This window comes from Quercus suber, unplaced genomic scaffold (genome assembly GCF_002906115.3).
Source record: "Quercus suber isolate HL8 unplaced genomic scaffold, Cork oak 2.0 scaffold_356, whole genome shotgun sequence".
NCBI lineage: Eukaryota > Viridiplantae > Streptophyta > Magnoliopsida > Fagales > Fagaceae > Quercus > Quercus suber.
This window is the reverse complement of record NW_027069808.1, coordinates 611,718-683,806: the sequence shown is the minus strand read 5'-3', so window position 1 is coordinate 683,806 and position 72,089 is coordinate 611,718. Positions and strand designations below refer to the sequence as shown.

The 72,089-nt window shown below is 37.0% G+C and overlaps 3 protein-coding genes and 1 pseudogene across 3 annotated transcripts; all 4 read left to right on the top strand.

Moving 5' to 3' along the window:
• Positions 1-2,593: 2,593 nt before the first annotated feature.
• LOC112033716 (probable amidase At4g34880) lies at positions 2,594-23,095 on the top strand (annotated as a pseudogene).
• A 6,607-nt stretch (positions 23,096-29,702) lies between these two features.
• Positions 29,703-34,034, top strand: LOC112040643 (probable amidase At4g34880). The gene is given in 5 exon segments (XM_065760179.1): positions 29,703-29,826; positions 29,981-30,477; positions 31,403-31,614; positions 33,331-33,493; positions 33,806-34,034. Coding segments are annotated over 5 exon segments (969 nt in total). The 5' UTR covers positions 29,703-29,801; the 3' UTR covers positions 33,878-34,034.
• Positions 34,035-34,070: 36 nt separating this feature from the next.
• Positions 34,071-35,531, top strand: LOC136061831 (probable amidase At4g34880). The gene is made up of 3 exons (XM_065760180.1): positions 34,071-34,279; positions 34,512-34,704; positions 35,015-35,531. The coding sequence occupies exons 1-3, from the start codon at positions 34,185-34,187 to the stop codon at positions 35,360-35,362; spliced, it is 636 nt and encodes a 211-aa protein (XP_065616252.1). The 5' UTR covers positions 34,071-34,184; the 3' UTR covers positions 35,363-35,531.
• Positions 35,532-38,384: 2,853 nt separating this feature from the next.
• LOC112040599 (uncharacterized) lies at positions 38,385-40,463 on the top strand. The gene is made up of 3 exons (XM_024073485.2): positions 38,385-39,066; positions 39,141-39,558; positions 39,812-40,463. Exons 1-3 carry the CDS (start codon positions 38,385-38,387, stop codon positions 40,461-40,463), a joined length of 1,752 nt encoding a protein of 583 aa, XP_023929253.2.
• The last annotated feature ends 31,626 nt before the right edge of the window (positions 40,464-72,089 follow it).

Sequence of the window (72,089 nt, the reverse complement as noted above, 5' to 3'; positions counted from 1 at the left end):
TTGGTCCTATTCAGTCCAATCTATCTACTTAGGTCCTATTCGATCCAATTTGGTTCTGTTTGGTACATTCTGTCCACTTCGGTCTGATTCAGTATTTATTCAACTTATTGAATATTATCCCTTAATTTGAATATTATCTAGTTTTTTTTATTCAATTATCACTTATTATGGTATCCGATAATTCAATAAGAAAAATATCAATCGTAGTATAATATTCAATTGAATTTTAAAAAAGAAATATTACCTTAAAGGACTAGATTTGAGTTCCTAACCTAAAAGGTGAATGGACTCAGGCCCAAAAAGCCCAAAACAATGAATTTGTAGAGAATGGGTTGAAAAATTGGCCTTTAATGAATTAGACAAACACCAAAGTAGATTCAGATGACAAATGAATGAAAGAAGACAGGTTTATGTTGAAGAAAATCATCATTGGCAAAATCTGAGGAGATCTGTTCTTATATGTATATATATATATATTTTTTTTTCTGGTTTGATTACAAAGTTTGTTCTTAATGCTACAGTGTTTTTTCTCTTAGTTTCTCGATCTCCTTCTCTCATTGCCTCTTCTTTCTTTTATACTCCCTTCTCCTTTCAGCTTTGTCCTCCACATGCATGCCAGATGGCTGGTGTTGATATTTGTCCCATCAACACTTTTCATAAGTCTTCATATAATAGTTGTAAAGCTGATAGCCACTGTTCAAGTATCACCTCCACATTAATGCGGCCAAAGAGTTAGCTACAGTGCATTTATGTAGTGGTAGCAACTTTCTCTTTAAATATTTTAGGACTTCCCCCTGTCCATACCTATCCATACCGACAAAACTTCCTGGAACGTTCCCTTGAGCAGTAGACCACTTCTCTTGACCTCGGCCGTTATTAGCCGAGGAGGCATTCATCCTCAACCCACCCTCCTAGGCAATTATGACCAAGACTAAATTCTTTATTTACTAGTGTAGACTCCCTTGACAATGTCTACTCCTCTTTAGACGACCTCTCGACCTTGGACTGGGCCTTAGGCCCAATATCCATATAAATAACGAGCTCCTGGCCTAATACCCCTACATTACAGAATTTATTGAATTATCACGTTGGTTCGATTCAGTATTTATTCAATTATTACTTCGGTCCGTTCGGTAAATTAAACCGATATTGAATATTATCCCTTAATTTGAAGAAATATATCCTAACAAATAATATTAAATTAATTTACTAATTAATTTTTCTTAAAATGTTGATAATAGACTTTTACTAGGAGTAGAATTTAAATTTCTAAAATTTAGATGATAAAGTTTTATTGTTAGTCAAAACATGGGTTTTTTTTTTTTTTTTTTTTTTAAGAAAGAAAACGTGAGTTGTGTCACCACAGCCTTTGCACGTCACTTCCACCTGGTCAACAAAGCGGATTTGGAGACCGTTCTCAGGTCGGAAATTTTCTTGAACGAGTCTGACAACCAAGTCAGAGCTGCTCATAAAATCCTCGGGTGTGACCCAGCTCAAATGTCATTTCCTGTTCCGCAGCACGTAATTAGAGCTCGTGATCCTCGGCTTACACAGATTACCGTGGTGGAGAGCGGTTTCTCTTTTACTGGGGGGTCTTACGTACCTGAAGGTATTCCGCTATCAGGTCCCTCTTCATCCCAGCAAGTAACGGTGGCCGAGAAAGGACCACCTAAGAAAGCAAGGGAGGTGGTCGAATTGAGCTCCTCCGAGGACGAGTATAGTGTATTTGACTTAGCTGATCAGCCGAGGATCCTCCCGGTGACCTAGGGGATCCTCACTTATCCGAAGCCGATCTTCAGTCTTTAACGTGTTGGCCCCAAGCCGAGATGGGTTTAAAGAGGCAGTCCCGGACCAATCTTCTTGACCTACTCGAAGGTGGTTCCAAGAAAGATGTGCCAGGGGAGTTACAATCCCAGCCCCCAGCACCTCAGTCCCAGGTTCCAATCGTGCAAACCAGGTCATCATCCACCCTATAATAGCTGCCCCTTCTACTGAGTCCCCTGATCCGAAAAGGAAAAGACTTTCTAAGGGTAAGGATCCAATGGATGGGAGCAAATCTCATTCTTCGCCCGAGGAGGGTAAGACTCGTAGACCCCCAAAGCAGTTGAAGCTTGGTGATCAAAAGAAAGGCAAGAAGGTCATCCAGCAGCCCAGGCCCAAGCATGGCTGCCTGCTGCTATGCTCCATGACCAGCCCCTAATGGATAACGCGTCAATACGAGAGTCTCAAGGAGACGAGGGGGCTCGTAGCCGAGGCCCTAGAGAAATCTCTTCTTCTTCCCATTGACATGGCTGAGTTGGAGAAAATGAGTGGGGTAGAGGTTGTCTTCGACCTTAAGAAATATCTAGGCATGGTAGGTCCTTTGGCAACCATTCTTTTTACTAGAAATTTTTTGTTGCTTAGTACTTTTGTTTCTCTTTATAAAGCTGCTTGTTTTTGCTGGCAGGCTATCCAGGCCCTTTTTAGGTTGGGCGAAGAGGTTGGCGACCATAGTCACGCCTTGGCGCAAGAGCGCGATAAGTTCCTCGAAGCGGCTAAAACTCTTAAGAGATCTGAGGCCGACCTGAAAAAGGCGACCGAGGATCTGGCAGAAATGGCGAAGGCTAGGGATACTGCTGTTTCTGACCTAGCCGTGGTCAGGAAGCAAGTTGAGGATCAAACTGTCCACTTGCAAGAGGTTGAAAGTCAATTACAGAAAGCCAAAGAGGACATTTCCTACATGAAGGAAAGTTTGACTAAAGCAATCCACGACAAAGGTGTTGCCGAGTACGCCAGGGACGAGGCTGTGAGAGCCAGAGACGAGGCATTTTTGAAAACAGACGCTGAGCGCTCTGTGGACGAGGCAAAAGAAGAGGCCTTCACCGAAGGGGTGGCTAAGACTGAAGCCACCCTTCGGGCTCAAGTTCCTGCTGTGTGCAGGCATTATTGCTCTCAAACTTGGCATGAAGCCCTCAACCAAGCAGGGATTGATGCCTCGTCTGATCTTAGAAGGGAAGATAGGGTATATTACCCTACTGCCATTCGCGAGGTTACGCCTGCTGCTCCTGAGGGGAGTCTTCCTTACCATCGGTTGAAAGTCAAGACAAGACCGCCGAGGATGCTCCGTTAATTGGTCAACCATCCGAGGAAGTCGAACCCCGGATAGCGTTGGGGGAAGTCGTAACCGAGGGTCAGGAAAGACCTCAAGACGTGGCCAGTCCTCCGGCGGATTTTTAGAGATATAGCTGTTGAGCTTTGGCCCTAGCTTTTTGATTTACCTACTGAGTTGAAGGAACTAGTATACGGCCTAGGATAGCTTTGTTTATTTTTTCCTTTGATACTATCTCGTTTCCTGCCTCAGTGGCATTGTAAGGGAGTCGTGTACTTTCTTTTTGAATCGAATACTTAAGTATTTTGCTTTCATTTAATGATACTTTATTTTGCTCGTTTTGCTATTGTATTCTACTCAATATTTGTATTCCATTCTGGAGTTGGCATCACGGGACCATCTGTTATCATCCAAATATAAACCGGAAGGTTGTATTATCGCCTGACATTGAGTAACGCTTTGGCTTTTCTCAGAGCAGTTATTTTCTTTGTGGGTTCGAGTCCGAAGACCATATACTACCCTGGTAATGCATACTACTTATTTAGTTTTCTATAGGTTTGGGTCCGAGGACCATGCAACACTTTGGCTATGCCAGTAATTTTGTTTTACTGTAAGTATCTAGTTTTCCCCATAGGTTCGGGTCCGAGGACCATGCAATACCTTGGGTCTGTCTACCACTTCAATTCTTTTCTATAAATATTGAATATAATCGGTGTGTGTAGTTTTACCATAGGTTTGGGTCCGAGGACATGCAATACCTTGGGTCTGTCTACCACTTCAATTCTTTTCTATAAATATTGAATATAATCGGTGTGTGTAGTTTTACCATAGGTTTGGGTCCGAGGACCATGCAATACCTTGGCTCTGTCTACCACTTCAATTCTTTTCTATAAATATTGAATATAATCGGTGTGTGTAGTTTTACCATAGGTTTGGGTCCGAGGACCATGCAACACTTTGGCTCTGTCTACCACTTCAATTCTTTTTCTATAAATATTGAATATAATCGGTGTGTGTAGTTTTACCATAGGTTTGGGTCCGAGGACCATGCAATACCTTGGCTCTGTCTACCATTTCAATTTTTTGTATAAATTGGATATAATCGGGGTGTGTAGTTTCACCACAGGTTTGGGTCGAGGACCATGCAATACCTTGTTCTGTCTACCACTTCAATTCTTTGTATAAGACATAATGGTGTGCGTAGTTTTACCATAGGTTTGGGTCCGAGGACCATGCAATACCTTGGTTCTGTCTACCACTTCAATTTTTTTGTATAAGACATAATGGTGTGCGTAGTTTTACCATAGGTTCGGGTCCGAGGACCATGCAATACCTTGGTTCTGTCTACCACTTCAATTCTTTGTATAAGACATAATGGTGTGCGTAGTTTATCATAGGTTTGGGTCCGAGGACCATGCAATACCTTGGTTCTGTCTACCACTTCAATTCTTTGTATAAGACATAATGGTGTACGTAGTTTACCATAGGTTTGGGTCCGAGGACCATGCAATACCTTGGTTCTGTCTACCACTTCAATTCTTTGTATAAGACATAATGGTGTGCGTAGTTTTACCATAGGTTTGGGTCCGAGGACCATGCAATACCTTGGTTCTGTCTACCACTTCAATTCTTTGTATAAGACATAATGGTGTGCGTAGTTTTACCATAGGTTTGGGTCCGAGGACCATGCAATACCTTGGTTCTGTCTACCACTTCAATTTTTTTGTATAAGACATAATGGTGTGCGTAGTTTTACCATAGGTTCGGGTCCGAGGACCATGCAATACCTTGGTTCTGTCTACCACTTCAATTCTTTGTATAGACATAATGGTGTGCGTAGTTTTACCATAGGTTTGGGTCCGAGGACCATGCAATACCTTGGTTCTGTCTACCACTTCAATTTTTTTGTATAAGACATAATGGTGTGCGTAGTTTTACCATAGGTTCGGGTCCGAGGACCATGCAATACCTTGGTTCTGTCTACCACTTCAATTTTTTTCTATAAATATTGAATATAATCGGTGTGTGTAGTTTTACCATAGGTTTGGGTCCGAGGACCATGCAATACCTTGGCTCTGTCTATCACTTCAATTTTTTGTAATTATGGATTTGCCCTCAGATCGCTTTATTGGAGATGACTACTCTTTACGTCAGATTAGGATCTTTACACGTGGCATTGATCTCATCTCTAACTCAAGGCCCCATCTTTTTCATTTATGAAGCGCCCTTTGCCTGTTCGTATTCCGCGCTTGACGCTCCGGTGCATGAAACGCGCCTTCATTAATGCCCTCGTAAATTGACACGAGTCCAACCGTCCATGGCCTCCTTGGAAATTGGGGACTTCATTACTGATCCAGCTGATAATACCCTTCTCAAATCCTGCATGAATTAATTCTCACCAAACTTCCATCCCCTATATAAAGTAAGTAGATGGTTACCCCACAACCCATGAACCTCTCAACGCAACCAGAGCAAAACATCTCCTTCCAACTTCACATTTCCTTATAACAACCCCGCCGGAATTGTTGCCGGGACTGAAAAGAACCGGTATGGCCGCAGCCCCCACTGGGCTTTCGGTGTGGCAGAGTCTAGGCGTAATCCTGATGGTGCCCTTCGAGGTATCTCAGAGGGGTGTTGTTAAAGAACCTCGCGTCTTTCCTCGGAGCACACCCCCGACGAGGAAGGCGCATGAATTCACCTCATGGGCGGTGCTCGAGTATTGCCGTCTCCAATGGCCAACACTCGAGCGGAATGGAGAGAATCGAGGGAACATCACGGGGGAGGGTCCCCCGAGCCCCTGCGTCTGCTCCTCTCTTTGTTCCAGCTCTGCCCAGCCGAGGAGGGAGTGGTTGGGGGCCTGAGGGCATGATTGTCCTTCACCTCCTCCACCTTGTGTCAAGCTCTCCCATTCTCTTGGTGCCAAATAAAAGCACGAGTTGACACTTCCCTCCGGCTAGTTCTCCCCTGGGGCGGCTTCACCTGGGCCTCTGATTGTAGGAATAGCTAGGAATAGCAGGTGGCTATTAGCTTGTAAATTTACTTATAACACAAGCCTACCTGAGCCTCTGATTGTAATATGTAATTTTTCTACGTTTGAATTAATAATATCGAGATCTTTTGTTTTTCTCTTTCGTTGTTTTTTTTTTTTTTTTTTTTTACAATAAATACTTAAAGTTTAGAACTCTTATCTTATTCAATCTGCTGTGAAACGAATACTTAGAACTTAGAACCTTATCTTACTCAATCTACTGTAAAACAAATACTTAGAACTTAGAACCTTATCTTACTCAATCTACTGTAAAACAAATACTTAGAACTTAGAACCTTATCTTACTCAATCTACTGTAAAACAAATAATTATAACTTGGAACGTTTACCTGGTGCACCGGCCAGCATCCTAATCCTTCCCACAGACGGTGCCAATTGTAAGGACTCAATTTGAATTGAGTGTTGGGTTTTCAGCCCAACAAGCCCAAACAATACATTTATAGAGAGTGGGCTGACAGGTTTAGGTGCTGGCCGTTGATCACCATGCCCAATTGTAAGGACTCAATTTGAATTGAGTGTTGGGTTTTCAGCCCAACAAGCCCAAACAATACATTTATAGAGAGTGGGCTGACAGGTTTAGGTGCTGGCCGTTGATCACCATGCCCAAACTTATTTTAAAAATGGCTAAGTGTTTTCTTACAAAGGAGGGAATGCTCCTCGGCCTGTGGCCGAGGAGGCCCTTCTTTTTTCCCCCCTCTCTCCTCTCTTTTGCTTTACTAGCCCTTCTTTTATAGTTTTGATCTTCCTATCTTTTGCTTCCATCTGTTGATTGTCTATTCGCCTTTTTCTCTGGTCGTCCATCCCATCAGAAGCTTTATCGATACTCAAGTGGCTCACTCTGACCAACGTTATCCTGCCAAGGGGTTACCTCTCCATTAATGCGGCCAGGGGGGGTTAGTTGAGTGCATTAAATGCGAGAGTGACAGCTTACCTTGGGGTTAGCCACTCCCCGAAATCACTCTTGTCAGGCCGAGGACAAGGTGTCCTCAGCGTGGATTCAAGAGAATAGGCTTCCCCTTTCTCCTCAGAAATAGCCGGCGATCCTCGGCATGGGCCTTGGGCCTGCTATATGATGGACTGAGGCTATCAGGCCCACGGACCCCACACTACTCATATAACTTTATATTAAATGTAAATTTTGAAAATCTAACCGTTGAATTGAATATTCTTATTATATCTATCATGCTTGTAAAATTTCAAGAAGATCAATGATTATTTGCTATGTCATCAAACAAACGTTAAAATTCAAATTTTTGTGATCTAAAATTGTGTATAAAAATTGATCAAATAATAAATAGCACTTGAATTGAACGAAATTTGATATGTATAAAAATATAAGAAACATGAAATTTAACGGTTAAATTTTCAAAATTCATATTTAAAAAAAAAAAAATATATATATATATATATAAAAAGCTTAAAGAGTTTGGAGAAAAACATAACATATGTGATGATGCATCCAAGCAAGGCAACTGTTGGCGACTTTTTTTTTTAATTGAAATTTTATAAATGATTGATACAATCGGCCAATGAGCTAGCTACTCGATCTGTTGACTTCCATGGGCACTAAATATTCACCACTGAGTTCTTAAGGGTGTCCTAGAAGTGAACCCAGATGCACTGTACCAAGCTGATAAGGCTGACCATGAGCGCAAGTTTAAATCATCAGGGTCACTCTCTCCATTACATGGCATTCCCATTTTGCTCAAAAGATAACATTGCAACCAAGGATAAGCTGAACACCACCGCTGGCTCATATGCATTGCTTGGCTCAGTTGTGCCACGTGATGCTGGTGTGGTAACCAAGTTGAGAAAAGCTGGGGCTATCATATTGGGGAAGGCCACTTTGAGTGAGTGGTGTCATTTTAGGACCTTTGAATCACCCAATGGCTGGAGCGCCAGTGGTGACCAAGGCAAGGTGAGTGTTATTGTATTAGAATATTAGTTAATCAATTAAATTTATCATTTCCTAATAATTTGTATATTTTCTCGCGATATCAGAACAGGAGATCTTAAGTTCAATATCATGTATTGGGTCACTTAGCTTGGGTCAAGTAAATGAATGAAATTTATGTTGGAAGAGAAATTGAGCAGGAGAGACTAACAATGCAACTTGCAGGTTTTTATTTTTGCGACTTCACTTTAATACAAGATTTGAAGCAAAATTTTGCATGAATAAAAAATAACCATTTGATCAATATAATCTGAATTTTAGCTTTTATGCATCTCGGAACAGATAATCCATTTTCTTCTTCTATTTCTTGTCTCAGTGCAACACATCAGAGGAGTTGTAGTATACTTATAGTTGGAAAACACATTTTGGATTGCTACATCTCTTCCTATCTTGTTGTTGGATGATTTTGCTGTCTAGATAAACTTGATCTTGTACTCTGATTCAATACACAGTACATACATACATCCACTTTTTTATTTATTTATTGACATTTTTTTTTTTTTTGGCCTTGAGTCCATCTTAGTAAGAAGCACAGACACAGACATGATACAACGTGGGTGGGGGATACCAGATATGGATACGACATTTGACTAATTAGTTAATTAATATCACTAGTCATATTTGATTTATTCATAGACATTTTTTCTTGTACATTTTCCAGAAATTGGACAGAGAAATTAGGTCTACCCAACTGTTGCGAAATCCCTTTTTTCCTTTTTAGTCAATTTTGTTATATCTAGTTCATTTTAATTACAGTACCAAATTCTACTTGATCATTCTATAAATAGAGAGAACAAATTGACCTTAAGTTCCATAAGACTGTTTAGCTATGTTGTGCAGAGTCCTTATACAATGGGAGATCCTTGTGGGTCAAGTAGTGGACTAGCAATATCAGTGGCAGCAAATATGGCAGCAGTGTCGCTGAGAACCGAGACTGATGCCTCTATTTTATGTCCTTCCAGTTATAACTTGGTAGTAGGCATCAAACCAACTGTTGGTCTCACTAGTTGAGCTGGAATCATACCAGTCTCACCAAGACAAGATAGTGTCGGGTATGTTTTCTCCCTCTTTTTTTTTTTTCCTTGAACTGATAAAGTTTTATTCATAACATAAGAGACTAAAAGCATTCATTATTTCCACCTCCAAAATCTAATGGAACCTAGCCCACAAAAGAATGCACATGAGTAGCTCTGTTAGCATCCTTGTGGACCCATCCAAAATTACAACTTACAAAAACTTTAGCTACAAACCTCAGTGAAGAGTCTTGTAGTTAAACTTGAAGAAAGCAAGAAAAGCTTCTGTGTATTAATGGCAGAAACAGAGAGAAAGAGAGTGTGAAAAACTGAGAATTATATTGCAACACTAACTAAATAATACAAAGAGTAATGCTCTCTATATACAGAGCCAGAAATAAGCTTAAAGCCTAATCTAACCAACTAATAATAATTCCGAAAATATAGGAGTTAGTTACATTGAATTTACACATGTGATTAATGTGCAATTTACAGGAAAAATATCTAACTCCCATAGCTTTGAGCAACACGGGGAAAGGATGAAGATGATCCCAAAAATATCTGCCCACACTGAAACGGTGTCGTGTTGCTCTATCTCCAGTATTTATCTTTTAACAAAACGTCACCGTATTCATTAATGATATATGGTGCCGTTGTGTGTAAAATTATGACCGTTGGAAAACTAGTCGTTATTTTCTGTTTCTTCTACTATGCTTCTATTAAAACTGACATCTTCTAGTGGAAACTCCATGGTTAAAATCCCCTCTCCCAACTATGAATTATTTAAAATAAAAATAATAAAAGCAAAAGTCACATTATCAAACACAATTTCCCAATAGGAGGGCTGCCTTGGACATTTAATGGACTCTACCCACGATATACAACCCCCTTCTACTACAACTTGAGAATAGTTTAGAGCTTTGGCAAAATTCTTAGACCACATACAACCTCAGCTATGCTATAATTGGATCCATGGTAGTGGTTTCAAAGGTTGCCACCTCTCTAAGCTTCCCTGCACTATCTCTGGTAATCACTACTAGAAAGGAGCAGTTCTTGACTATCGCTACTTCACAATTTACATTTATTTCGTATTTTTTTCAGTTTAAGCCACCGCACATGTTTGTTTATCTTGACTAATGCATCTCTACTTCCTTGCAATTTTTCCTTGAAACCTCCATGTTGTCAAAAGATTTCTCCAGGTGCACCATTTGGCGTCTATTGACTATCGCTACTTCACAATTTACATTTATTTCGTATTTTTTTCAGTTTAAGCCACCGCACATGTTTGTTTATCTTGACTAATGCATCTCTACTTCCTTGCAATTTTTCCTTGAAACCTCCATGTTGTCAAAAGATTTCTCCAGGTGCACCATTTGGCGTCTTGCCCAACAGATTTTGTCAAAAGTTATAGCTGCGAACAAAACAAAAAAGGTTTCTGCTCTCACTGTCCCCAATTGGATAAAATTAGGTTCTAGGAGGGCAGATATAAGTTGCCCAACATCAGTAGCTTGTATATTCTCTACTTCATTACCATGTACAGATCATAAGAATTTCAATCCATGTCCAAAATGTTTTGAAATTGCAATGTCAAAATGGTGAAACAACAGTTACAAGTTTTGTAATTTCAATTTATGATATCTTCTGAGCCTTGCCATGTTAACTGTTGGAGATACCTAGTCAAGTTCTAAGTCTGTTATATAACTCTAGTCTAGCTAGTTATAATCCCAATCTTAAAAATTTACTTGAGTGCAAACAAAATAATCCCAATCATATGTGGAGCACAAACCACGTAATCTTAATCCTATTTATAGTGAAAAATATTCTAAGTCTACCTTAGTTTATAGTTAGTTTAAGATTTAGACTGCTCTAATACCCTTCAATGGATTTATTGAAATGCACAAAACTTAATAGAAAAAATGTAGCCATGAAGAGCTTTCACATATGTTAGGTTCTAAGATTTTAGAAACTAATGTATTAGAACTTCAATTTGTATTGTGTTGGCAAACTATGATCAAAATATAGAATCTAGGTTTAGGCTTGCTCAAAGTGTGTTTACTTGTAAAATTGGAATTGAGTGATTGTAGAAATTATTGGACTTAATCTGCAAGGCTCGATCGATCAAAAATTAGACTCAAGCGATCGAACCACATGCAGATTGATTTTTCTATAAAAATTCCAATTCAGCCCAAGCCCATTTGACGTGTAGGGTTTTGTATTTTACTCCTAGTATAAAAGAAAAAACCCTAGTTACGTTTTAGAAGTCTTTTAGTAAATTGTGTGTTGAATCTTTTGTGAGATCTGAGATATGTTTACCTTCATACACACACATAGAGCTATCAAGACCAAGAACTTGATGGTGGTTTCAGTTACTGCATAAAGAACTTTCAAGAATATCCAAAACTTTTGAGTGGAGTCTCAAAGTCACAAGTAGGAGAACTTGTGGTTGCAATAAATCAAAGAAAGAAATAGTCTGTGGACTCGAAGCTATCACGTGATCATGGTAGTAAGTTTTCTACTCAAGGTAGTAATAGGATATTAGTGGTTTAAGTCTTATTGTACGAACTTCAATTCTTTCATAGTGGATCTGTTTTTATCTTCAAGACAGTTAAGTTAAATCCTCCTCAAGTTTTTTACCGGTTAGATTTTCTTGGGTTATCATATTGTTTTGTTTTTTATAATTCCGCATTATTTACATAATATGATTTTATTGTGTTAACCTAAAACTGAATAATTTATCTAAGTAATCACTTGGCTAAATATTTAGATTAAACAACTTGTGTTAAGAGGTCTAAAAACATACACGATACAAATGTAGAAATCCATGGTAATTATATCTCTTTCTTTTTCACATATTCTTCCAAATTTATTCCCTAGAATGGGCAGAATCAAGGTTCTCTCTCACCACTATTGTTAGAACATTGCAGAATCGAAGGTCTCTCTCATCACCATTTTTAGCACATTTGCACTATGTTGAGAATTCAAACCTCAAGCATAACGAGCATCTTGCCTTCCTTTCAACTTGTCATATGTGCTTCATTTAATGCAGTCCTAGTTGGTCCATCTCCTTTATTTTCTTCTTTATACTGTATTTTATTACATACTTTATCATGATATCATAACTATGTCACACGCATTTTCAAACCTAATTCCAGAGTGATGTTTTATTTTGTCTAATATTAACACAACTTTTGTCAACAAGCATCATTAAATAGGTCATGACTTTATTAGGAAGGAACAGGCCCATTTGTAGAACAGTAGCAGATGTCGTTTACGTTCTCAATGCCATTGTAGACATTGACCACTATGATAATGCAACAACTGAAATATCACAGTACATACCAAAAGGTGGCTATGCACAATTTCTTAAGGCTGATGGACTCCGAGCAAAGAGAGAAGGGATAGTGAGGGATCCCTTCTACAATTTTGGGAATGATACTATTGCCACTCAAACTGCTGAACATCTTAAAACACTAAGGTAACAAAACATGATCCCATGTATTACCATAAATGCTGGAAAAATTATTAAAGTTGCTCCAAATTTTACTGCAAATGTTTACCAACTATTAGACTTATGATTAAGTGATTAAATTTACCATTTCCTAAGAGCTTAAGTTTTTGGGACAACCGGTAATTTAACATGATATCAGAGTAAGAGATCCTGAGTTCAATACCTAGCTTTACGCTATTTCCCATTAAAAATGTTAAATTCCCACTTGTTGGTCTCCCACTTATTAAGTGGAATGAAGGTTAGGCCCACAAGTGAGGGGGAGTGTTAGACTTATAGTTAAGTGATTAAATTCACCATTTCCTAATAGTTTAAGCTTTTGGGACAATCAGTAATTTAACACCAACTAACGTGAGAATGAATTTGATTAGTACTACATCAAAAACATTATAAGTAAAATACTTAAACACTTTTTCTTTTTAAAATTTCATGTTTTAAAAATTGATGCAACAAATTTTTAAGGCTTTTGCTATTATATTTGTAATAACTGTTGTTTCACCCATTTAGAAATTGATACAAATACTTCATGCAAATTCAGGAAACAAGGCACAATTCTGGTAGTCAATTTGGAAATAGTTAATATTGACAAAATCCATAGCCCTACGAGCGTTGACGGAACTGCATCGGCAACTGAGTTTAAAATATCCATCAATGCATATCTAAATGAGCTAGTGACTTCCCCAGTCCGTTCTTTAGCTAATTTGATTGACTTCAACAAGAAAACTCAAAATTGGTCAGTATAATAAAGTTAGGTTCTTTTGATTTATGTGATGTCCTACATTCATACATAAAATTGACACAAATAATTGAGCAATGCCAAGGATATAAATTTTTTCACAACTTGTTAGAGCATTTGTATCAGTATGTCTAAAAGTTTTCGTCTATTTTAACATAAGAAGCTACTTTTTCTATTTTACACAATAATTTGTCAAAAACGCCCTCTTCTTCTTGGGTTTGATGATTCATGTGGATTTATATATGGGTTTATGAGTTTGAGATCTATATTTAAGGATTTGTATATGGGTTTGATGATTTTGATATCTATATTTGATGAATTTTATGATTAGTATGGATTTGATGACTTTGTTGATGAATTTGCAAAGGATTTTGCTGGGATTAAAGTTGAGAAAGAGACAGAAGAGAGAGTGTAAGGTTGAATTTAATCAACCATTTAATTGGCTTTATTCCGTGACCAATTTGCTTGTAATTTAGCACTTAGCAACCCTGTATTTAGGTGGGAAAATTGTAAGGGTAGTGTGTGAGAAGATGTGAAGAAAAGCTCAAGAGTGTGCAAGAAAAACAGAGGCTCACGGCTAGGGCTCGCGGGTGGATCGCGACTGGCAAGCCGCCAAAGGCTGGCATGTGAGAGGCACACTGGGAAGTTGAAGGGTCGCGCCAGCTGTCACGCTACAGGACAAAAGTTCCAGTCTGGCCAGGCCATTACGTCGCGACTTGAACTCGCGACTTGGACAAGCCGCGAGACCAAGTCGCCAACTTGCCCTGTTTGGCAAAAACTGACGTTTTACATTCCCTTCTCACCCTACTATATAAACACCCTTATAACCATCATATTGAGAGAGCTTCTAGAGAGAATTTTGTGAGAGAAAACCCTAGAGAAAAATAAGATTGTCTCATCCCTAATCTTCATCTAAAGAGACTCTACAAATTTCGCTACTCTCTTCCTCTCCATTGTCATACCTTGAGAGGTCATTTACCAAACCCTTATCTCACCACACCCACGTCTGTGAGAAGGTTTATTTGGTGCTTAGGGAAGCAGTTTGGAAAGGAACCAATATACATTGGTTGATGCTATGGTCAAGTAGCGGAATCCGGCAAGCTAAAGAAGAAATAGGTTCGGCGTAACCTCGTTGGAGCAAGAAGCTTGGAGGGCTTAGGTACTTGGGCAGATTAGGCTTGGAGGGTCTTCTGCTGTTCATGTATTCCAACTATATTCTTTAGTGGATTTTATCACCGCTTGGAGGGCGGCGGAGAGGTTTTACACCGAGGACTTCGGTTTCCTCTTCGATAACACATCGTGTGTTATCCGTGTGTTTGCATCTCTCTTTCCTTTATCTTTGCCTTATATTTACTGCTGTGGATGTGTTTATATTTGGCTTAGATTGTTTTATCAATTCTGTTATAAGCTTGTTATCATATTCCGCACATTAATTGTTTGATATAAAGCTTGAATTGGTTTTTTTTTGTATCTGGGGGTCTAAACGTTCAAGGGTGTTTCGTACCCATATTAAACTTTCAATTGGTATCAGAGCGGGTACACTTGTTGTGGTTTTAATACCTAAGTGTGATGCTTGACCCCTTGTTGAGATGGATAGGTCTTAATCTCTCACTGCTCCACCATTTTTTGATGGTAATAACTATGCTTTTTGGAAAGTCCGAATGAGAGCATTTTTATGCTCTATAGAAGATACCGTTTGGGATGCGGTTGAGATAGGTTGGACTAAACCAAAGGTTCCTAAGGCCAATTGGGATAAGGCAGCTCTTGCAGCAGCCAATGCTAATAGTAAAGCTTTAAATGCTATTTTTTGTGCTATGTCTCCTGATGAATTCCACAGGATATCTCACATGACTGTGGCCAAGGAAGCTTGGGAAATTTTGGAGACAACTTATGAGGGGACTAAGAAGGTGAAGGACACAAAGCTTCAAATGCTTACCACCAAATTTGAAGAGCTCAAGATGGGTGAAGATGAATCGTTTGATTCATTCTATGGGAAGCTCAATGAAATTGTCATTGCTAAACTCAATCTTGGTGAGAAGATTGAAGATACCAAGGTGGTGAGAAAAATTTTGAGGTCCTTGCCTGAAAGTTTTAGAGAAAAAGTCACAGCCATAGAGGAGAGTAAAGACTTGGATGAGATCAAAATTCAAGAGCTGATTGGGTCTCTCCAAACATATGAACTGGGACTGCCTTCACACAAGACGAGTAAATCATTTGCTCTCAAAACCATCACCGAAAGAATGGATGATCCCTCCGAAGAAGATGGAGTGGAAAAGGAAGTGGCATATCTTGTAAAGAACTTTCGAAAATTTCTGAAGATGAAGGGCAGTGGGAAACCATTTAATAGAGGGAAATTCTCATCTTCAAGAGGTGATAAGAAAGAGTTTACGAGGAAAGAAGGGAAGGAGTTTTAATCTCCTTCGGACATTGTGTGCTTCGAGTGCAACGGACATGGACACTTCAAAAAGGAATGTCCAAATTATTTGAAGTCAAAAGGAAAGGTTTATGCCACTACTTTGCGTGACTCAGACTCATCAAAATCTGACTCTGAAGAAAGCTGTGACTGAGAAGGAAATTTCTCAGCATTCATGACCATTGCACATGTGGGATCTTCAAATGATTTGAGTACTCTTGTGAATGAGCTAGGTGAATGTTCTGATGAGGAGTCCATTGGGATTGTTGAAGAATCAGAAGGTGAAGAAGAAGAAGACGCATCCAGCCTTCAAAAGAATTACGCAATACTTCTTGAGAAATCAGGAGAGTATACAAAGGTGGCAAAGGTAGCCGTGAAGAAAATGAAGAGAGCTGAGGAAGATTTCAAAAGCCTGCTGGTTAGATATAAGGAGGCAAAGTGTGAGATTGAAGCACTTAATGGTGAGCTATCAGAAGCTTACACGAAGGTGAGGTTTCTCGAGCAAGAGGTAGTACAAGCTCATGCCAAGGTAGATAGAGTCTCTTCCAGGAAGCTAGATGATGTTATTTCATCTTAAAGACATGCCTCAGACAAGTCCGGGTTGGGATATACCAGAGGGAGCAGCTCATCAGCCAAAGTCACCAAGGAAGTAAAGTTTGTGAAAAACAAAGAGACGGCTGTTAATAAGTCTACTCCAGAGATAGTTGAGGCTGAGAAGAAAATGAATGTGGCTAATCAACGGATGTTTAACAAGTCCCGAAACCAATCTGAAGTCAGATTTGGAGCTAGAGGAAGATCTCTCCCAAGACAGCAGCAGGGTCCTAGAATAAACTATATTTGTCACTATTGCGGATTACAAGGACACACTAGGCCAAACTGTCAAAAGCTAAGAGCAGACAACAATGCGAGTGTACCTCGGTCCCGAGGAAGAAGAAATGACTTGAGGTCTTGGGGTGGTGAGCAATCAAGGAGCCAAAACCGGGATTCTGGAATGACGGACGTGATGAAAATGATTGGCGCCTTCACCACTTGCTTGGAGAGCTTCAACAGGAGGTTTGAAAGTCCTAACTCTCGCACCTGATCCATTAAGGATATCACCCCAAACGCACATGACGTGTGGGTGACAAAGGGTACTCATGCATAAGCATTATAACATGTCCATGCATCAATTCTTCCTATGCTTTGTGGATATGATTGGTTATTTGTGTTGTGTTTTTGAGTATCTGTTTAATTTGTGGTTTGTTTGTGTTTAAAATGTTTTTACATCTTTCTTGTTTTTTGATCATTCTTCTACTGCTTTCGTGTCAAAAATCCAAAAACACATAAAAAGTTGAAAATCCAAAAAGTTTGATCACTTTGTTGAGTTTTTGTCTCAAAGCATGTTTTGCCTTGTACTTTTGTACTAATGGCTTTGTGCATTTAACGAGCTTAGCTTGTCTCTCTTGCACTCATATCATTGTGGAAGAAATTCTGAAATCTATGTGATTGTTGTAAATAGATCTTCAACCTTGTCATGAATGATTAGTGAATGGTTTTGTTGATCTTGAGACATGCATAGACTCATGCCTATATATCTTCCCACTTTTTATTTTTATGTTTTTAAAGAGCCCTCTAAATGTAAATCTCAAAATGAAAAGAGATATAGAGCTGCAAAAGCCTGTCGCACATACTAGTATTTGACTAGGAAAAAGGGAAAGCGACCATAATAAAATGTATGATGCTCAAAAAGCCAAAGGCTAACTCATAAATTGAAATATCAAAAATTTCAGGCATCTATCTCACAATGAGAGTTTCTTTGCTCAAAAATGGCAAATGATATTTTGAATATAGAGCCAAATGAAAAGCTTCAAAGATTTGTTATCAAGTTCTTGTGGGAGGTCATATATGCATGCTTCTATAATTGAGATAGGTCACATTATCTAGTGCTAGTTGTGTATGCCTTGATTGAATTGATCATTGAAGCTTCACATTGGACTAAGGACTATCTCACTTTTGATATCCACACACATCACACAAGTCTATGTTCAATGAATGCCATATTCATTTGTGTGATTGTACTTGATAAAATGTGCTTTCACATGCTCAATCTTTGTTGGTTAAATACAAAAATATTTTTGAGTGTTTTGTTTTGTTTTTGGAAAGTACTTTGTTTTTACAAAAATGCAAAATTGTTTTCAAAAATTGTGTTGCCCTGTTTTGGCGACTAAGTCGCGGGTTGACACAGTCGCAAGCCCCAGTCGCGAGCTCAATCAAAGATTTTTCGCGACTTACTGGCGAGTCAGTATTCTAGTCGCGAAAAAGACTTAGAAATTTTTTGAAAATTTTGAGTTTTGCTCTTTTCGTGACTCATTTTGGCGGCTTGTTCGCGGGTGGAATGTCTAATCGCGAGGGTTACTCAGAGATTTTCGCAACTCAGCTCGCGACTCCTTCGCGGCTAAACCTTCCAGTCGCGAAAAACACTTAGAAGATTTTTCTAGAATCTTACCTTCACAGTGTTTCGCGGCTTACCTTGGCGACTTACTAGCAACTTGGTTAAGTCGCGAAAAACGCTTGTTTTGAGTTTTTGAAGACAGTTTTTAAAATTGATTTTCAGTTTTCCCTCGTACTTGTGTGACTGTTCATTGTCTTCCTCATTTTACTCTCACAAAAACTCTGTGTTTCTCGTTGAAAAACTTCCATTTCTGCATCATTTTCTCTCAAATCTTCAACAAAAAGGTATGGGTTTTCTTCCTTACCCTTCATACTTCCTGATTTGGGCAATTTTTTTCCGTTTTGTGAAGATGTTGTTGTGTATTCTGATTTATCTTGTTTGAACATGGGTTTCTGGTTTTCGGATTATACTGTATGTTTGTGCTGGTCCATACACTGATCATCTTTATCTTGTGTTCTTCTTATGGTGTTGGTTGTTTAAACAAACTCATTGTCATGTTTTGACCCTAAATTTCAAGTGTTTATGGTTTCCTTCATTATCCATGGTATGGCACTGACATATTGCTAATAATGGGTGCTGTCTTGTTTGGTGTTTGTGTGTGAATTACATCATAGTGCAGAGTGAAAATGTCTCCATTTAAGAGATCAGCTGTGAAAGGAGGAAGCAGCAAAGGGAAGGAACATGTCATTGAAATTGATGATTTCTCTCCTAGACCAAAGCGGGCTCGTTCCCCATCTGGTGTGTTCGATCCCAACAAGTTTCGATCATATGCTGCCTTTCAGACTCATGAAAATTACTTCAAAAAGGCGACACCTCTGATTGAAAGAGTCTTTGACCAACATTCTCTGTTTGACACCAACATTCCTCAATGGTTTGCTCACAAAGACTGGAATTATCTCCTCTCTGACCTTGATGATGCATATGAAGATCTGGTAAGAGAGTTTTATGCCAATGCAATTATTGAAGGAGATGAACTTAAGTGCTGGGTTAGAGGAAAAAGTTTCTCGGTCTCTCCCGCATACCTAACAGAGATTCTGCACATCAACAGGCCAATACTTGGGATATCACCGGTCTATGATGATTTTCATCCGGATGAGGAATTACTTAAAGCAGCTCTTGGGGACAATCTGGAATTTTCCTCAAATGGGAATTCAGTCAGTGTTTCATCTCTTCCTCCAAAATTGAGGGTGCTCACAATCATCATGTTTCACAACCTGTATCCCCTATCCAGCACAGGGTATATGAATCTCGGGCGTGCACTATTTCTTCATGATCTGATTTCTGATGTCGAGATTGACATCTGTGCTCATATCTTTCATATCCTTCGCAAAACTGTTCTAAGAACAAAATCAAGGATGTGCATCCCATTTTGCTGTCTCATCTCATGGATTCTGAAGCGTAAAGGAATCTATCCGTCTGAGAATGAAGTTCCCTGCGCAAAACCATATCCAATCAACATGCGCACATTCAACGCTAGCATTGGTCATAGCAATAAGGGAATCAAAACAGAAGCTTTCGCGACCCACAGTGGCTCGCGCTCCAATTCACTCCCTGCTGACGAGAAGCTAGATTCTATTGTAGCTTCTGTTCATGAGCTGAGTTCAAAGATGTCCAATCTTACTTCCATCTTGCATCATCTCAACTCTCGATGGGATACGAAGTTTACTTCGATTCAAACTCAAATGGATGAAATTCAAAGAAAGCTCGAAGATAATGACGACTAGCTATTCCTTGACAAAAAGGGGGAGATGCTGTTGGCAGGGGGAGAGCTCAGCGAAAGGGGGAGATTTCAGCTAACAGATTTTTGTTTACTGTTTTGTCTATCTTTAGTTTTTGTCATTGTTCTATATCCATCTTATATCTTTCAGCACTTATATAGTATGATGTTATTCAGCTTTAAGCACTGTTTAATTGTAGGTTTGTACCCATTGATGCTTTTGTAAGCTTTGAGGGTTGTTTCTTGTTCTTATGCACAGTTTGTAGGCTTGTATGGTTTGTGCCATGTATTTGCAAAAACTTTGTATATGCAGCCTTTGTGCTTTATGATTTAGTACTTGTTAATGCCTTGCATTATCTTAAGTACAACACTCTTGTGCCCGTGTAGGATTGTTCCTAGATGCATATATGGTTGTATGCATTGGTTGAATGTTGGACTTGCAAATGATACTCTTCAATTGAGTTTATCATTTTTGCATGTCCGAATGTTCATTCCTTGTGTAAATGAACATAGTAATCACTTTTGCTTAAGTGACTACTGGTGTTGATCTTGCCATGAATTATTACTTTTATACTTATGTTCATATTTGCTTGATCATGCTTATTTTGCTCCATATGCATATTAAGTTTTCTGCATACAATGATATTGATATATTATTGTGTTTCAGGAGTTACTTATTCATATGTTCAAGAGCTTTACAGAATCTAGAGTTAGGTGTGAGTGAGTTTTCCAACTGTTCCCAACTCACGTTTAAGTCTAGAGTCTGTTGTAGAGTTTTGTCACGGAATAGCCAAAGGGGAAGATTGTAAGGTTGAATTTAATCAACCATTTAATTGGCTTTATTCCGTGACCAATTTGCTTATAATTTAACACTTAGCAACCCTGTATTTAGGTGGAAAAATTGTAAGGGTAGTGTGTGAAAAGATGTGAAGAAAAGCTCAAGAGTGTGCAAGAAAAACAGAGGCTCGCGGCTAGGGCTCGCGGGTGGATCGCGACTGGCAAGCCGCCAAAGGCTGGCACGTGAGAGGCACACTGGGAAGTTGAAGGGTCGCGCCAGCTGTCACGCTATAGGACAAAAGCTCTAGTCTGGCCAGGCCGTTACGTCGCGACTTGAAATCACGACTTGGACAAGCCACGAGACCAAGTCGCCAACTTGCCCTGTTTGGCAAAAACTGACGTTTTACATTCCCTTCTCACCCTACTATATAAACAACCTTATACCCTTCATATTGAGAGAGCTTCTAGAGAGAATTTTGTGAGAGAAAATCCTAGAGAAAAACAAGATTGCCTCATCCCCAATCTTCATCTAAAAAGACTCTACAAATTCCTCTACTCTCTTCCTCTCCATTGTCATACCCTTGAGAGGTCATTTACCAAACCCTTATCTCACCACACCCACGTCTGTGAGAAGGTTCATTTGGTGCTTAGGGAAGCAGTTTGAAAAGGAACCAATATACATTGGTTGATGTTATGGTCAAGTAGCGGAATCCAGCAAGCTAAAGAAGAAATAGGTTCGGCATAACCTCGTTGGAGCAAGAAGCTTGGAGGGCTTAGGTACTTGGGTAGATTAGACTTAGAGGGTCTTCTGCTGTTCATGTATCTCAACTATATTCTTTAGTGGATTTTATCACCGCTTAGAAGGCGACGGAGAGGTTTTACGCCGAGGACTTCGGTTTCCTCTTCGATAACACATCGTGTGTTGTCCGTGTGTTTGCATCTCTCTTTCCTTTATCTTTGCCTTATATTTACTGCTGTGGATGTGTTTATATTTGGCTTAGATTGTTTTATCAATTCTGTTATAAGCTTGTTATCATACTCCGCACATTAATTGTTTGATATAAAGCTTGAATTGGTTTTTTTGTATCTGGGGGTCTAAACGTTCGAGGGTGTTTCGTACCCATATTGAACTTTCAGAGAGAATCTGATGGGTGATGGAAGAAGTGAGAGAAAAAAAAAATAGTAAAAAAATAAAATACAAAGCTACAGTAACCGTGTATATTTACATGATTACTGTTGCAATAATGAAAATCTACAATGATATAGATGGACTGATGTGGGTAGGTTTGGGGCTTAAATGTGTAAATTTCACATATTTTCTATTATACATAAACTGGTGTGGATGCTTTTAAAGTGGTTGTGATTTGAGCAACATCACTTTTACATAAACTTATCACTATGTACTAACTTTACTTTTACTATAAGCAATCAGGGAAAAATTGGCTTTTGGCCTTTTTAAAAAAAATAATCCAGCATTTTGCCCTCTTTCTCAAACTAATTAGAGAAATGATCCTATTTTGTAACTCAATTTATGATAAATCGAGTTATTAAAAAAAAAAATTATGGAGCCCTATAACGGCGTTTTTAAGTACCTATAACGATGTTTTTAGGACCTATAGTGACGTTTTGTAACTTGATCTACATGAAATCGAGTTATAGGCAATTTTTTTTTTTTTTTTTTTTACTTTTTTTACCTATAACTCGATATCATAGAGCTCGAGTTACAAAACGCCACTACAGGTTCTAAAAACGTCATTATAGGCTCCTTAAAAACGCTGCTATAAGGCCTAACTCGATTTATCATAAATCAAGTTTCAAAAGATGGACATTTTTCTAATTAATTTGAGAAATAGGGCAAAATGCTGGATTATTTTTTTAAAAAGGACAAAAGCTCATTTTGTCCTAAGCAATCGCATTAGGCCACATCAACAATAATGAAAAAAGTTGTAAACATTTTCATCATAAACCTATTGTTACTAAAAATCAAACTCAATGATGTCTAATTATTGAATATTCCATGAATGCCAATATAGGAGAAGTTAGAATATGGACAAGACCAGTTTGTAAAAGCTGAAGCAACAAATGGAATTGGAAATGCAGAGAAGGCTGCGTTGGCAAATTTAGCAAAACTGACTAGAGAAGGTTTTGTGGAGTTGATGACAAAGAATAAGCTAGATGCAATAGTGACTGCCGGTGTTAGTGTTTCTACAATCCTTGCAATCGGGGTTTTCCCAGGAGTAATTGTCCCTGCAGGATATGACTCTGACGGGAAACCATTTGGCTTATGGTTTGGAGGACTAAGGGTTCAGAGCCTAAGCTGATTGAGATCGCCTATGGCTTTGAGCAAGCAACAAAGATCAGGAAGCCTCCTAAATTTATTTTTAAAGGCTCTATTGCATCATTACAATCATGAAAAAAAATATTTGTATGGAAGCTAATAGCAATATATATGCTGCAAAAATAAAAATTGTTGTAACCTTTTTTTTTTTAAATACACAATAAAGAAATTCTACTCCAGTCTAATCTAAATGTATATATGTGTGAAACTCTCTCATGAAAACTTAAATTCCGATCCTTACCTTCTACATCCCACAAGCACTTATACTTGTGGAGTGACCATCGCACTAAAGATGTACAGTGGTAAAATAATTATTGCCTTAACTTCACTTAGGTTTTTTCTTTATTATTATTATTTTTTTTTTTTTTTTTTTTGAGAAAGAAGTCGGTGCATATTATTAAAGAAGGCTATTGAAATCAGCCTGGAGTACATGTAATAAGTCTGGTGGTACATTCTCCATCCAGACGGACATAGAAGGTGGGATTATTGCTCGACGTGCTAAAGCATGAGCAAGCTTATTACAGTGTCTACGCACAACAGATAGTTTAAAAGCGTTGAAGTGTGAAATAAGAAACTGTATATCTGTTATGATGTGGCCATAGTGTGCTAGGCTTCTATTCCCCTGTTGCAAAGCTTTGTATAGAACCTCAGAGTCTCCTTCCAAGACTATGCGCTGAAAGCCACAGTCCAAAGCANCCCACTTTTCAACCATTCCCCATCACTCTTTCAACCAACTTTCAAGCCTCAATAACAAAAACCCATTTTCAGCTTTCATTCCTCAATAATAGAATAAACATCACGCCATCACAAATGAACCCATATTCAAGCCTACATAACAAAAATCGATTTCGAAAAAACCAAATCATAGCACCTAACTCCTTTAAGCTGAATATGGCAAAACATGGAACGTAAATATCATGGTTTAAAAACATCATATCATGACCTTCTTCTTCTCCAAGCCAATCAAATTCCCTAATTTAAAAAACACCACCAAGGAATGTTGCTTTTTGCCACCTAACTATTCATCCAAAAAAAAAAACTTAATTACAAATGACACCTTCAATCTTTGACTTGTTTTCAATTTCATCTCTACAGTTTTTTTTTTTTTTTTTTTTTTCAAACCTTTAAATTACATCTATCGCCAATATACTCCTTCCATCTATATATATATATATATATATGATTCCATTAAATCCCATATATGGCATAATTTGCTAGGGTGAGGTTGCGTTACAGAAGACGACAGAGAGTGAAAGGCAGTCTAGGACAGGTCTCATTTTGAAAAGTAACATGGACATTTTTGTACATTTGGGTAAACTAATATAAGCTTAAAAATCTTCCAATTTCAGCAATGAAATATTTTGTAATTTTTTTTAGTCGAATGAATAATTTCACCAACAAAAATGTATAAGCTTTTTTTTTTTTTTTTTTTTTTTTTTTTTTTGGGAGAAGATATTAAGCCTTAAACATTAAAAATGCGTTGTATTGAAAATATGTTGGAACCGTAGTTACGCAGCTTAATTGGAAAACAAAGTAACTTGTTTAAATTAAGTAACATATATTTGCTAAAGATTATGAGGGCAAATTGAACTATTTTGAAGATATAGAGGAAGATTAAAAAGAAAAAGTGAAAAAGTTATGAAATTCTTTTTAAGAAAATCAAAAATTCATTCTCTATCACAATTTTGAATACAATCGAAGGCCTGGACTTTGTAAGAAATCTGCTTTGGTCTATGTTAAACCTTATGATCTCTGATTCCCAAAGGATTGTGATCAACCTTAATTCATCTGTAATCGTGTTCAACTCCCAAAATCTCTAATTTCCAAACAACACGGAAGGAGCTTTCTACACCTCCACTATTCTAAGGGTGAGTTTGGTTCAACTTTTTGATACTGGGCTTTTTGAAAAAGTTGCAATTTTAAAAAGTGTAATATGAAATTGGGTTTTTTTTAAAAACTAAGCGTTTAGTAAAAACTGTTAAAAAGTGGTTTTTGAAAAGGCTAAGTGTATGGCTAACACTTATACAAGTGGCAATTTGAGTTATAAATTACCAAAAAGGACAATGTATATATAAGAAAGTCTATTTCATACTTAAATCAACTACTTAATAATAATAATAATAATAAATATACTATTGGTATCATTATAATAATGTTTGTGTGTTTTTTTAGTGTCGTAATTATTTGTTATTACTATTAATCACTTCTTATCAATATTAATTAAATCTCAAAAAATTTCATCATCATGGAGCCCAAAATAATAATGAAAAAAATGTGATAAAATACATTCCAATAATTCAAGTATAAATTGTACTACATGATATTATTAAAAATAAAAAAGAAAACTACTAATTATTGTCTCCGAATGGAATTAGCAATGAAATCATGAAGAAACACCATCTCAAGGTCTGTTAAAAATCTCGTGTTTGCTTATAACTACTGCTTGCTTCACTATTATGTTGTCCTCTAGGAATTGAATCTTGATTGGCTCTCATTTCAAAAAGAACAAGAGATTGAAGTAGAGGAAATTATCTTTTAGACCGAATCATATCATAAAAGAAGCGAGAAAATTATAGGTTGAGCAACTTCTCTAATGTTACCATTGGGTTGAGTAACTTCCTTTTAAGTTTACAACATAGTAAATTATAAATTTTTGGGTAAACTACATGTGTATTCCCTAACCTTTAGGCTGGATGTCAATTTGATCCTCAAACTTTCAAATATGTCGATTTAGTCCTTAGCCTTTCGGTATTGTGTCAAAATTGTTTCTGTCGTTAACTGATGGATGGAAAATGTTGATGTGACTAACCACCAAAATAATTTTTTTATGCTACATATACTGCCACATGAAATTAAAAAAAAAAAATTAAGAAAATTAATTTAAAGAATTTGTTGTAATATCAAATATAATTTAAATGAATAAAACTCAACTAAACTAAAATCCAACAAGTACAAATATTCTTATATAAAAAAAAATAAAAATAAAAAAAAAAATAAAAAAAAACACATACAAATATAATAGTAGCATTCCTTAGCAAAGGGTTTGAAAGTCAAAAGAGGCAGAACGTTGTTTTTTGTTTCGTCTCGTCCTATATCATCATCCATTAGTAACAATATGCAATATCATCCTCCTCACTTACCACTCTTTCTATCCTCCGCTACCACTGCAAGCTCCTTTGCAAGAGAAAAAAGAAGAAGCATTGTGCGGGTACTATCATTTTACACGACAACGACTGATATTGATGCGATGAATTTAGTAAGGGTGGTGGGCTAAAGCAATGATGTAGAAGAGAAGAAGGAAATGGATCCAAAAATAATATAAAAAAGCGATGGAAATGCTGGGCATAAAGGGTTGGGAGCCTCTACAAAACAATTGCTTGCCTCATTGTACTGGGAAATCGAGAAAGATAATAATAAAGTGAAAATTTTTAGAAATAATGTGTAAAGTGTAGTGAATAAATGGGTGGGTTTGATTTATTTTCTCATCGTGTGTGTTTTTTTTTTCTAATATTTTGTTAGAGAGGTGAATCAATTCAATGGGTGTGCTTGATTTTTTAGACTAGTACTCTAAGGATTTCAATCCCAATTTATGGACTTTTTTAATTAGGTAAAACCATGAACCACTCACGTGGCAACATATGGGGCATTAAAAAAAAATTTATTTTAGTCGTTAGCCAAGTTAACATTTTTCATCTATCACTTAATGGTAGAGATTATTTTAACACGATACAAAAATGTTAGGGACTAATTTGACACATTTGAAATTTTAAAGACTAAGTTGACATTCAATCTAAAGATTAGGGACCAAACATGTAGTTTACCCAATATTTTTTTTATTAATCTTTGGTTCCCTCCACTATTTCAAATGATAACATAATAATAAAATGTAAAAAAAAAAAAAAAAAATGATGTATCTTGTTGTTAACTAAGAAAGATAGTATAATATTGTACATAATAGCAATCTCTTGTTTGTATTATACTCTTCATATGCACCAATCATGTGAAGTGACACAAAATTGTCATTCACATGACATACAAAATTTACTGATCATGTATATTATGAGTCCAAATCTTCTGTCCCACTTTTCCTGCTCCACTCTATACTCCACCAATAAATACTTGCCACGTGATACTATTTAATTAAATATTATCATTATTGACTTATTAATCCTACAGTTATTAATTAATAGTTTCACGTGGCAAGTATTTATTGGTGGAGTATAGAGTGGAGCAGGAAAAGTGGAACAGAAGATTTGGACTCGTATATTATATTTGTTAACATTAATTAGGTGAGTATGAATTTCATTCTCTTCCCTATCTAATTATATTTAGTGTCGATTTAGGATAATTTGTTTTGGGCACCTTGTTTAAAAAGTGGTTCATTTTTATTGAAAAACTAGTCGCAAACCCGCGCGTTGCGCGTGATAATTTTTTAGATAAAATACTATTTTAGTCCCTAGAATTTATAAAGAGTTTTTTTTTTTTTTTTTTTTACATAGTTTTATCATATTTTTCATAATCTTATCTATAACATTTTTTACCATTATCATATATTTATTGGTTGATGATTTGCATAACATAGACATTAAATAAGAGGTAGAACCATTCAATAATTTTTTTAAAGTCATAGTGTATGAAGATTATGATTATATATATATATATATAAAATCCCTAGTTAGAATTTGATTAGTTTTAAGTTTAAATTTTTATTATTATATTTAATTGTTGATTTTATTGCACTATAAAGTTTTCAATGTCCTCTGTATAGTCATCTCTATTTTATTTTTTACTCCTCTTTACCACTTTTTATTTTNAGGGAGAGTTTTAGAAAATTAATAATAAAAATAATGGTTAAAAGATATTTAAATTTTTCAATAATGGAGTTTTTAAATCATCTTAAATGAGAAAATGTTTAAAAAATATATATAACAAAAATTGGAAATAAAAAATGATGACGTGGCTGATGATGTGGCTCAATGTGAGCGTAGCAACATTAAATACTACGCTTCAGCTTTTAGTAATATATAGATGTGCTCAAATGAGTCTTTTCTTGTTCGAGTTGGTTGTTTACTATTTTATATTGACAAGTCTACATCCTTAGAAGCTAAGGAACACAATTTTAATCATTTTTCTTAATATGTCTTTTTCTTTATTAAAAAAGTTAACATCTTTAAAAAAGTTGAATTAAATTTTCTAAGGTGGAGAAAGAAGATGGGGCGGTGTGAGTGCAATGGGACTATGTGTAAAGCATGCTGTACACATTAGGAAGTAAGAACACCTCAGAAAGCTTTGCCAACTCGAACCCTATTTGCAACCTTCACTTTCTCACAGCTCGAGACTCTTCTTTTCACATATACTACAATTATATACGACAAATATGTACTCAGATTTTCATTTCCTTTTTTTTTTTTAAATGTTCATTGCATCTTTTGTTAAGCCTTTTTTTCTTCGTTTTCTCATTGGACTTTTGTTATGGCTGAAAAGCATGTGATGTTATGTAAAGTGGTATACATATTTGTGCAAAATCTAGAATATTCATTTTTAGCTTATGATGCTATGAATACTGAATACCGAAAATTTTATTACATGAGAATTATGAATTGATGTATCAAATTTTATTATTAATATTTATTATATATAATTTATATATAGGTTTGTAATGTGTCACCAATCATATTCATTACCAATAATTTTAGCATATTTCATAGAGAAATACTATTAGGGATACAATACAATACTTTTCATAATTATATATGTGATTTATTATGATTGAAGAAACATCATTTTTCTTATATCATCTCATGAAGAAGATCATACAATACTCTCAAGCCATGAACAATGCATGAGTTCAATATTATTGTGCACTAGTATCAATAGGATTTGAACACGTAATAACTTTCGGATACATGTTTGCATCATATTTATTAGTCCAGTGCATTTGACCAAAGTTGTATACCTGAACAGCAAGACTTGATAACACCCACAATAATACTTTATATATATATATATATATATATTTTTTAATTTTGAATAACTGTGAAAAAGTTGTGCGAGTGGACTTATTGTTTTCCTTTACTTATAAGACCACCCTTCTCACTTGACAAAAGTAAGTATTAAGTGACCCATTTCAACACTTTGTATATCATAGCTTTGTTAGTGAACCTTCACCGAGCTTTGTGTACTTCCATGGCGGATTGGTCTCAGCTCCCCCGAGATCTCTTACACCCAATAGCCAAACGCCTCAAGACCCGCATCGATCTCCTCCGCCTCCGCTCCATATGCTCTTCATGGCGCTCCGCTATTTCTCTTCCACCCAAACAACACCGTCACACTCCAATTCCCACCACAGACGACTCCAAATTCACCCTCAGTCTCGACCTATCCGAACACACCGTTTATCTCATTGAATCACAACAACAAGGGTCTCCTCCAAAACGCTGGTTGGTCAAATTGCAGAGGACGACTAAGAGTTAAGTATAACTAATACAAGCTTCAATATTGCACAAAAGTTATGTTTGGAAGGAGGGAAATTAGAGGGAGAGAATGAACATCCAAACATACCTTTAGGCTAAAAGCTAAAATCATTTATTATAGCCAGCTTAATGGCAAATCTTTGTAATTTGTAAAACTATTTAAGCCCACTTTCAACTCATTACCAAATGTACTAATCTTAGTTTAAAACACTTTTTAAGGTTGTTGGGGTTGGTCATTGTCCACAGTCCACCCCACACCCACCATTCTAACAACTCAAGAAAAACTTTCCCATCTTGCTTTTGTTCTCATGGAGGGTTGTTCCCGTTCATCAGGTGTGTCAATTTTTGCATATGCTAGTGATTCTTAAGAGTTTTAGTAGATACTTTTGTTATGTTGATCTTAGTTCTAGTTTTTTTCATCAATATTATTATTAACCATTGATAATAATAAGCTTCTCTATATATATATTCTCATCCCTGCTCCTAGCCTCAGCATCATCCAGTGCCCAAGCTATCGAAGTCGAAGGCCCAGGCTTCTCGTCAATCAGAGAAGCCACAGTGCATGATATCCAGCTCGCTTTCAAGCGAAACCAACTCACCTCCAGGAAACTCGTTGAGTTTTACCTTAAAGAAATAGAGACACTCAACCCTGTTCTTAAGGGTGTCTTGGAAGTGAACCCAGATGCACTGTACCTAGCTGATCAGGCTGACCACGAGCGCAATGCCAAGGCACCTGGGTCACTCTCTATGTTGCATGGCGTTCCTATTTTGGTCAAAGATAACATTGCAACCAAGGATAAGCTGAACACCACGGCTGGCTAATGTGCACTGCTCGGCTCAGTTGTGCCACGCGATGCTGGTGTGGTGACCAAGTTGAGAGAAGCTGGGGCTATCATATTGGGGAAAGCCAGCTTGAGCGAGTGGGCTCATTATAGGTCTCATGGAGTACCTAGTGGCTGGAACGCGAGAAATGGCCAGGGAAAGGTGAGTGTTGTAACATGTAGTCAAGCACATCAAGTGTTTGACTAAATGTCAGACCATGTGTGGGCGGAAAAAAAGTGCTCTCTCTCATGATTTTGAGAGGGGAGTAGTAGTATATTTATAGTTGGAAAATACATTTTGGATTGCTAGGTCTCTTCCTATTTTGTAGTTTACGAATCTAATGTAGTGGTAATTTTGATCTTGCTATCTAGATTAACTTAATCTTCTTGTTATCTTGCCAAGACCCTTGTAGCTTAACTAACATCTACTAATGTTTCTAACAAAAACATTTAGGGTTCAATGCCCCCCTCCCCCATGTTAACTATCAAATTATCAAAACAGAAGATCTTCTTGTTATCTTGATCTTGGGTTGCTCTTGTTTGAAGTTTCTCAGTATCCTCTGATCCAATACACATTACATACATCCACCTTTCTAATGTTTTTTTGGGATTTGTTTGCCTCGAGTCCCTCTTACTAAGGATGTGTTTGGCATTGGCTTAAAAAGCCAGTCTTTTTTTACTCTTCAACTTATTTTTACTACTATTCATTGGTCCTATTATACTTTTTTATACTATTCATACATCCCACTGTACTATTTAAATTACATTTTAACTTTATTTACACTATTTTCAACAAAATATTTTCAACTTCAGCTAAATAAGTTGTTCCCAAACGAACTTTAAGAATCCTGGACATAGACACAAATGCAATATGGTTCATGCATGCATCAATGTCTCCAATGTGTCCAACATGAACACGTTGGGGATTTTGTAAATTTACATATAAAATAAGCAACTTTCTAGCCACTTCTTCATGTGCAAATTTACATATAAAATAAGCTAGATACAAAAAGAAAAACAAGCATGTCTCCTTGTACAAATAAGTTTGGCCTAAGAAGTTCCATAAGACAGTTTGCTATGGTGTGCAGAATCCTTATACAATGGGAGATCCTTGTGGGTCAAGTAGTGGATCAGCAATATCAGTAGCAGCAAATATGGCGGCAGTATCACTAGGGACCGAGACTGATGGCTCTATTTTATGTCCATGTAGTTGTAACTTGGTAGTGGGCATCAAACCAACAGTCGGTCTCACTAGTCGAGCTGGAGTCATACCAATCTCACAAAGACAAGATACCGTGGGGTAGGCTCTCTCTCTCTGTCTCTCTCTCTCTCTCTCTCTCTTTGCTTGAACAGGGACAATTTTAAGACTTACACCACTCATCCTGACCAGGTTCCTTCCATGTCCAATAACTCTGGAGGGGAAATGAAACAGAGCCCACAAAAATAGTCTTCTCATAACATATCATATTTGAGAAAGATGTTTATGAGGTTGTTAGGGAATTAATTAGGATGAGCTTGCAAAGTGGCTAACAGCAATGTGAGAGAGAACCTTGATGCTGTCCACTACAGGGAATAGATTAGGAAGAACCTACAGAGTGAAAAAGAAAGAGACAAAACACAAAGAATAAACGTGGATGTCTACATCCATAGTGGAAAGCCCTTGATGGCTACATCTTTTCTATTAAAGCTGTGTATTACAATGAATCCAATGAAAAATATTATAACAGTCTAAATCTTAGACTAATCATAAACTAACAAAGGGTTACAATATTTCCACTACAAGTAGGATTAGGATTACATTGTTTTTGCTCCAAGTAAGATCGGATTACTTTGTTTACAGTTCAAGTAAATTAGTTACAATGAATCTATACTAGAGTTATATAGCATACTTAGGACTGGACTAGGCACCTCTAACCGTTAACGTGGCAAGGCTTAGAAGATATCATAAAATTGAAATTATGAAACTTGTAAATGTTATTTGACCATTTCACATTGCAATTCAAAAAAAGTTTGACATGGATTGAAATTCTTATAATATGTACATGGTAACAAAATAGAGAAAGCTAATGATGTTAGGCAACTTATATCTGCCCTCCTAGAATTTATTATTTATTTTTTATTTTTTTTATAAATTTAGGGACAGCAAGAGCAGAAACCTTTTTTTTTTGTTTGCAGCTATAACTTTTTGACCAAATCTGGTGGCATAAGAAACAAATGGTGTACTTGGAGAAATCTTTTGACAGCATAGAGGTTTTAAGGAATGTGCTAGGAAATAGAGATGCATTGGAAATGCTAAACCAACTTAAATTAGGAATTTGAGACAATTTATAACAATCTCCACCTTGACTCAAATTCTACCAAGCAATCTTCATTCTTTATTACAAAAACTCCATCTTATTCCAAATAAGCTTTCCTGAAAAAAGTTGAACATTGTTTCCATATCTAAAGCAGACTTATGCGTGTGTCTACCTTGAACTATTGTTGAAGGCGTATCTTACCTATCAAAAGAAAAGAAAGAAAAGAAGAAGGAAAAAAAAAATAATAATAAAACACCTAATGTCGAAGGTGCACTAGATAATCTTCTCTTGAACTTCACCAAAGACAACCTGGAGCTTTGATACCAATTGGCTTTCTTCCTAGTCACACTCTCTATCATCTTCATGTTTAGTTTTTCATACCACATTCTGATCAGTAGCCTCCAGATGTATGATTTGCACTATGTTCAGCATTCAAGCCTCAATCATCACGAGCACCTTACCTTCGTTTCAGCTTGTCATCTGCACTTCATTTTATGCAGCCCTAATTGGCCCATGATCTCCTTTATTTATTTTTTTTTCTTCATATTATCCTATATACTTTATCATGATATCATAACTATGTCTTACATTAAAAACACCCATACAAACACACAATATCAGATTATGTTTGATTTTTTCTAATTTTTACACAAATTTTGTCAACATGCATCATCATAGTATTGCACGAAATTGGTATTAACTTTATTTGAATGGAACAGACCCATATGTAGAACAGTAGCAGATGCTGTTCATGTTCTTGATGCCATTGTTGGCATTGACCACAATGACAATGCAACAATTGAAACATCACAGTACATTCCAAAAGGTGGCTATGCACAATTTCTTAAGGCTGATGGACTGCGAGGAATGAGACTGGGGATGGTAAGGGAAAATCCCGTGTACTATTTCAAAAATGATACTATTGCGAAGCAAACCATTGAGCAACATTTTAACACACTAAGGTAACAAAACACTGATTCCATGTGTTAGTTTCAATGCTCAATCAAATGTATTTTAAAAAAAGAAAATGCTAGAGTAACTACTAATTTTCCAGGAAATAATAATAATTTTTTAATTACTTTTTTTTTTTTTTAATCTTATGTTTAAAATTTAACACATCAATTTGTAAGGTTTTTGTACAGTACTATCATTCTCTAAAAAATTGATACTAATACTTCATGCAAATTTATTTAGGGAACAAGGTGCGATTTTGGTAGACAATCTGAAAATAGCCAATCTTGGCGAAATCTATTCATCAAGCTATGAAGAAACTGCATTGGTGGCTGAATTTAAAATCTGCATTAATTCCTACCTAAAGGAGTTAGTGGATTCCCCAGTCCGTTCCTTAGCAGATTTGATTGCCTTCAACAAGGAAAACTCAGAATTGGTGAGTATAATAAACTTAGGTTGTCTTGATTATGTAATGTCCTACATTTATATATAAGATTGACAAGTTCATGTTCTTGATGCCATTGTTGGCATTGACCACAATGACAATGCAACAATTGAAACATCACAGTACATTCCAAAAGGTGGCTATGCACAATTTCTTAAGGCTGATGGACTGCGAGGAATGAGACTGGGGATGGTAAGGGAAAATCCCGTGTACTATTTCAAAAATGATACTATTGCGAAGCAAACCATTGAGCAACATTTTAACACACTAAGGTAACAAAACACTGATTCCATGTGTTAGTTTCAATGCTCAATCAAATGTATTTTAAAAAAAGAAAATGCTAGAGTAACTACTAATTTTCCAGGAAATAATAATAATTTTTTAATTACTTTTTTTTTTTTTTAATCTTATGTTTAAAATTTAACACATCAATTTGTAAGGTTTTTGTACAGTACTATCATTCTCTAAAAAATTGATACTAATACTTCATGCAAATTTATTTAGGGAACAAGGTGCGATTTTGGTAGACAATCTGAAAATAGCCAATCTTGGCGAAATCTATTCATCAAGCTATGAAGAAACTGCATTGGTGGCTGAATTTAAAATCTGCATTAATTCCTACCTAAAGGAGTTAGTGGATTCCCCAGTCCGTTCCTTAGCAGATTTGATTGCCTTCAACAAGGAAAACTCAGAATTGGTGAGTATAATAAACTTAGGTTGTCTTGATTATGTAATGTCCTACATTTATATATAAGATTGACAACTAATTGAGCAACGCTAAGGACATGAGATTTTTCACAACTTATTAAAGTGGTAAGTTGTGAATGGAGCAACATCACCTTCACGTAAACCTACTACTGAGTATTAACTCTACTTTTATTATATGCAATTACACTATATCACATCAACAATTATGAAAATATTTGTTAAATATTGTGTCATGAACTTATTGTTACTAAAACTCAATGACTGATCAATTATTAATTATTCCATGAGTGCCAATACAGGAGAGGTTAGATTATGGACAAGACCTGTTTTTAAAAGCTGAAGCAACAAATGGAATTGGAAATGCAGAGAAGGAGGCGTTGGCAAATTTAGCAAAACTAACTAGAGAAGGTTTTGTGGAATTGATGACAAAGAACAAGCTAGATGCATTAGTGACTCCTGGTAATAGTGTTTCTTGCGTCCTTGCAATTGGGGGTTTCCCAGGAGTGATTGTCCCTGCTGGATATGACTCTAAAGAAAAACCATTTGGCTTGTGCTTTGGAGGACTAAAGGGTTCAGAGCCAAAGCTGATTGAGATCGCCTATAGCTTTGAGCAAGCAACAAAGATCAGGAAGCCTCCTAAAGTTTAAACTTAAGGCTCTATTATACATAATTATAGCCTCTACTCTAATTTATATGATTTTTATTAATATCGAACGATCATGAAGCTAGATTTGTATGGATGCTAGTAGCAATATATGTGCTGTAAATATAAAAATAATATTAGACTTTATGTTTATTTAAACTTCACTTACGTTAGTGTCTGGCTTTTTTTTGGACAAAATTTCAAATTATACTCTATATTTAGCACAATATTAAAATATATATATATATTTTCATCTTTAACATTTGATATCCTTTTGAATGCTATGCTTCCGTCTATTTTCATTAATGACATAGCGGTTAAATGCCAACTAATTTTATTTTTTATATTTTTTTATATTTAACTTCTTCTTCTTCTTCTAATAATAATAATAAATATGGACATTTATATCAATTCATTTTTTTCATCTTTAAAAACATCTATCAAATTAGTTGATATCTCCATTCTCAAAAAAAAAAAAAAAAAATAACAAGAATAAAATTAGTTGATATCTCTTACGTGCCGACTCAATGGAGCTAACCTATGAGAGGCCCGTTCCATGAAGCTCGAGATACCATCTTCTACCAAACAGACGATCCCAAAACAATGTAATAATTAAAAAATTCTTATGAAAATTTGGAAAGTTTTTTCTATGAAGCATTTTTTTTGTCTAATTATATAACTTGCCAAGTCTCGCAAGTCGATTGCCTCTGGTTGTGAATATCCAACATATCAGAGTCAAATGAATATCCAATATATGGGTAAGAGTAAGGACACAATATTTTTTACTTTTTTTTTTAAATGTTGTTTGCAACCTTGCTACAGGAAGGTATATGTAACCTTATTGTTCATAGGTTGTAAAGAAAAAAAATAATAATCTTGTGGTTGTGTGTGAAGAAAAAAAAAAGAGTGGAAAGAAAGTACTTTTTATTACTTTATTAGATAATTTATATTATTTTATTGGATTATATATAAAAATAAAAACTAAATTGTAAGGTAAGATGTAAAATGGGTTTAAAAAAATAGATAAAGTGATGTTTGAGGATATAAAATAAAGTTTTTTTTTTCTATTTTACGCATCCCTAGGTGCTAGTGCTATTAAATACTATACTAACTTAAAATATTGGCGAATGGCGAGTGAGCTGGCTACTCAGTTTTGTTTTTTTGTGTTTTTTTTTTTTTTTGTGTTTTTTTTGTGTTTCTTTTTTTTTTTTTTTTTTTTTTAAAAAATTTTTTTTTTTTTGTGTTTTTTTTGTGTTTCTTTTTTTTTTTTTTTTTTGCTAAAGAAAGATACATTCAAAAACCTCATAACAGAAAATGACAAGGCTAATCTCTCGGCTGATAGCCAAAACAACACTATCAGGGAGGTTGCTGGGCAGAATCGAACCTTTTAACAAAATGATGAGAACCCCATCTAGCATGACAATGCAACGTTGCACAACACTTGACCATTTTGAATTAAAGTTTCGATCTTTTCAAAAACTTGAATAATTTCCCAATTTCCTTGCTTGCTCTGATGAGTTTCAACCACATCAAACACTGTCTTTAATTTCATCTCACAATGCCAATGCTTCAGCAGCCACTACAAAACAAGATCAATAGACTTTATCAAACCACATCTAATTTTGACACATCCCACCACCCTCTAGATAGATCAATTAAATTTGCAACCGTCACTAGTTGCTAAGCTGATATCAAATAATCAAAAATACAGTCTATTGGACCTGATAGCTTTTTCTTTCAATTGCATCAATTTCCTTATATTTACCAACAAGGGTCACTCTGAGGTTGCAGAGATCAAGAATACCAGCAAATAATATAGTTAAATTAATCATGCATGTTGCTTGATGCTTGAGCTTCAAAATGCTGGCCTGCTTCTTCAAGAGACAATGAGGGAGGCTAGTTTTGCAACATTCTCCTGTTGAATGTGTAAAAAGGAACCTCTTTCTTTTCATTTTTCTTTTTTGATAAGTAACACAATCAATATATCAATATATATATATATATATATTAAAGCCTGGAAAGCACGGACGCGGCGCCAGAGGCACCGCACTTGCGTCAGACGCCGCTGACTGCGCATTCGTGCAGCATCCTGCCACGTGGCGAAGCCGTCTCACGCCGACGCGGCTCAACTTGGGCCGACTCAAGCCGATTCGGGCCTTTTTAGCCGTTTCGGCCATATCAGCCGAAATTGCCGATATGGCCGATTCAGGCCGAAAATAATTAAAAAAAAAAAAGGTGCAAAACGCACCGTTTGACTTAACCTAAAACCTAAAACTCCCTCACGCACTCATGCTTCATCCAGAGACTCCAAACAGCCTCCCTCACTCCAATGCTCGTCTCTCTCTTCTCTATGCTCTCTAGTTGCTCGGCTTCATTGAACCAGCCACTCAGTTCGTGCATTCCAACCACTTAGTCTGTGCATCCCAGCGACTCTAGAGTCTAGACACAACCACTCAGCTACACAGCCATTCAAACTTCAGCTCTTTCTCACGCATTCTCAACTCAGGTACCGTATTCAATCTTAGTTTGATTTGTGATTTGTTAGTTAATAGTTATTATTTGTAGGTTAAATTTGTTTGTTATTATTTGTTAGTTAATAGTTTGATTTGTGATTTGTTAGTTAGTTTGATTTGTGAGTTGTGAGTTGTGAGTTGTGAGTTGTGATTTGTGATTTGTGTTCTGTGAACTTGGGTTTGATTTATTATTAATTTATTTAGTTAATAGTTATTATTTGTAGGTTAAATTGAATCTATTGAATTTGCAATGGACGAAGTTGCTAGCACATAAACTTCACCTTCATCTAATCAAGAAGTGCCAAATGATGAATTTCCTCTTTGGCAGTATGTGACTAAAGTAGAAAACCACCTGGTGCTTCTGTTAAATCAAGTGGAAACACATACTTTAAGTGTAACTATTGTGGTATAGTTTATATGGGATCCTATTCTAGGGTTAAGGCTCATTTATTAAAAATTTCTGGCAAAGGAATTAGAGCATGCCCTAAGGTGACACCGAGCCATAGGCTGGAAATGCAGCGAATGCATGGCCAAGTTAAGAATGATAAGTTAGAGAGGGAACGGAGAAGTCAAATTCCGTTACCCCCACCTCCCCCAGGCCATGGGCTTGCACCTATTTCCCCATTTCGGAGACATGAAGGGAGTGATAATACAAATTTGGGTGATGGTAAGAGGAGAAAGGTGATGAATTTTACTTTGGAGAAAGCATTCCAAAATAATGCTAGACATGATTTGGATAGCAGAATTGCTAGGATGTTTTACACTGGTGGGCTTTCCTTTCACTTTGCAAGAAACCTATATTATCGTAGTTTCTATGTATATGCTGCTACCCATAACATCCCGGGTTATGTTCCTCTTGGATACGATGCCTTGAGAACAACACTTTTGCAAAAAGAAAGAGCTCATGTTGAAAGACTTTTGAAACCAATTAAGAACTTTTGGCTTGAAAATGGTGTAAGTATAGTTTCTGATGGATGGTCAGATCCACAAAGGAGGCCTCTTATTAATATTATGGCTGTATCAGATGGGGGTCCAATGTTTATAAAGGCAATTGATGGGTCAGGTGAGTTCAAAAACAAACATTATATTGTTGGGGTGTTGAAGGATGCTATAAAAGAGATTGGACATGAAAAAGTTGTCCAAGTCATCACTGACAATGCTAGTGTGATGAAGTCTGCTGGAGCTCTTATTGAAGGTGAGTATTCTAAAATATTTTGGACACCCTGTGTGTCCACACTCTTAATCTAGCTTTGAAAAATATTTGTGCAGCAAAAAACACTGAAAAGAATGAAGTTACATACGAGGAATTTAGTTGGATTACATGTATTACTGATGATGCATCCTTCATACGTGTTTTTATCATGAACCATTCAATGAGATTGGCAATGTTTAATGAATTTTGTCCATTAAAATTGCTCCAAGTTGCTGATACTAGATTTGCTTCAGTTGTTGTAATGCTAAAAAGGTTGAAGTTGATAAAAAGATGCCTTCAAGCCATGGCTATTAGTGACCAATGGGCTTCTTATAGGGAGGATGATGTTGGAAAAGCTCAAAAGGTAAAAGATATGATTCTAAGTGATCTTTTGTGGGATAATATTAATTATATCCTTGAATTCACAACACCCATTTATGATATGCTACGAATGGCCGACACAAATAAGCTTTGTCTTTATCTTGTGTATGAGATGTGAGATTCAATGATAGAGAAAGTGAAGGCAGTAATATATCAGCACGAAGGCTTGGAAGATGATCAGTATAGCTCATTTTGGGGTGTGGTGTATGATATACTCATTGATCCATGGACTAAAATTTGTACGCCACTACATTGTTTGGCTCATTCCTTAAATCCTAAGTAAGTACATTTATTTTCTGTTTTCCTTAGTTCACCCTTCTAGTAAAACCCACGTTTCATCTATATTTTTTTTTTAATCTTTAACTAGGTATTACTCCATTGAATGGCTTTCGGAGAATCCAAAACGCATCCCTCCACATCGGGGTCATGAAATTTCTATGGAAAGGAGCAAGTGTTTGGATCGATACTTTCAAGATGAGAGTGAATTAAAGCCGGTGGTGAAGTCTGAGTTTGCTACATTTTCAAGAGGGAGGTTTCCTTCACCAAAAGCCTTGACAGATAGGTGGACCTTACAACCTTTGATTTGGTGGCAATACCATGGCTCCACATTTCCAACTCTTCAAACCCTTGCCCTTAAACTTCTTGGACAACCTTGTTCATCCTCATGCGTTGAGAGGAATTGGAGCATATACAAATTTATTCATTCCTTAAAAAGAAACAAAATGACTCTTGTACGCGCTGAGGATTTGGTATATGTGTATTCTAATCTTCGACTCTTGTCAAGGCACAATGAGGAGTACGTACATACAGCAACAAAGATGTGGGATATTGCTGGAGACTCTTGGAATGAAAGCGACATATATGGAGGAGCAGGAATTCTTGAGAATGCAGCCCTTACACTAAATGAGCCAGAGTTGGAGGCCGTGGTTATTGGGAATGCTAGCACTAGTGCTACTACTAGTGAAAGTGAAGTTCGAAGTGAAGCAATTGATATTGAGGATGATGATGTTGGTGTTTGATTGTCTTGTTGATTATCTTTTATTTTGTTTTAGTTTCAAACTTGTGAGTTGTATTCTAATTTCCGAACATCATGGAATGTTTTAGACTTTTAGTTTCAATCTTGTGGGTTGTATTTAATTTATGAACATCATGTTTTAGTTATTAAATTTGGTATATATTTATATAATGTGAAAAAGTATGCTTAGCAATATATTAAAAATATAAATAAAAATATTTTTAATAATTTTTTAATTGTCGAGTCCCGCCGCACCCACACCCACCTTTTTCAAAAATTGCCGAGTCCCGCACCCGCACCCGTGTCCTGAAACGCACCCGTGCTTCCTAGATTAAAGCCGAGACCTCATCTGGGAGTGTATGAGGTCCTGCTATGTGTGACACTCTAATTTTTCATTTAGTCATTTTTACCTCTCTTCATTAAGTTTTTTTTACTATCACCCAAAGGTTTACATTAATTTATTTTTACTCTTATCTCATTAATCTTTAATTAACACCACACATTTCTTTCTTCTTCGTGTCTTTTAGCATACCCACCGTTTTAGTGTTAAAAAAAAAAAAAAAAAAAAAAAAGAAGAAGAAGAAGAAGAAGAAGAAGATAGAGAGAGACTAATAGTAATAACTAACTAGATAAGGCCCTAAAAAGAGATAGAGATATAAAAAAATGTTGTGAATTGTTAAATGAAATACACCGTTTCACTATTACCAAAATAAAAGACTTGAGATTGACAAACTATTTGTAAAAGAGAGAAAAAGGAATCTAAGAGGTCTCCGTCATACTGGCCTCCCAAGTCCCACCACCATTAAGCCGCCAAAACCTCTATAGGTAATTTTTTTTTTCAAAAAATAAAAAATTAAGGGCTTAAATATGATTTGGGTTTGGGTAATTTTGTTGCATAGTTTTTGTTTTGGATAAATAAGTAGAGAGAGTATTTGATGCGTAATGTAAAGTCATATTCTACTATATTTTTAAATCATCTAAAAGACACATGCACATATTCTATTGTGTTTTTAAATCATCTAAAAGACACATGCATACGCATTTGCCCACACTATGTCTTAATGTTGCACTATTGATGAGTAAAAGACGATGAGAGAGTTGGGCTAAGGCATACTTTCATTTTATGGTATGCAATCTGTGTACACAACACAAATTATTTGATTTTCACGATCCTGTTACTCTTTTGCATTTATTTTTGGTTTCATGATTTTTTTATTATAAATTAATCTTACCTTCAGAATGCTACAAATGTGCATAAAAACTACTAATATTTATAGCGTTGCGTTGGTTTGTAAACAATCCAAATTTGAATTGAGGGTCGTGGGAAACATTATTTACTAAATATGCCCTTGGGTTGGGAGTGGTGGGTGTGGATTATGGTGGCCGTTTATTTTGTTAAGGTTTGTGTTCAACAGGTTCCTTCATCGGATGCCAATGTTGACAACAATGCTGGGTTAAGGTGGCCAGTTTTTTTCTTGGGTAATCTCATCAATGAAGCTGGTGAATTTTATTCTGTTGTCAACATTAAACATGGGTGTAATGCTCTGTTTGCTGAGTTGGATAAGTTGGACATGTGGAATAATTTAATTTGGGAACCTAAGGAACTACATAAAGTATTGTACTTAAGTTTTGCCCTTACATAAAATACTTAAAATGAAATTATAACCTATTATAATAAAAATATCTTCATGGCATTCCCAGCCTGTCGTTTGTTTGGTATTGAAGAAGTCAACGTAGCATCTTTCCATGGATTTCTCTCTTTTGCTAATCTAGAATTTTAAAAACACATGAAATGATACAACTGTACACATGTTAGATCGTGAGTGGTGAAAAAAAGTAATGAGTCTATGTGAAAGTGATAGACAATCGATCAAAGTCGGACACGTAAGATAGTTGTAACAAAAGTTGTGACATTTTATGTGATACTAGAATTACTTTACTAATTCCCACAGTTGTTTTTTCTAGAATCTTTGAAATGTCATTATGAAAATGTAAAAAGTAAATAGTTCTTATAATTTTTTGATGAATAAAGGTTATATAAGAAACTGAATTTCAACTTTTGAAAAAGTTTCATATATTTAAAAGCATCTTTTAGAAAGAAAGAAAAAATAGGGGAGGTTTGGGTCCAGTACACTGACTCTGATTGGATGATGATATGTGTCCAAAAATAGACATGTGTCACAATCTCAATTCGGACCCAAAAAAATAATTTGTGTGAGACAAAGGAAATATATATATATATATATATATATTCTTTTTAAATATTATTACTAATTAAAAAAATTGCACATCAATCTAAATTAAGTAAATATAAAAATGTTTTATTTTAAAAAAAAAATTGTGCAAGTAATTAAGGAGAACAAGAAGAATGTAAAGATCTTATAAGTATTAAAGAGGTGTTACATTTACAACATTTTCACAACAAATTATAGGTGGTTAGTTATTATCAATGAAGACTATAGTCCAACTAACCCTCTTTTTCTTCTTTTTACTAGTCCATTAATGTTGTTAATTGCATTTAATTAGTATTGGTTTCTAAAGTCAATTTGAATTAAAAGAGTACTATTACTTTAATAATCGTTTACAATGAAGAATAGTCCAACTAATACTCTTTTTCTTCTTTTTACTAGTCTTAATGTTGATAATTGCGTTTAGTTTAAGTAGCATTGGTATCTAAGGCCAATTTGGATTAAAAGAGTCCAATCTTATACACCTTATAATTTGAAAAAAATTTTGGGTTTGTTTGCTTGTGCAATTGATAGAAATTAAGAAAACCCTCAAGAAGAGGAAAAATATTTATTCAAGACTTAGAGAAGTAATGTACAGTAATCCGATTCTTTTACCATTGTTCAATCATGATCTATCTTAAATACTTGATAAGACATTATTATCTTTTTAGCACAAATTCATTGAATAGTTATTAGATTTGTGGTAAGCATAAAGCAATTCATCTCACATATTTTATACATCATCCTGAGAAGAATGATGATGACATATGATATGGTGAAGCTGTCAAGTATAAGAGCTCCGTTGATGCATTCTATCAATTCCTTAGGAATGAATGTCTCAAATCTCTTTTCAAGGAAGCTGGTGCAATTATTTTCCATGGATGGAGCCATTGTTTACTCGCTTGAATAACTTAGAAGATCTTTTCTCCTAAGAAATTGATGCCTTCTTGAAATTGGTTGCAGGTAGTTTGATTATAGTATTTAATGATTGAAACAAGCCTCTGACATGCAAAAATGTCTCAAATTACAACGAAGAAAAAACGAAAGGACATATTCAACAAAAAGAAAGAAGAAAAAAAAAAAAAAAAACAGCCCAAGATATTTTTAAATCTTATTTTCAATTGCTTTCCGATTAAAATTTGTTACAGCAAAGCCCTTCAAGGTTCTATTTTTTGTTTTCTCTCACAGAATTTTCTGTGTTTTGACGATGATGAATGGTTAAGGTTTTATTTAATGTGTGCAAAAGGATTTTTAATATACCAATGATTACTTCTGTATCATTATCTCTTTAAGTACAATAAGCGATGTCTTGCTTGGATGCACCCGAGCGTGCCTAAATGTAACACAGGCTTCACTTACCCAAGTAAAATTGAATGGTAGAAGCAAGAATATAAAAAAGGGAATTGTTTCTAATTTGTGTTTGTAACAGGTTCCTTTCCTTTTGTCAAGATCAACTGAACCAAAATAGGCTTGGATCTGAAGCAATTACACTCCCCAAGCAAGATTTACTGAACAAGGCTGAATTCATAGACTAATAGATTTTTGGAAGAGAAGCTTATATATTTCCAATTTTCAACACTGGAGCCATTATTTTGTTAAAGTCTTGGCCTAGTGATTGATGGCTGGGTTGGTAAATGACTTGTAATATAATAAAAATCCTTCCTGGGCGTGACATGTGAAATCAGCCTTGGAAAGAAACTAAGACAAGTTTGATAAGAAAAAGGTATACAATAGTGGTAAATGGTCAATGGATTGGTAAGAGCATCTCCAGCAGGATTCCAATTTTTGTACTATTTGGAGAATGAACAGTGACTTTTATTTTTTAGCTACTCACTTTTTCATATATACTTTCTAACAGATTTTCTATCTCATTTAAATATTATTTCTTCATTCATTCTTTATTATTTTTTATCATCATTTATTCTTTCTATATTCATTCCCAACAATTATATTTTTTAATGAAAAGTATTATATTCACAACATTATTCGCAATACTTTCACAAGAATCACATCAAAATCTTATGTGGAAAGTTGTTACTAGTTCTAATTTGAACCCACCACTAAAATTATATTTTTACTTACCAATATTAGCTAATAACAATATGTTACTTAAAATTTATTGTGAAAATATTGTGGTAGCATTTTTAAATTGTATTTTTCCTTTCTTTCTTTTTGTCATCCATACGTTTCTTTTTTCTTTTTCTTTTTCTTTTTCTTTTCTCTTGATTTTTCTCCACCACACACGTATACCCATTATCTCCATCTAGCTCTCTCTGTGATAAGAAACGGAGAAAGAGGTAGAGAGAGAAAGAACAGATGGGTTAGATGGCTCCACTCTGCCATTCCTTCGCTCCGCTCTCTGTGCTGCTGCACCTTCTGCTCCGCTGCCGTCGTTCGTCTTCCTCCCCAACGCAGCCCAGATGGTAGATGAATTGTGTCTTTTTTTTTTTTTTTTTTTTGCTTTTATTGTTATGGTTTGATTAATTTTAAGATTATGTTTTTGAGTTTGTATTTTGATTATGCTTGAGTTTAGAGATGTTTGAGAGAAAGATTGTTTTGTTTGTAGCTATGAGAGGAGAGAGAAAGGGAGGAAAGAGAAAAAAATCTTTTTTTAATTCAACCGATATTATTTTAAAGGGAAATATTCTTTAGATATGCTATAGTAATTGCTACATTGCTCTCCATGCCTGGAGAGCAACTATAGCAAATCTAAATTTTAAAAAGAAAAAAAAATTGGAGATGGAGAGGCTGTTGGAGGTGTTTTTTTTGTGTGAATAGTGACTTTTTTCTACAAAAAGTAGAGATAGAGCATCTGTTGGAGATGCTCTAAACTTTTTTATACTTTTTATGATTTAGTAAAAAAAAAAAAAAAGAGATTATGGTTTTAGGCTCAGTCTCAGCCCTGGTGCTATAAAGTAAACTCTGAGGGCACGAGCTTTGGCAATCTGTTTGATTCTTAAAACTCAGAATTGAATGTTTGACAATGGATTCTACAATTATGCTATATGGGATAAGGGAGTTCTACAGTTTTTTGAACATAGCAAAATAAACAGTGTGTCCAAGGAATAATAAAAGCAAAGAGAAAACAGTAGAATTGCAATCAAACAATATGTTGTGTAGAACGAAAATCAAAGAAACTGCGAAGACTGTGTGAGAGAGAGTAGAGGTCAAGATAAAGAAACGCTTTTATTAGTGCAAGGAAATGTGTAAACTACATTCTTTTGCCAAAATTTAAAAATAAATAAATAAAATGTAAAACGAAATATAAATCATCTGATATATCAAGAATCTTATTTTGTAGTAATCATCATTAGCTTGGTGATATACCAAGAACAACAACAATTGACTGCTAGCAAGGGATGCAAAAATCCTTGCGCACAAATACATTCCAGAGTAGATGACCACCCAACATTTTGATCACATGATCTATGAAAGAAATGTTGAACACCATTTTTTTCCTGCTTTGCTTTTTTCTTTTTCTTTTTTTGGTTGTTAAAACCTACTTAGCTTTTCAAGATGCAGGAAATGGGTTGCAAAGTTGAGTTTATATAGGCCGTAGCAGAGGTGAGAATATATATGATTGGCAACTTTCAAATATTAGGATTCATATAATCACAATTTCATATGCATAGCTTACTATTAAGCATGCTATGATTATGTTTCCACACCAAGCAAACGTAGGGAATACACAAACTTTGTTATTCACATTGTCTCTCTATATATTGTAAGCACAACATTGTCTAGATAAATTACTAAAAATGGTTGGTTAAAAACATGATCTTCACATTTTCTATTAATAGCTTTCCATTAAATAGAAAGTATAACAAATCTAAAACGTAAATGCTTAGTTATTGGCTTTTTTATATTAGAAAATCGTTCACAAATACGTGTACAGGTTCCTTTGTATACATCATTGTCATTGAATTTTCATGTAAAATATTTTCCATTTCAAGCAAAGCCCATAAGCAAGTAATGAAAACTTTTAACTTCATGCGCCCAGCCAAAATTTGACTTTAAGAGGGTAAAATGTAGACATATGTGGGTTTTTACATGGGAATTAAAGAAGCATTTTTACCAAGTTTTGTTCCTATTTAAACATAGGCTATAGGGGTATTTTAGAACCAATAAAATGTCTATTCTAAAGAGAGGAAGCCGCTTAAATAATAGTATAGATAATTGCAGAAGAAAATTCCACAATTTCTTCTTGTCATGCCATATTTCATAACGAACATACCATTTAGACCTGAACCAACATGTTTGTTAGGTTTTGAGTTTGTAATGTTGGCAAACCATGGCAAAACATGACAAAAACTAATTTTCATTAGTTTAGAATGGTCTACATTGAAGCCCAAGACAAAAACTTCAAGTTCAGGATAAAAACAAATGAGTTACAAGCTGGTTGGTTCGATCGATCCAATCTAATTTTCGATCGATCGAAAATCACGTATCAGGAAAATCAGCAAACGTAAAAAGGCCATAACTTATTCGTTTGAAGCCCAAATCATGAGCCGTTTTTTCCAGTATTTAAAGGACATCATAAGCTAACCCTAGGTAGGGTTTTTAGAGCTTTTTAGAGAGATTAGAGTGCCACTTGTGCCTCTTTGAATTTTTAGGGTTTTGTACCCAAAAGCTCTCTTATGTTTTCTATCGGTGCTATTCCTTGAAGAATCTCAAGATCCGATGTTGTAGAAGTTGTTGCCTTCTCTAGTCATCAAAGCTGTTGATGATCTAAACCTTCAAGGGTGGTCTTGGAGTCACAAACAGGAGAGTTTGTGTTGATAAACCTTTGAGTGGGATCTCAAAGTCACAGACGTGGGTGTTTGTGTTTTGCAAAGGCCAAAGAAAGAAGGAGTCCGTGGATTCGGAGCTTGCACGTGGTCGTGTCAGTAAGTTCTACTGGTGGGTAGCATTAGGAAGTCGAGCGGGGAGCTTGTAGTCCTTTTGTTTGAACTTCGATTCTTTCTAGTGGATATGCTTTTTACCTTGAGGATAGTTAGGTCAAATCCTCCCCAGGTTTTTACCGTGTGGTTTCCTGGGTGATCATATCATTGTGTCTTTTATTATTCCGCTGCTTTATATATTCTTGATATGATTGTTTGATTGTTTTAACCTAGAATTGCTTAATTTGACTAAGTAACAACTTGGCTAATTAATTAGGCTACGCAATCTGGTTGGTTTAAGGGGTCTAAATTTCGTTGTCCAAGGGCTAATTAACTAGACTACACAAACATTGTCCTAGGAATTTGCAGGATTTTAGTCTCTCTCAGAAGATTAGTGTAATCCCTCAAATACACTCTACTTCACATGGATTTTCACCTACAAAGCCAAAGACTTGTGCTAGATGGGTGAGAAAAAATTCTCCAAGGTGAGTGTTGCTAACTTGTCCCTGATTTAATTCTTTCAATTATTTGTGGACATGTTTTGTTTTTGTTTTTGGTTGTTTTGTTTTTTAGGTTGTTTTTATTTAAAAAAAAAAAATCCAAAAACATTGAAAATTTTCAAAAAGACAAAAATATTTTATTTTGAGTCTTGTTTTATTTGTTTTGAGGATTACATGGGTTATGATATCTCTCTCTTGATTTAAAACATGCTTGACATTGTGGAGAAACTTGAATAGTATGCTAAGCTATTTCTGATTTTGTGTGAGTATGTACTAGTTTGTACATGTACTCATGGGTTAATTAAGAAATTGATATTTCTCGTTTGTGTACCCTCTATAACTTAGTTAAACATTGGCATGCATTGCATTTGCATTGTTCATTTAGCATAATGTGTGCTTTTTGTTTTTGGTCATAAAATTTTTTAAACCAAAAAGATTTTTGTGTTTTGTATTTCATATCATGGATTTGAAATCAAGGTTGGCCACCTTATCTTTACATAACAAGTTTATGTACCTTGTTTAGTTTTGATGAGCTTATTTATTGCACTTGACTAGTTGAAGCTTTGTAGTGCATGTTGTGTGGGAAAGATGTTTATGTTGTTTATCACTTTGTCTTAATCTTGAAGTCACATGTTATTTGACTGTCGGACTTGATCCTTTTGAGAAAGGCATAAATAACCATCTCACTACTGTTCACTAGCCAATCATGAACACCTTAGTGCATATCATAAGATTTTGTGCTCGAGAAAGTGTACCACATGCACAAAAAGAACATAAGGTGTAGCCTCTGTTAAATGCTTAATGCTTAAAATTGGTGTGTACTATTAGGCTTGATGCCATCTCACATAATTAAAATTGGTGTGTATTATTAGGCTTGCTGCCATCTCACATAATAATAAGGCAAAAATACAAGAAACTTACATGATTGCAAGCTTTTGTTCTAGGAGATGTGGGAGTTATAGGATGTAACTCTTTAGGTGATAGTCTCTTTTAAATTCTATGTGATGGATTGTGTAGACTTTGTGATTAATTGCTATTCACATATCACCTCACATGTTTCTCAAACTTTTGCTAGTTGCACACACTACACAAGTTACTCTTTGTTAAACTTGATACATTTTATTGTGTGTGATCTTGTTGTGGCCATCCAAGATTAAAAGTTCCTTGATTTTAATGCAAAATGTGTATAATGTTTGCGCTTTGAGGACAAATTGATTGAAAATCTTGATTTTGGAATATCTGGGTTAAATTCAAGTGTTTTTGAAAAACTTTTCATCTCATACTCATGCATTTTTTTTATAAAACAATGTGCTTTGAGAAGTTTCTGCATTAAAATGCTCTGTTTTTCAAAAATCTGATTTTTCCAGACTTTCGATCGATCGAACCTGTTTTTCGATCAATCGAAATTGCGATTAAATTTTTTAGTCTGAGTCTGCCTGACTCGATTGATGTTCGATCAATTCTCGATTGATCGAAACTGAAAAATTTTCAGTTTCTATGTTGTTGACCAAAATTTTTTTTCATGCATCATTTGTGTTTAGGATTCACATGCATTGCATTGTTTTTGTATCCATCTTGCAGTTTTGCAGTCATATCTCTCATTGTTTTCACACATAACATGCATACACTTTGCTAAAATGGGTACTCAACTTGATTTAAAAGTTGATTGATTAATTTTTGAGTTTTGTACATTCTAGTATATGCTATTTCTTTATGTGTGAACTGTAGAAAATATTTTTCTTAAGAGATATAATGAATAATCAATGTGCAAATATTTTCTCTACTCATGCAACTGTTTATGGGTCACATAGTGCCATGTTTGCCTTTTATTGAAAGAGAGAATATTTTTTTCTTCATGTGTATCCTCACCTTAGTTTTTAACTTTGGTCCTGCTGGTGAGAATGTACCTGATCCTGTTGGTGATGCTGCTGTTGCTGTTGATTTTCCCCCACCTCCTTTATTTTTCCCCAAAACTGTTTCTCCTAAATCTTGTTTTGTTTTTCCTATTTTTGATAGGGGGAGAAAAATTTTTTTTAACCTGTGTTGTTCATAGGGGGAGCTGTCTCTATTTTTTATAGAGTTGAATTATTTTGTGTCCCTTTCTTTCTCTATTTTCTCTTATCCTTTGTTGCGTATGTTGACTGTTTACTCTTTGTATGAGTTGTCTTTGTCAATACGTGACAAAAAGGGGGAGAGATAGTTGATATGTGAGAATATGTGTGGAAAATACAAGAATGTTATATTTAGGGGGAGTTAACTTTGTTTTTGATGTATCTAACTTAGGGGGAGAGTTAGTTTGCATATTTGTTGATTTACTGTTTTTCTGTCACACATGCGTTTATGCGTTTTGTTTAGTGTTTCAGGAAATATACAGGTTAATTCAATTGTGTTGCTGTCTACTCTTGCAACTGATAGATAGTAGTTAGGTTGAATTGTATTTGGGCTCTTTGTAACTTTGAGCATTTCATGTTTGTGATGTGTTTTGAGCTTGTTATCATCAACAGGCTTGTTACTTAGTCAAATTATGCAATTCTAGGTTAAAGCAATCAAATAATCATATCAAAATAACAAAGCAGCAGAATAATAAAAGACACAATGATATGATCACCTAGGAAACCACACGGTAAAAACCTGGGGAGGATTTGACCCACTGATCCTCAAGTCAAACCTGAATCCACTATGAAAGAATCGAAGTTCATATAGAAGGACTACTTATTAGAAGAGAGTGTCTCTTTTGTATCTAGGGTTTTGTACCCAAACCTCTCTAAGGTCTTTGTTGCTCATATTACTGTTTATGTGAATCTCTTGTGAGATCTTTGAGGAGATTTCCTTCACATAAACTTAGGGTTATCAACATCTTGGTAATCATTCAGTTGCAGATTCAAGAACTTAAAGATACACAGGCGGGGGTGCTTGTACTTGATTGAAGAGTCCAAGAAAGAAGGAGTCCGTGGATTCGGAGTTTGCACGTGATCGTGTCAGTAAGTTCTAGTGGTGAGTAGCATTAGGAAGTCAAGCGGGGAGCTTGTAGTCCTTCTGTATGAACTTCAATTCTTTCGTATAGTGGATTCAGGTTTACCTTGAGGATAGCTAGGTCAAATCCTCCCCAGGTTTTTACCGTGTGGTTTCCTGGGTCATCATATCTTGTGTTCATTTATTTTCCGCTGCTTTATTATTTTGATATGATTATTTGATTGCTTTAACCTAGAATTGCATAATTTGACTAAGTAACAACTTGGCTAATTACTCTAGGCTAACCAATTTGGTTGTTCTAAGGGGTCTAAATTTCCAACACGTGGTATCAGAGCGGGTAGCTCTTTTGTCTGTAGATCCTTTGATCTAAGAGCTGATCCTTGACCCCTGTTATCATGGATAATTTGAAGTGTCTTTCTGCTCATGCTTCTGCTGATTTTATTGATGCCTGTAATGTTTTGAATAAAAAGGACACTATTGTTTCTGTTGATTTTTTTGATGCTTTTGAAACTCTTCGTAAGCAATTATCTAAATCTTTGAAAATTGTTAAGAAATTTAAAGAAGAGTTAAAATTGGCTAATCTTGAAAAAGAGGATTTGATTGTGAGATTAGATGAGTCTAATAAAAAGAATGAATTTTTGAGAAATCAAATTTCCTCTCAAGATGAGAAGATGAAAAGCTTGGAACAAGAGTTAGTTGAATCTAAAACTAAAATTGAAAATTTGACTAGTGCCAAGCCTGCTGTTGATAACAGAAGTGTTTCTGTTTCTCTTAAGCCTAAAACTGAAAAAGTTTATATCCCTCCTTTCAAGAGGAATAATAAAGAGAATACTTATTTTGCTAGGTTAGACAAAGGTAAAAGTTCTGATGTAGACGCTGAAGTTTCTACACCTAAGTCTAAACCTACTGTTAGAGAGCATAATAAATCTGTTTTTGTGCCTACCTGTCACCTTTGTGGTGTTGTTGGTCATATTAGACCAAACTGTTCTTTGTTGAGGCAAAAACCAAAATCTGAGACTAGATTTGCTGTTAGGAATACTGATGTTCCTAAATTTGTTCTCGTTTGTCACTTCTGTGGTGTCCGTGGTCACATTCGTCCTAATTGTCATAAATTGAAATTTAAACATTCTGTATGTCAATCTAGGATATGTGATGATCTTTTTCCTGCCATAAGTCCAAATAAATTATTTCATATGCTTTTGAAAAATTTGAGCTTGTTGGCTTGTGAAAGGAATTTGCAGGATTTCAGTCTCTCTCAGAAGTTTGGTATAATCCCTCAAATACACTCTACTTCACATGGATTTTCACCTACAAAGCCGAAGACTAGTGCTAGATGGGTGAGAAAAGATTCTCCAAGGTGAGTGTTGTTAACTTGTCCCTGATTTAATTCTTTCAATTATTTGTGGACATGTTTTGTTTTTGTTTTTGGTTGTTTTGTTTTTTAGGTTGTTTTTATTTAAAAAAAAAAAAAATCCAACAACATTGAAAAATTTCAAAAAGACAAAAATACTTTATTTTGTGTCTTGTTTTATTGTTCTTGAGGATTACATGAGTTATGATATCTCTCTCTTGATTTAGAACATGCTTGACATTGTGGAGAAACTTGAATAGTTTGTGCTAAGCTATTTCTGATTTTGTGTGAGTATGTACTAATTTGTACATGTACTCATGGGTTAATTAAGAAATTGATATTTCTTGTTTGTGTACCCTCTATAGCTTAGTTAAACATTGTCATGCATTGCATTTGCATTGTTCATTTAGCATAATGTGTGCTTTCTGTTTTTGGTCATAAAATTTTTTAAACCAAAAAGATTTTGTGTTTTGTATTTCATATCATGGATTTGAAATCAAGGTTGGCCACCTTATCTTTACATAACATGTTTATGTACCTTGTTTAGCTTTGATGAGCTTATTTATTGCACTTTACTAGTTGAGTTTTGTAGTGCATGTTGTGTGGGAAAGATGTTTATAGTTTTTGATCACTTTGTCTTGATCTTGAAGTCACATGTCTTTGACTGTCGGACTTGAACCTTTTGAGAAAGGCATAAATAACCATCTCACCACTGTTCACTAGCCAATCATGAACACCTTAGTGCATATCATAAGATTCTGTGCTCGAGAAAGTGTAGCACATGCACAAAAAGAACATAAGGTGTAGCCTCAAAATAAATTAAAACTGGTGTGTACTATTAGGCTTGATGCCAATTCACTTAATTCAAACCGGTGTGTACTATTAGGCTGAATGCCATCTCATGCAAATAAGAGGCAAAAATACAAGAAACTTACATGATTGCAAGCTTTTGTTCTAGGAGATGTGGGAGTTATAGGATGTAACTCTTTAGGTGATAGTCTCTTTTGAATTCTATGTGATGAATTTTGTAGACTTTGTGATTGATTGCTATTCACATATCACCTCACATGTATCTCAAGTTTTTGCTAGTATCACACACGACACAAGTTACTCTTTGTTAAACACTGTACATGCTAGTGTGTGTTTTTGGTCTGACCAACCAAGTTTGAAAATATCTTGAGATTTATGCACAACATATTTGTTGCTTGAGAAAATATAATGGGAGGTTGATTGCAATTTGTTTAAGAATATTGGGTTCAAAATTTTGGGTTTTTGAAAAAGCATTCCATCTCATACTCATGCATTTTGTTTCTTCAATTTAATGCTTTGAGGAGTTATTTTCAAAATTCGGCTTGTGTCTTTCAAAAACTGTGATTTTTCCAAAATTTAGTGAGCCTCTGCCCATTTCGATCGATCCAACCTATTTTTCGATCAATCGAAAAAGTGCTCTCATTTGTCTTAAAATGACTGTGCTTTTCGATCGATCGAATGTAATTTTCGATCGATCGAATATCGTGGAAAAGCTTTTTAAAAGTTCAGTTCTGACTTTTTCAAAGGTTCTATTCAAATTTTTTTCAAACTTTTCTCTCTCTCCGCGTTGGCAAGGCTCCACACCTCAGGATTTTTGTCGTTTTCCTCCGTTGTTTTTGCAAAATCTCTCTTTCCTCAAGCCGGTAAGACTCTTTTGCCCTTCCTTTTGATGTTATTTTCATTATTTCATGCATAAATCCATGCATTTAAGGGTAATTTTCGGACTTTATTCTTTTTGGATTTTCTGTTGATTCAAACCTTATTTTATGAAATTGATCATTGGGTTTTTGTGGGGACACATTATATTAATGATCCTTGGTGGTTAATTTGATCAATTTTGTGTTTTGTGAAAAATTGAAAATTCTAGGGTTTGTTCTTGATCCGAATTGGGGCTTTTGTTAAATTGGGTAGAATTTGATGAAATTGGCTTGTTGTGTTGGTGTAATTAAGCATTATAATCTATGTGCTGTGTTTTGTAATGCTCAATTCATCAATTTGTTGCAAAATTTTCAAGTGGTTTTTCAAATTTTTGGGATTTTTGATAGAAATTCCTTGTTCAAGCCAATTTTGTCCAATTACTCTCAATTAAACTTAATTTGTCACTGCATTTAGATCATGCATCACAACATTTTATTGTTCATGCATCATATAGATTTTTGTTCTATATTATTTATTGTGCTAATTTGCAGTCTGCCCTTGGTTTTGTTTTCTCTTGTTTCTTTGTGTTTTTCTCTTTGTGTCTCTGTCCTTTCCTTAGCACTATGCCTAGGAAAACTAGAGCCCGTAGGAGTGTTCCCTCACCTTCTCCTTCACCCCCTCCATCCTTTGATAGTGAGAGGTTTCCGAGTGAGGAAAACCAAGAGACTTTTGAGAAACTGACCGTTAAGAGAAAGATTTGGGCTGAGCGTTCTGTGCTGTTAGATGAGCTTGATCCTGCCATTAGGGCAAATTTTGAGCGTCGGGGTTGGTTACCCTTGGTGGATGTTTCTGATCCTCCTCCACCTTCTGCCTTGATTAGAGAGTTCTATTCGAACATCTCTATCCGCGTCTATGATTCCAACACTCTAGTTAAGAGTTGGATACGAGGCGTAGAGTACACCATTACTCCTCGGGTAGTGGCTGATGCTCTAGGGGTACCTTTGGTCCAGCATCCTGTCTATCCTTATGATGAGTCTCCCGAGATTAGCGATGTTTTGTCATACGTCACTGGTACTACTGTCCAGTGGGGTTCTGATCCTCGGATCACTTCTGCTGAGCTCTCTGGGTTGCACTATCTGTTCTTTCGGATAGCTTGTCATTCGATCTGGCCTATTTCCCATGTTCACACCATTCCTCTTGAGAGGTGTGTTTTTCTGTACGCTCTTGTTACTGATGCTCCTATTAGTTTTCCCCATCTTTTTCTTCGTTCTTTGAACGAAGTTTATAGGAGTTCATCTACTGCTCATGCTCTTGTTCATCCTATTTTCATTCATAGGATTCTTCTCTATCTTGGTCTTAGTGACTTTCCTTCCTCTGAGCCCGTCCATGTGATAGGACCTTTAGGTGCGTCTTTTCTTAGACAGAGGGCCGCTCATCTTCGAGCTGGTTCTAAACACCCTAGATCTGAGCCCTCTAGTAGTGCACCTCCTCCTTCTTCTTCTGCAGGTATGGCTGGTGAGGATATTCCTATTCCTGTTGGTGATGATGATGCTGCTGCTGATGTTCCTCCACCTCCTTCGGCCGACTTTGATGTTCGTCGTACTTTGGAGACTGTCATGACTGTTCAGCAGGCTCATGGTCAGATTTTGGTGGACTTGCTGGATGAGATGCGTGCTCTCCGAGCTGATCTTGCGCGTCTTCATTCACCCTCACCACCTCCTTTTGATGGCGACTTGTGATTGCCCTTTGGCATTCCGTCACAAAAAGGGGGAGTGGAGTTTTGACTTGTAGTAGAGTTTTTGTTGTTAGGGGGAGATTTTTTTTTGTTTTAGAGGAGCTTGTGGATTTTTAGATTGTATCTATGTGCTTCACTTTGTATATCTTTTTTGGGGATATTCATGTTAGGGGGAGTAACATTGATTGATATACATGATATTTTTTATTGATTCTTGTTGCTTTATGATTCACTGCGTATTGATTTATATTTATGACTTGTTCATTTTTATATGTCTTTATTTTGTGTTGTGTGGATCTTACAAGAATGTTATACCTGTTGTTTTACTCTTTACTGTCACACATGCGTTTATGCGTTTGTTGAGTATTTCAGGATTATACAGGTTGATTCAACTAAGCTGCTGTCTACACTTGCAACTATGGATAGTAGTTAGGCTGAATTGAATTTTATGAGCATTATCTTTGTAAAGGGCTTTTTATTTGTAAAACTTTGAGCTGTTAATTAGGGTTTTGTCACGGATTGCCAAAGGGGGAGTTTGTTAGGTTCTAAGGTCTTAGGATTTTATGTATTTAGAACTCTAATTTGTAATGTTGGCAAACCATGATCAAAACATTGTATTTAGTCTTATTTAGACTTGCTCAAAGTTGGTTTAATATTGTAAAGTTGGAATCGAGTGGCTGCAGAAGTACTTGGGACTCTCGGCCTGGCTCGATCGATCGAAGAATAGACTCGATCGATCGAAAATCGCACAGGTTGAATTTTCTGCAGAATTTCCAACTCAGCCCTACTTCATTAAACGTTTAGGGTTTTATGTTTTTACCCTAGGTATATAAACAAAACCCTAGCCACGTTTTTGAAGGTTGTCCATATTGTATTGTTGCTCATACATTGCTGTTTTGTGTGAATCTCGTGTGAGATCTTTGAGGAGCTTTCCTTTACACAAAACTTAGGGTTTTCATGGTGGAGATGATTTCAACATCTTGAAGATCATTACTGTTGCAACCATTGGAACTTAAAAGAAAAGCAAGCGGGGAGCTTGTAGCTGATTGAGGAATTCAAGAAAGAAGTAGTCCGTGGATTCGGAGCCTGCGCGTGGTCGTGTCAGGAAGTTCTACTGGTGGGTAGCATTAGGAAGTCGAGCGGGGAGCTTGTAGTCCTTTTGTACGAACTTCAATTCTTTCATAGTGAATTCAGGTTAGCCTTGAGGATCGGTGGGTCAAATCCTCCCCAGGTTTTTACCGTGTGGTTTCCTGGGTGATCATATCTTGTGTTATTTATTTTCCGCTGCATTATATCTTGATATGATTGTTTGGATTGTTTTAACCTAGAATTGCTTAATTTGACTAAGTAACAACTTGGCTAATTAATCTAGGCTACGCAATCTGTGTGTTTAAGGGGTCTAAAACCGTTCAAGTGGTATCAGAGCTGGTAGCTCTTTTTGTTTGAGATTTTTAATCTCTGAGCTGATCCTTGACCCCTGTTGTCATGGAGCATGGACACTCTCTGTTTGTTCCTCCTCATTTTGATGGGAACAACTATGCCTATTGGAAAGTAAGGATGAAAGCATTCCTGAAATCCATTGATGAAAGGGTTTGGAATTCCGTTGAATACGGATGGGAGAAGCCCGCTACTCCTGTGAGTGAGTGGCAAACTTCTGAAAAAGAAGCAGCAAGCTTCAATAGCAAAGCTATGAATGCTATCTTTAATGCTGTTTCTATGGAGGAATTTAAGAGAATCTCTAATGTTGAGGTTGCTCATACTGCTTGGAAAATCCTCCAAACTGTGCATGAAGGCACAAAGGCAGTTAAGATAAACAAACTGCAGCAATTAACTTCTAGGTTTGAAAACATTAGGATGTCTGATGATGAATCCTTTGATGAATTTTATGCCAAACTGAATGATATTGTTAATTCTGCTTTTAATTTGGGTGAAATCTATGATCAACCTAAGATTGTTAGGAAGATTCTTAGATCTTTAACTGAAGACTTTAGACCCAAAGTGACTGCCATAACTGAAAGCAAGGATGTGGACTCCATCCCTGTTGATGAGCTTGTAGGATCTCTTCAATCCTATGAGTCTGACCTACCTAAAGTGAACAAATCCAAATCAATGGCTCTTAAGTCAGTTGATGATGTTGATGGTGGTGGATTTGATGATGAGCTCTCTGCTACAGAGATTGCCTATCTTGCCAAAAACTTTAAGAACTTTCTTAGGAATACAAATAGAAAGGCAAGAGGTACTTACACTGCTGAACCTAGAAATTTTAGGAAGAATGATCCCACTAAGGTTAACAATTTTGAAAAACCTAGAGAAAATTCTGGTCAATCTTCTAATAACTCTTTGGGTCCTCAGTGTTTTGGCTGTCAAGGGTATGGTCATGTGAAATCTGAATGTCCTACATTCTTAAGGACTAAGGGTAAAGCTATGGCTGTAACCCTTAGTGATAATGAGGTTTCTGATGATGAGTCCGGTGGTGACGAGGATGGAAACTTCATTGCTTTCACGGCTACTGCTATAGTCAATGAAGGCATATCTGCTGAAGAGAACCCTTCTGATGGGGAACTCTCTGAAGATGCAGATCTTCAAGAGGCCTATAACAAACTTTGCAAAATTGCTGCAAAGGATGCTATGAAAGTTGATCTTGGCCTAAAGAAAATTGATTCTCTTGAGCTTGAAAAGAGAAATTTGCTTGTTAAACTGTTTGATGCTAATGAGCTTTTGAATAATGTTAAATCTGAGAACATGCTTTTGCTTGATAAAGTTAGAACTTTGGAACATGATTTATCTGTTGCTAGATCTGCTAGTTCTAAACTTGATCACATGCTGAATGTTCAAAAGTATCCTTCTGATAAAACTGGGTTAGGATATGTTGAAAGCTTCTTTGATACTGGACCACATTCCACTACTTTTGTTCCTTCTTCTTCTTCTGAACCTTCTGTGAGTGAGGTTGTGAGTGAAACTGTCAAACCACCTGTGAGTGAGGTAGTTAAACCTGTAGAAGTTTCACCACCTAAGAAGACTAGGGTAGACTTAAGAGAATCTAAACCTAAGGAGCCTACCAAATCTAAGGACAAGATGCATGGTAAACCTGCGTGGGTTTGTCATTATTGTGGTAAGTCTGGACATATTCGTCCTAACTGTTACAAGCTTCAAGCTGATAAGAGAGCAAATAAACCAAAAGTGCCTGTGCCTCAAGCACAAGATCCTATGGCATTAATTGGTGAATTGGTAAAGGTGTTAAACCTTTATTCCAATCATGGAGTTGGGAATCACTCAAATGTGAATAAGAACTCCAATGCTCATGGTGCATCTAAAAAGTTTTGGATGCAAAAGACTCGAAATACTTGAGTCTTTCTGACATGGTCCTTGTGCTTCATTGCTCTATTCTTTTGTGACCATTGTTCTTTTTTTTTTTTTTTGTTTTCTTTGTTCTAGGACTTGCATTGCATTACATTCATGCATTTCATTCTAGGATTTATTTGTTTTCCTTTAAATAAATAAAAAAAAAAAAAAAAAAAAAAAAAGGGAAAGAAGGAAGCAAATTTATGTTGAACATATTGTTCTTGATTTTTGAAAAACAAGGTTGGTCAATTTATTTACACATAACATGTCTTATGTACCTTGTTTAACTTGGATGAGCTTACTTTATTGCACTTTACTAGTTTGAGCTTTGTAGTGCATGTTGTGTGGGAAAGATGTTTATGGTGTTTATCACTTTGTCTTAATCTTGAAGTCACATGTTATTTGACTGTCGGACTTGATCCTTTTGAGAAAGGCATAAATAACCATCTCACCACTGTTCACTAGCCAATCATGAACACCTTAGTGCATATCATAAGATTCTGTGCTCGAGAAAGTGTAGCACATGCACAAAAAGAACATAAGGTGATGCCTCGGCTTAATTGCTTAATGCTTAAAATTGGTGTGTACTATTAGGCTTGATGCCATCTCACATAAATAAAATTGGTGTGTATTATTAGGCTTGATGCCATCTCACATAATAATGAGGCAAAAATACAAGAAACTTACATGATTGCAAGCTTTTGTTCTAGGAGATGTAGGAGTTATAGGATGTAACTCTTTAGGTGATAGTCTCTTTTAAATTCTATGTGATGGATTGTGTAGACTTTGTGATTAATTGCTATTCACATATCACCTCACATGTATCTCAAGCTTTTGCTAGTTGCACACACTACACAAGTTACTCTTTGTTAAACTTGGTACATTTTATTGTGTGTGATCTTGTTGTGGCCATCCAAAATTAAAAGTTCCTTGATTTTAATGCAAAATGTGTATAATGTTTGCGCTTTTAGGAAAAATTGATTGAAAATCTTGATTTTGGAATATCTGGGTTAAATTCAAGTGTTTTTGAAAAACTTTTCATCTCATAGTCATGCATTTTTTTATAAAATAATGTGCTTTGAGGAGTTTCTGCATTAAAATGCTCTGTTTTTCAAAAATCTGATTTTTCCAGACTTTCGATCGATCGAACCTGTTTTTCGATCAATCGAAATTGCGATTAAATTTTTTGGTCTAAGTCTGCCTGACTCGATTGATGTTCGATTGATACTCGATCGATCGAAATTGAAAAATTTTCAGTTTCTGTATTTTTGACCAAAATTTTTTTTCACGCATCACTTGTGTTTATGATTCACATGCATTGCATTGTTTTTGTATCCATCTTGCAGTTTTGCAGTCATATCTCTCATTTTTTTCACACATAACATGCATACACTTTGCTAAATTGGGTACTCAACTTGATTTAAAAATTGATTGATTAATTTTTAAGTTTTGTACATTCTAGTATATGCTATTTCTTATGTGTGAATTGTAGAAAATATTTTTCTTAAGAAATATGATGGATAATCAATGTGCAAATATTTTCTCTACTCATGCAACTGTTTATAGGTCACATAGTGCCATGTTTGCATTTTATTGAAAGAGAGAATATTTTTTCTTCATGTGCATCCTCACCTTGTTTTTCACTTTAGTTTGTGTGTTTTTAACTTTGGTCCTGCTGGTGAGGATGTACCTGATCCTGTTGGTGATGCTGCTGCTACTGCTGCTTTTCCCCCTCCTCCTTTATTTTTTCCCAAAACTGTTTTTCCCAAAACTTGTTTTGTTTTTCCTATTTTTTTAGGGGGAGAAATTTTTTTAAACCTTTGTGGTTCTTAGGGGGAGTTGTTGCTCTTCATAGGGGAGTTGTCTCTATTTTCTCTTGCTCTGTTGCGTATGTTTTCTGTCTACCTTCTGATTAGGTAGTCTTTGTCAATACGAGGCAAAAAGGGGGAGACATAGATAACCTGTTTGTTTTGTTTAGGGGGAGAATATAAAAACATTTTGATGTATCTAACTTAGGGGGACAGTTAGAATTTTTTTTAATATTCTGTTTGATATTATTGTTTATATGTCTTTCTTTCCACACATGCGGTGATGTGTTTGTTGAGTGTTTCAGGAAAGACAGGTACATTCTGATCAAGACCTTCTACCTCTTCTTGCAACTTCTAGGTTAGGAGTCTTCGATTGGGATGTGTGATGTATTTGGGCATTTTATTGTATATGGGCATTATGTTGTATGTGTGTTTTGTCACGGATTGCCAAAGGGGGAGATTGTTAGGTTTTGAGTTTGTAATGTTGGCAAACCATGGCAAAACTTGACAAAAACTAAGTCTCATTAGTTTAGAATGGTCTACATTGAAGCCCAAGACAAAAACTTCAAGTTCAGGATAAAAACAAATGAGTTACAAGCTGGTTGGTTCAATCGATCCAATCTAATTTTCGATCGATCGAAAATCACATATCAGGAAAATCAGCAAACGTAAAAAGGCCATAACTTACTCGTTTGAAGCCCAAATCGCGAGCCGTTTTTTCCAGTATTTAAAGGACATCATAAGCTAACCCTAGGTAGGGTTTTTAGAGCTTTTTAGAGAGATTAGAGTGCCTCTTGTGCCTCTTTGAATTTTTAGGGTTTTGTACCTAAAAGCTCTCTTATGTTTTCTACCGGTGCTATTCCTTGAAGAATCTCAAGATCCGGTGTTGTAGAAGTTGTTGCCTTCTCTAGTCATCAAAGGTGTTGATGATCTAAACCTTCAAGGGTGGTCTTGGAGTCACAAACAGGAGAGTTTGTGTTGATAAACCTTTGAGTGGAATCTCAAAGTCACAGTCGTGGGTGTTTGTGTTTTGCAAAGGCCAAAGAAAGAAGGAGTCCGTGGATTCGGAGCTTGCACGTGGTCGTGTCAGTAAGTTCTACTGGTGGGTAGCATTAGGAAGTCGAGCGGGGAGCTTGTAGTCCTTTTGTTTGAACTTCGATTCTTTCTAGTGGATATGCTTTTTACCTTAAGGATAGCTAGGTCAAATCCTCCCCAGGTTTTTACCGTGTGGTTTCCTGGGTGATCATATCATTGTGTCTTTTATTATTCTGCTGCTTTATATATTCTTGATATGATTGTTTGATTGTTTTAACCTAGAATTGCTTAATTTGACTAAGTAACAATTTGGCTAATTAACTAGGCTACGCAATCTGGTTGGTTTAAGGGGTCTAAATTTCTAACAATGTTCATTCATACACAACTTGAAAAGTTTAAAACAACATCCCTGGGACACTGCCTCAAACACCCATATATGACTTTCCGTCCAATACTTCAATTACCCATGTATTTGTTCCCATAATAGACTCCTATTATAATTTAAATATTTACAATTACATATTAAATTATAATCAAACACATTTCCATCTTAAAATTTAAAAAGGAATTTATCTATGACCCATCCAACCAAATACCTGTCCAACTGAAAAGCAACCAACACCACACCCCCAAAGAAAACTCTAATCCCAAACAACATCATAATTTCTTTTCCAAATCAACGAAGTCTATACCGTACCGGATGCTGTACCAGTTTGGCCAGCAGTACGATATATTTCGAGTACCGTTCAATACCGGTGCACCGTTTCAGATTTATCGCTATTATTATTATTCTTATTATTATTATTGTTATTATTATATGCATACTTGATTATTTATTTAGAATTATTTATAAATCTATATAGCATATTTCTCTAAATTAATTGCTTATTTTTAATATGATTAATTTTTGCTCAAATATCAACCCAATAATGTAAGGTGACATACTAGAATGTAATAATAATAAAAAGATAAAAAGATGATGTTAATTATTTATAAAATAAAAAAAATAAAAAAAAATAAAAAATAAAAAACATAAAATTGCTTACCAAATGTGAGTGGCAGCCTGCCTAAAAGTCAAAGTATTTTGGAAATTTGAACTCATTAGAGTTCACGTGGCTGTGTTAGAACTCACACAAAACAACTAAACAAGAGCCACAAACACAACTAAAACTCACACAAAACAATTAAACAAGAGCCACACACACAGCTAAAACAAAAAGCACAAGAAGAGAGTTCAGTCTCGGTCAAAACTAAAGAAGAAGAAGAAAAATAAGAAGAAGAAGAAGAAGAAGCGGCTGGATGTCTTCCCCAGTTTTTCAAACACAGAGTAAAGCAACAAATTATTTCTCTCTCACAGCTTTAGCCTTCACTTGCTCTACCTCTTTCTCTCTCTTTCTCACTTTTTCTCATCTTCTTCTTCCTTTTCTTTTTCATTTTTCTTCTTGTTTGTACCGGTTCGAAACACCTTTACCGATCGAAACAGCCGAATTTCGCCGGTATGGCCGATATTTTTTCTGGTATTGAACAAGGGGTGTACTTGTACAAAGTGCACTAGCCGGTATGGTATATACCGGTCGGTACGGTACAGAATTGACTTTCTTGTTCCAAATGAACAGAAATGGACTGAAGTAGACCGAATTGGACTGAATGGTCCGAAGTGAACTAAAAGGACCCAAATGAACCTAATTGGGTTGAAATGGACTGAAGTGGATCCAATGGACCAAAGAGACCAAAATGGACCAGAGAGGACTGAAGTAAACCGAATTAAACCGAAAGTATACCTGAATGGACCAAAGTAAACCGAAAGGGTCCAAGTTGACCGAATTGTACCCAAAAAGAATAATAAATTTGAAAATTAAAATTTTTAGTTATACCAAATGAAATTAGGAATATATAGTGCATAATTATTGTAATTAGAAGAATATGGATCACTTTAAAAAAGAATAGTATCAATCAAAAACTCCAAAAATAATAAAATTATATAGTTTTGAAAGTAGAGAAACATAAATTACTTTTAGAGAGTGTTATTTTTATGGAAAACAAATAATCTACAATAAAATTTAGAAAATAATTATACATTATACTACGTCTCAAAATAATTATATATTCTCACACATCGCATGAATTTGTAATTAGTTATATATAATACTTAAAACCAATTTGTATAATAAAGTGCCACTTATGTGAATATTAAATGGCATTTTTAAAGTTATAAAACCCATAAAAAGATAGCATATTCATTATATTGTATTTTTTTAGCAGGTTTTTGTATCTAATTAGATAAACCTAAAATGCAACTTATGTTGTTTTCCGTTAAAATCATAAAATGATTAAACTTAAAAACAATATCAATTTTTGAATTTTTTTTATATAATTCTTTCTAATTTTATTCCTAATGCTTTTTTTTTTTTATGAAAAGTAATAAATTACTGCATAAAGATTTAAACTCATACACTTTTGATAGGTAACACTTCTTCCTTTTTTTTTCTTTTTTCTTTTTTTTTTTAATTCTCTCTTTGAATTAAGGATTTTGATTCTTTTTTCCCCCAATTTTTCTTTTATATCTTTTGAAATTTAGAAAACATTGATAAAATAGGAAATATTTTATTATATCTTTTTTCAATGATACTTGATATATAAAAATAATATATTATTAGAAAATGTAGAAAAAAAAATAGAGAAAAAAAAAAGTATATCGGATACTGATATAACTTGCTAACGAGGCCCCCCACTATATCATGGTTTGGGCTTTTTTCTTTAAATTGTTTGAACCTAAAACCATCTTAGACTTTTCTTCGTGACCAAATGGGCCTCAAGATACTAACAACAAACTTGGAAACCAATATGGAGCTATAAGCACATTCTTTTTTAATCACAATATAAACCAATGAGAAATGCTACGTCTACAACAATTTTACAACAAATCACAAGTGGTTAGTTGTTATTGGTTCAAATTTGAAACTAACACTAAGATTACTTTTTTACCCCAACAATAACAACTAATAACAACCTGCCACTTAGGAAATGTTGTAAAAATGTTGTAGAAATGTTGTAGACGTAGCATTTCTCTAAACCAATAAGTAGGGTTGTCCAGTCAATCGATGGACCCAACCTACCCACCTCTGCCGACCGAACCCGACCCACCGCCGACCGAACCGACTTCTCCAACGGTTGGCGATGGTTTGCTTCCTCCAGAACCCGACTTTGACGGGTCGGACGTCGGTTCTCCTTCTTCAAAATCCGATGAACCCGATCCGACCCACCCACAAATATTCCGGCATTTTTAGATAAATCCGGTGAGTTTTGAGATGTTTTTTGGCTAGATCTTGGCTAGATCCGGCGAGATTTCGCAAGATCTAGTCGAGATCTTGGCTATTTCCGGCAAAATCTCAATGGATTTTGGCCGATTTTCATCTTCCAGGGAGTTTGAGATGTATTTTGGCTAGATCTTGGCTAGTCCAACGAGATTTCACTCGATCTAGTCGAGTTCTTGGCTATATCCAGTGAGATTTTCCTAGATATAGTCTAGATCTTGGCTATTTCCGGCGAAATCTCAGAGGATTTTGGCCGATTTTCTTGCTGGATTTCCTTTATTTTCTAGATCTTAACTCCAACCGAACCCGACCGCCGCTCGTTGGTGTTCCAACCCGCCCGAACTGATCATCCTCTCGATCGGCGGTGGGTTGAAAGTTTGGCCACCTGAACTGGTCGGGTCGGATGCGGGTTGAGCACAAACCCGATCTGACCCGACTCGTGGACAAGCCTACCAATAAGTATACTATTCAAGTTTCAGAAGGAAAAAAAATTACTTTGTCAACTTTAATTGGAATAATTTAGATAATTCTCTCTCTCTCTCTCTCTCTCTCTCTATCTCTCAGCATGCAGGTTGCCCATGCTCAGAAACTCTTCTATTTTTTGGAGTAAAAGTTAATAATTTGCATCTGTTATAATTTGAAAATATATATGTTTATGATAAACTTTAGAGATAAGTAGAAACTGTAATTACTTTTTTGAAACGTGAGGAAAAAAAAATCCTAAATTTTAGGAGTTTTCTTTTCGAATTCAAAATGAAATTTGTTATTTGACATTTATGACCCAACTTCTAAATGAAGTTGCCTTTCATTAATGAAGGTATTTTTGAACCACATAAAAGTTCAGTTCAAAGAGAAAAATTCTTTTTATATATAGTATATAATATATATATATATATATAATATTTTTTTTAATTATATAATTTTTCTCAAATTACATCTCATATACTCAATAATTTATAAGCCACGTCAATGTTTTCTTTAATAATTTGATTAAAATTTTCATGATGAAAAGAGGAATGAAAGTTTATAGATTATTATTGTGGGGCCAGGAAATTGTACAGCCACAGCCCACTCCAAGCCAGGCCCAAATGGCCCTGTCCGAGGAGGGATGACTACCCAAGGCCAATTTGGGGAGCAAACCCTTCTTTGGATCCGCACCGAGGATCCCCTCGTCCTCGGCATACTAAGGATAACTGTAGGGGAGGGGGGACAAACCCAGAGCCAGTTGTCACCTCAGCACTTAATACGTTCACCTAACCCTTCTAGTCGCATTAATGGGGATGCAACCCCCGGGCAGGGCTACCTCGATCAGGGTGAACCACTTGAGCACGGATACGACCTCTGATGGGACAGGCCGCCAGAGGAGAGGCCAATGAATGATCAACAGAAAGAGGAAGAGAGTAATATATAAGAGAGACAAGCAAAATGTAATGGGGGGGGTTTTTGAGTGAAAGGAGGAAAAAAGCCTCCTCGGCCATGGGCCGAGGAGCATCCCCTAGTTGTAAATTGTTCCAAGAGTTTCTTCAATAAATGGAAAGGATGTTCATGCTTCTAAGACGCCGGTTAGCGCCTAAACCTTCAACCCACTCTCTACAAATTTATTGTTCTGGGTTCGTTGGGCCTATAACCAATCTCTTTTGGGCTTAGGCTACAAAAAACTGACCCTACAATTGGCGCCGTCTGTGGGAAGGATTAGTGCACCGACCGGCACAATAGGTGACGGTTCTAAGTAATCATTCTATGAAAGATTGATGGTGATCCAAAAAAAAAAAAAAAAATTCGAGACAGATGATTCAACCGCAAAGAAAGAGAGCTCGATATTATTTCATAAAAAAGAAAAGTTACAGATTACAATCAGAAGCTCAGGCAGGCGTGCTTCACAACTATTCCTACCAGCTAGTTCTACGATCAGAGGCCCAGGTGGACCCGCCCTAAAACTAGCTAGAGGGAAGCGTCAACCCGTGCTTTTATTGGCATCAAGAGAATGGGAGAACTTGACACTAAAAGCAGGGAAGGGGGAGGGCCAGCTTGTTTCAAGGCCACCAACGACTCCTTTCTCGGAGCGGTGGAGCTTGAACAAAGCGAGGAGCAGATGCAGGCGCCCCGGGACACCCTCCCTCATGATGTTCCCTCCATTCTCTCCAGCCCTCACAAGCGTTGGCCGTTGGAGACGGCAACACTCGGGCACCAGCCATGACGTGAATTCACACATCTCCTCCGTCGGGGGTGCGCTCCGAGGAGAGACATTAGGTACTCTAACGACATCCCGCCGAGCCACCATGCATGGCACCATCGGGGTTACGCCTAAACTCTGCCGCACCGGAAGCCCAGTGGGGGCTGCGGCTACAATGGCTCTTGGCATGGATGTCCTCACACCCGCCCAAAGCTGCCCCATATCTACTGACTCCAATCACAATTCCGGCGAGGTTATTAAAGGGGTTGGGGGAGCTGAAGAGGTGTGTTCTTTCTGTTTGTGTTGGGAGGTTCATGGTGTGTGAAGAAACCTTCCCCCCGAAGAGTCTTATATAGGGGATAAATGTTAGTGAGAATTAATTCACGCAGAATTTGAAAAGAGAGTTGTCAATAGTGGTAGTTATGAGGCCACCAAATTCCAAGGGGACCGTAGACCGTTGGATTCGTGTTAATTCATGAGGACATTAATGAGGGCGCGTCTCGCGCACCGAAACGTCAAGCGCGGAACACGAACGGCCAAGGGACGCTTCGTAAGTGAGGAAAATGGGGGCTCAAGCTGGAGGTGAGATCAGCGCCACGTGTAAGATCAAAATCCGACTCAAGGAAGAATCATCTCCAGTAGAGCAATCCGAAGACAAACACCTACTTACAGAGAAATGAAAGCGTTAGACAGAACCAAGGCACTGCATGGTCCTCGGACTCAGGCCTATGGGGAAACTACTCACTCCTCTATACCTGGGTACTAGACAGAACCAAGGTATTGCATGGTCCTCGGACTCAAGCCTATGGGGAAACTAGATACTTACAGAGAAATGAAAGCGTTAGACAGAACCAAGGCACTGCATGGTCCTCGGACTCAGGCCTATGGGGAAACTACTCGCTCCTCTATACCTGGGTACTAGACAGAACCAAGGTATTGCATGGTCCTCGGACTCAAACCTATGGGGAAACTAGATACTTACAGAGAAATCAAAGCGTTAGACAGAACCAAGGCACTGCATGGTCCTCGGACTCAGGCCTATGGGGAAACTAACCCCTCAATCAGACCGTTGCGCCGAACAGAACAGAGGCGTCGCATGGCCCTCGGACTCAGGCCTACAGGGAGGCCAACTACAAAACATCCCAAGTTAGGAGAGGACCAAGCCCCATAGGGCCCTTGAGACGCGAGAGAGGTGTCCATGCATACGTTCTCTCTCCTTATCATCGTTACTGGCGCAACTGACCAACATGCAATTCAAGCTAAAGTCATACAGATCTAAGGAAGAAAGGAAAAGCAAGCAGCGTGTACATAAATAAGCAATTCAAGTAAAGGGAAATCAAATTCGCATTACAACGATGAGTTCGTAAAAATTGCATGGCAGGAGCCGTAGTACATAGAAGAGAAGTATAACAAAATAAAATGACAACGTGAAAGCAGGACGAGCCGAGACGCCGGGGAGCCTACTCCTCTTGCTTCGATTGGACAAAGGCAGCCCCTGACCCCTCTGAGCCCTGGCCTGAAGGGATAGTCTGCGGGGGTACGGCGAGAGCAGCTACTTCCTCAGTGGTGGGGGCTGGATCATCGGAAGGGATCTCCACTATCTCTGGGGGTACCTCCTCACTCAAATGCTCCCCCAATTTAGCTGTCCGCGCTTCATCTCCCCAACCTCAGGGTCCTCAGGGGCGGCCTCACGGATAGCGGGGGATAATACACGTTCTTCGCCTTCCACAGGTCGGACGCAGCCTCCACCCCAGCTTGTTTGAGGGCCTCAGCCCAGACTTGGGAACAATATCGCCTACACATTCCCGGGACTTGAGCCTTGTAGTCGGCCTCTACTGCAGCCACCCCATCAGCGTAGGCTGCGGTTTCGGCCTCTTCCTTGGCACGCTCGGCCATCTCCTTGCCATGATTAGCCTTGTCCTTGGCCCGCAGGGCCTGGTCCTTGGCCCACTCCGCTGCCCTCTGATTCCCCTCGGCTTTAGCCACGTCAGCCCGTAGGTCAGTAATCAGATCCCTCGCAATCCGCAATTGCTCCTCCGCCTCGCGTAAGCGACTCGTCTGCTCCGTGGCCTGGGTTTGGGCGCCCTTAAGACCAGACAGCGCATTATCTCGCTCACTGGTCACCTCCTTCAGAGCCTGTCGAGCCTTGACGAGGTCAGCTTTAGAATTTTTCAGAGTATTGGTGGCCTGGTATCGCCAGTCGCGCTCCTTTTTAAGGACCTCCTTCTGGTCGTTTGCCGCCCCCTCCAACGCAAAGATAGCTTGGATGGCCTGTCAAAATGACCAATGTGCGATGAGCCCCATAAAAGGAAAAGAGTGGGAAAAGAATTGAGGTTATAGCCCTTACCATCCCTACATATCGCTTAAGGCTGAGGAAGACCTGCTCACTCGTTAATGAGTCAAGCTCAGCCATGTCCGCTAGGAGCAGCAAGCTCCTCTCCAATGCATCTGCCACGCGCGTACCCTCGCCCTCGTTGAAATCCCTAAGAGAGGCGTTATCCCTCAATGGCTCCCCGCGGAGCATCGGGGCTAGGAGCCAAGCGTCAGCCCCGAACGAGGTGGTGTCGGCGACCTGCCTATCCGAACTCCTTCCGCCTATCTTAAGCTGCTTGGATGGCTGAAGAGCAGTGTCCTCCTCCTGTAAGGACACCGTCCTATCCCCCACGATCCTTTTACCCTTATCCTTCTTCTTAGGACCAGCAGGCACGGACCCAGAGGGCGAGCGCGTCTGAGAAGGAGAAGGAGGAAGCTTCTGCCGAGCGGAAGTCGACTTAGCCTTCGAAGGAGGAGTAGGAGTTTTCTGTTGGGACTCCCCCGGCTGGCCCTCAAGCAGGTCCAACAACTTGGTGGTGGGTTTCCTCTTGTAACCCATTGACGGCCGATGAGGGGTTTCTGAAACAAAGAGGTCTGCTTCGCTCAAATTGGGATCACCCAAGTCCCTGAGAGAATCCTCGGACTGATCAAGATGAGCGAAAACTTCAAACGTGTCCCCTTCCCCCTCTGGAGCTCCCTCGGCAGCCTCGGCAAACAGTTGGGAAGAGGAGGGGACGGCTAATGTGACAGTTTCCTGGTCGGAGGGCCCCTCGGGGAACGAAAATCTGTCCTCGGTCACAGTAATCCTCTGGAGCCGAGGATCGTTAGCGAGGATGACGTGCTTCGGAACCAAGAACGATTTCTGGGTAGGTGTATAACCCAAAATTATGTGGGCGGCCCTAACCTGGTTGTCGTCCTCGTTTATGTACACCGGCGCCCTCAACACCTTTTGCAAGTCTTCCCGGTTGATCAGATGGAAGTGACGCTGGAAGGCGTGCGGGTCTGCAAACGGAAAGTACCAGGACATTAGTAAAAAAGAAATGGGGGTGAAGAAAAGAGACGAGAGCTTGAAACCCTATCTGTCTCCCACTGCCCCACCTGGTGTGCCTTCTGTTGTTGGGCAGTGAAGGCCATCATGCCACTCCCCCGACACAATGAGGAAATCCTCATAGAACCCCTTGCTGGACTCGGGGAGGCACTGAATGAGCCGCACCCTGTCGTCCCTCGTTTTCAGGTAATACGAATGGCCCTTAAGAAGCTGAAGATTGTAACACCAGTTCACGTCATGGTGGGTCAACCTCAGCCCCATCTTCTCGTTCAGAGCGTCCATACAACCCAGAATCCTAAAGACATTTATCCCACACTGGGTAGGGGCCAACCGAAAGTGCATGAGGTAATCCCTCATCACCGGCCCCATGGGGATCGTCATCCCCCCTTCAAGGAAGGCGACTACGGGAATTACCACCTCGCCCTCCTGCCTGTATATGCGCCACTCCCCATCCTCACAATGTCTCAAATTCACATTGCCGGGAATTTTATAGTCGATGATGAATTTCTCCATCGCCTCCTCAGTATCAACGTATTTCTTAAACCTACCCATCCTAGTAGACGCCTAAAAGAACTAAGAAAGAACAGGCGAAGCAGAAAAAATGGTAACGAGAAAGAGGGGCCAAAGAGAGAGCGACTTACAGGAAAGAGAAAGGGCTCCTCGGACAAGCTTTTGTGCTGGAGGTGCTAGTAAGGGGGTGTCTGAACTCGGGAAGGGCGCACGAATATCCTCGATTACAAATGATGAACAGGAAGAAGCGGTTCGTACGGGTATTTATACCCCAAATCGAGGAGCCATGCGGGTTTTCCCGCTCATGAATGCCAGACGAACCTCCACCGTTGGATGGATAACTCCTCCTTGGACGTGGGGAGCACAGAGCCGCCTAGATTTAATGATGGACACGTTACGTGCTCCGAAGCGTCAGCAACGTGCCCTTGGCAGGTGAATGGGCCCCAGCACTAATGAGGGGTGGGGGGGGGATGAGGCCGAGGATGTCAAAATCTTCCTCCCCGCCCAAGGATGCGTGCAGCAAGATTTTGAGGGGCTATTGTGGGGCCAGGAAATCGAACAGCCACGGCCCACTCCAAGCCAGGCCCAAATGGCCCTGTCCGAGGAGGGATGACTACCCAAGGCCAATTTGGGGAGCAAACCCTTCTTTGGATCCGCGCCGAGGATCCCCTCGTCCTCGGCATACTAAGGATAACTGTAGGGGAGGGGGGACAGACCTAGAGCCAGTTGTCACCTCAGCACTTAATACATTC

Bases quoted from the DNA above. Each gene is read 5' to 3' on its own strand.
- LOC136061831 (XM_065760180.1), top strand. From the start codon at position 34,185: ATGAGACTGGGGATGGTAAGGGAAAATCCCGTGTACTATTTCAAAAAT. The intron at 34,280-34,511 runs GTAACAAAACAC...AAATTTATTTAG, and splicing joins CAACATTTTAACACACTAAG to GGAACAAGGTGCGATTTTGG. The intron at 34,705-35,014 runs GTGAGTATAATA...GTGCCAATACAG, and splicing joins ACAAGGAAAACTCAGAATTG to GAGAGGTTAGATTATGGACA.
- LOC112040599 (XM_024073485.2), top strand. From the start codon at position 38,385: ATGCAGCGAATGCATGGCCAAGTTAAGAATGATAAGTTAGAGAGGGAA. The intron at 39,067-39,140 runs GTGAGTATTCTA...ATATTTGTGCAG, and splicing joins TGCTGGAGCTCTTATTGAAG to CAAAAAACACTGAAAAGAAT. The intron at 39,559-39,811 runs GTGAGATTCAAT...ATCTTTAACTAG, and splicing joins CTTTATCTTGTGTATGAGAT to GTATTACTCCATTGAATGGC.